Genomic DNA, 68491 nt, shown 5'->3' on the forward strand with positions numbered 1-68491 from the left:
TTGTAAAAATCAAGGGGTTTCGTATAGAAAAATCACTTTTGTAGTAGTGTAATTTGAATAGTTGGAAGTACTGTAATACAGTACAATCATACTTTTTTTAATGAAGATGAAGTTTACATGGGTCCAAAATGCGTGTAACGAAAATAACCCTCTAATGAACGAATTATCAACTAATTTAAATTTGAGAAAAAAATTGAACATTGTTTTTGAAAAAGCTGTGGAGTCAGCTGGTGGCCCTTCACCGCGCACACGTACAGTTTAGGTTTGATCATTTCTTCGTCCGACAAAAATGAGCGGACCTCTTAAGAGGCTCGTATGGGAAAATCGATTTTTCCATATGGGCGTCTTAAAGGAGCCGTCTGTGAAAATGCAGCTCGATTTTTTGCAGACGCCACTAGTTATGGTCAATTTGTAAAAATCAAGGGGTTTCGTATAGAAAAATCACTTTTGTAGTAGTGTAATTTGAATAGTTGGAAGTACTGTAATACAGTACAATCATACTTTTTTTAATGAAGATGAAGTTTACATGGGTCCAAAATGCGTGTAACGAAAATAACCCTCTAATGAACGAATTATCAACTAATTTAAATTTGAGAAAAAAATTGAACATTGTTTTTGAAAAAGCTGTGGAGTCAGCTGGTGGCCCTTCACCGCGCACACGTACAGTTTAAGTTTCATTTCCCGCTGGCGCCTGCCGCTGCAGTCGCCGACGACGGCGACATGGCCACCGGCCGCACTTGGAGCCCTCCTCCAGGCCTCTCCTCTACCACGTAGGGCATATGCGTCCCTAACACCTTGTCCCACGTCACGAAGAACGGCTGCGAGAAGTTGTACCGGCCGCCGCGGCGCTGATGGTGCACGTCGTGGTAGGCGGCGTTGTTCCGGAACACGCGCTGGAGCGGGCTCGCCGCCGGCAGCCACAGGCCGCAGTGGTCGTCGACGCCCTTCGCCGTGCACAGCGAGAAGAAGACGACGGAGGCGCGCGGCGACATGCCGGAGGCGAGGAAGGCGACGGCGCCGCCGACGGTGTCGAGGAGGAGGCCCTCGGCGGGGTGGTTGTACTGCGCGCCGAACGCGTAGGGCGCCACGAGGCGGTGGTGCCACGAGTGGACGCGCCGGTACAGAAACCGGTTGGTGTGCATCCACCGGTGCCACGCGTACTGCCACCCGTCGAGCACCACCATGCCCACCGCGAACCGCGCCGCCACCGCCAGCCACGACGACGGCGACGCCGTCGTCGCCGTCGTCGTTCTCCTCTCGCCGGCGAGCTGCACCATGCAATGCGAGGACATGTATGAACACAAGAGACGGAATTAAGCTAAGCATTGCTTGAAATGCCATGTGCAATGTCGTGGTCTGACCGTGAATGTGGCGGCGGCGACGGCGGCCTGGACGAGCTGCTGGAGGAGGACGCCCATGACGACGTCGCGCTTGGAGACCAAGTTCTTGGCATCCTCCTCCTCCTTGGAATGCAGCCGATACTTGTCCATGGAGATGGAGTGGCCGAGCGCCATGTACAAGCCAGAGTAGAGCCAGTACACCACGATGGGAACAACGATGGCCAACGCTTCATCCGACAAGGGATCCATGTGATCGAATCGTGCGTATGATGATACGTACTACGTAGCTGCTTCAATAACACACTATAGCTGGATTAATTACTGGAGTATGTGTGATCAATCTAGCTAGCTAGCTAGCTCGATGCCTCGATCTGTGTGCATGGAATTAACTAACGGGTGGACTATATATATATAGGTAGTCCTGTTGTCCTGATGTTTACATAATGACGTGGGATGGTCAAGATTGTTAATAGTTAGACAACCTTGAACAAGTATCTGTATGAATCAGAGGTTATGTAAGAAGCTAGATCCGTATCCGTATTAATAATAGTCGTTCAATCTTGGCGTTCCATGGACGTATACGCGTGGAAATAACGTGTGTCCATAACAGTCGGGGATTGATTGTTTCCAAGAACTACCAGACAAGTTTTACTCTCCCGTTTGGCCGTTTCTCCAATCATTTTGCAGTCCATTTTTGGTTAATTTGGTCGACATAAACAGCTCTATACACGAGTCATTAATCTAGCTGGGAAAAGAGTTCTATAGTTCGGCCATTTCATTGTAAAGAAACGTGAGTCATAAAATGTGTATCATATATAATCCCTTAAAATATCTCGGTGGTAAGAATCATAATCCCTTCTGCCCCTCCGCTTTCTCTCTCCCCCAATCAGCGGTGACATCCCTCTCCCCCTCCCCTTCCTATCTCGATAGCATGGTGCATCAGCTGTACGTTTCGTGGCACGGAGCGACGACGGCGAGGGTATAGCACGAAAGTTGTTTGCTTGGCACGGCGCAACGACAGCGGGGGCACGACCGAAGCTGTTTCGTCGGGGCGCGGTGCAGCGACGGCAGGGGTACAGTGTGGTGACAACGATGACGGTGTGGCAACAACCTTCCCTCCCCATCTTCCTCTCCCTATCGGCCTCAGCAGCAGGGAAATGGGCTCGAGGACGACGACGGTGGATCCAGGAGGATGATGGCAGCGATGGTACGTTGTTGGCGAGTTCGGTTCGACTCGAGCTAGCTTTATTTTTTTCTTCTCGTGCAAAGCTAAAGATGTCGGTTCTATTTTCCTCATAGGTGTTGGTTGCTGGTATTGGTACCGATAAATTGGTACCGGATGAACGATCCTTTACGAACCGGCACATATGGCATCTTCTGTAGTAGTGTTAGGATGTTAGGTGCCTTCTGATCTAGTCCATTCATCTTCTTTAAAATTCATGCGGTTTTTAATAAGGGGTATTAAAGCACATCTTACATAGTAAAACTATTTTTATTCGGCGAATAGTAGGAGTACACACGTACACAGGATAATCTTTTTTTTTGGCATTTTTGCCCAGCGAACAGTACTATGTATTTATACGTACATGGGACATTTTTTTTCCCGGTTTGTTAAGTGTTATTTTCCTAATAGATATGATCTAATGGTATAAAAAAATGGTCTATCGATTTAAAGTAAAAATCAAGGGTCGAATGTTTTGTATTTTTCTCGGAGTATTTAGGATCTCCTATTATAATTACATAATTTTTATACTAAAATGAATGATTAAATATATGCTCAAATATCAATAGCATAAAAAATCTTAGGTGAGACAAATGTATTGTAGGGTATTCAAGATAAAACTAAATAAAGAAAAGGTTAAATGGAGAGTAAAAAAAGTGGGGCACATATACGTTACATGCATACGAACGGAATAAGAAAGGCGTATGTACACGCGGGTGAGATGAGAGGGAGGAATAACTTCTTTTTTATTATAACCTAATGGTCTAAAATAATAATAGACCACCTATTTAAGTAAAAATCGAGGGCTAAATGTTACCTCCATATGGTGGTATAGGAGCATTTTTAGAAGTCTCATGTGATGGCTAAAGAGCATTTCTAGGAATTTTAATGTTTTCTTAGTATATTATAGATAAGTATATTGAAAGTATGTGTTGTCGAATAGACAACTGCGTCACGTCGAAAGACGTGGTTCTCTCAACAGTGGATGGGAAATAAAAGAACAATTGTATTACTTTGACCAAATTTTTTGGGATCCCCCTATTACATGGCCCTAGGGGGCTATTTATAGCCCCATTATAGGTTCCCACTATTAGGGTTTAGATTATACATGGGAATTTACATGGTTACGTTTTTGATAGGGACATTATTGAGGGCATACTGTATCCTTTACACACACGGGTCCCTACTGGGCTTAAATGGCTCGGCCCATATATCTGGCGAAATCCCTTGAGGATGTAGCGGCCACTAGGCCTCCCGACAACGAGGTTCGGTACTTTAGCGAAACTCGTGCCGGGTGTGCCCAGGCTTTCGCCGCATCATCTTCGGCCGTGCAGCCTTCTGGCAAGGACTCCACTCGGCGAAGCTAGTGTAACCCAAGCCATGGCATTCGCCCATATGGCTTTATTCTCAACCTTCGCTGCCTGCCTTCGGAGTGAGCTTGTTGCCTGAGTTTTCGGTTTCGGCAGGTTCGGCTGAAGGCCCTCCGTGGTAAGCCTCCAACAGTATGGTTCAAACATACATATGAATTGAATTTATAATTTAAAAGCTACAATTGTTAAAAGATTGTCTACTCCCTTCGTCCCAAAATATAAACATCTTGGACTTTGACACGGTCTCTGAGATGCTATTTTGACCAACAATATCTATAAAAATAAGATGTTTTAATTACAAAGAGTTTCATATTATGATAGTTTGTTTAATAATAAATCTACTAACATCAATTTTACATGGTTAATATTTTTTTTGTTATTAATAGTCAAACTTAAAAATATTTAACCTGTCATTATGCTAAAAATGCTTATACTAAAAATGCTTATATTTTGAGATGGATGGAGTATTTATTTGTAAAACCCACCAAGGTCATGCAGCCCTTGAAGTGCACAATGAGCTGAGCTCACTCTAACCGAGTTGAAAATAAGATGGGATTAGATATCTTTTTGGCTACCATACATAAAAAGTGAGAGTTCGTTAGAAAAAGAAAAAAAAACAGAGAGATAAAAGGAAAGGGAGGTTGGGTGTAGATCGTACGTGGGTGTACACACGTACACGGCAAAACAAACGATTGGAAATTGGGATTCGTTTTTAATTTATAGATAGACTAGTAATATGTCCGTGCTAAACGCTACGGTGTAACTCTATTTGTCTTTAATAATTTTTAAAATTTTCATGTTAGCAAAAAAATATTACTATATGAACTATACATTTGAGCTTTAATTCAATTTACTTCGTACATTAAATATATTTAACATAAAGTATAATAATATGATATACCAATTGATGTAGATATATAATGCATATATCTGTGCCCCATGTCATAATGCATAATAATATTATATTAAAGATATATGATAATGCGCATTTCTGTGTCTTAAGTCATAATGCATAATAATATGATATATAATGCATATATCCGTGACACGCAAAATAATTTACAATAGCGTTGATATCAATATTTATTCATCTCACAAGCGTCATTTCTGTATGTGGTGTGCATGTGTGTATATATCTGCGTCATTATAATGCATCACCAGTGGGTGATATTTTTTTATATAATATAGTGCATTTTCATATTATAATTATTTTTCTATTACATGCCCATGCTAATGCTATGGGGTGACATTTGATAACTCAAATTGAAAAAGATATAACATCATAGTGACTTGTGCTCCTTCCTGTGGGGTGCACTTCTTTTTTAGGCTTTGCCAAAATCTTTGTCGTTTTTCTTGACACCCCTCTTGATAATGCAACATAAAGTTGCCCATGCGAGAATACAGGCTCTGGAAGATAGATACCGATATTCGGGATGGTTTGTCCCTGTGATTTATTAATTGTCATTGCGAAACTTAGACGTATTGGAAATTGCTTTCTCTTAAACTTGAAAGAAAGTGAAATATCATTTGAAGGAGACAGAGGGATCCTTGGCATGAACACCCTTTTTAGTGCATGATGTCCACCAACGATTTCAGTATCAATTGCATTGTCTTGGAATGCCCTGATCATTAATCTTGTTCCATTGCATAATCCATTGTTAGGATCAAGGTTGCGGAGGAGAATAGCATGGCAGTTGACCTTAACTTTTAGCTCATGTGGAGAGAGGCCATTTGGAGTTATCGTGTTAAGAAAGTCCAAAGGGTAGTTATTTTGGGAATCATCATCGACAGAATCAAAGCTATGGTAAATCTTTTCCTCACCAGGAAACCTGTCGATCATCTTCCTGTTCAGCTTATCCACGAAATCATTTTCTGTTGAGAGAATGGCCCGTGTGCTCATATATTCCGCGGAGGTTGTATATCTCTCATCATTGAGTGAGAGGAACACATATTCACATATTCAATCAGTGCGTTCACTGAATCTTCAATGTCTGCATAACCAATGACAATTTCATCAGGCAGACGGACATAATCATCTTCGATCGTGTTTTCCGTCCCATTAACACCGCTGATATCAGCACGATATGACTCGTATTGACCTCGGTTCATTGATTAATTGTAGTTGGGTCTATAAAATTTCGCTGAGTTTTCAGATTGAACATATGGGGATCTATACTAACATATAACCTTGTGGTCACCATTGTACAAGAAGAGACAAGACACTGCATGCATTTAAAAACACACACAAATTAGCTCATGTAAAGATGAAACATTTACACAGTATCATTCACTGTACACTAATCCTATCTTACTATAAAGTTATCCCCAACTAACTCCTTAAGCTTAACATGCAAAGATGCCACATTATCATCCACTAACAAGATGGTACATCATCATCCACTAACAATCATCACATTTAAACATCAAGCAAACATGCTATATCTTTATAGTTTTTATAATTTAAGAGCTTTTCAAATACAAACATGTTAAATTATTATCCAACATAATTTACATAATGTTCCAATGTATATCTTTATTATGTTTTATGATATCCTATAAACTTATATAGCTCATCCTCACTTAGTTAGTGCTTAAATGATTAATCTATGGTTCGAATTATATTTTTCAGTTTTTCCTCTAATTAAGTCATATCACATCAATTGTTTTTACAATTTAGATGATTAATCTATGGTCCAAACTATCTCCCTACTTTTCTTCTTCCATAAAGTCATACCACCTTACCTTTTACGTTTGAATCACCATTCTGCATACTATTTAAATTTAAATTATCATAAATCACATTAATTTACTTAATCTGATGTTATTTAGCTATCTTACACGTTATTTTTTTATTGTTATCATACTAAATTTCCGCAACAATGCGCGGGGTTTCACCTAGTAAATTAAAGAATTGTACCCTATAGCAAAGGAACAAAGTGGTTAAACTTGGGTTCATGGAGAATTTCCTTTAATCAACTGGAAGAAAATTAACACTCTTTGTGGCCGCAATGTTCATATTTTATAGCAAAATAAATTTCCATATTAATTCCAAGTGTGATTGAACCTAAATTCCCAAAAAGGACTTCTGTAGCATAACTGTTCATAAGAGGTATGGTGTTTCCTATAACCTGACACAAAGATCAAATTAAAATACACTCAGAAAAAGGATCAACACAAACATGAATAATGTGAGCAAGGTTGATATTTTCATTTTACCTTTCTCTTTGCATATAAGATCACAAAAGCTTCAACCATGCAGAAGTGGCTTTTTTAAATCGCAACACATTACACATGAGTTAATTGATATGACATCTACCATGTTAATTCACACACACCGCACGTGTATTGTTATATCCAAGGACTTTCGTGTTTTTCTAGAGGAAAGTACTTTTGTATTTTAATGAAAGCTAGGCTTGAATATATGCTTTTGGCATGATATGAATTTATGTTCATACTTTTCATTCAGTAAGCCATTTTCCTGCTGCATTGTGCCCCGTACTGTTCAGTTTTTAGATATATCCATTAATTGTATATGAGAGACAACTAAAGGAATCAGTATATATATTTGGTATAAATATATATATATATATATATATATATATATATATATATATATTTGTGCATGCTGCATTGCTAGTGGTCATAATAAACCATAAACCATGATAAAGACCATAATGAATACCTGCAATGGTTGGCGGTAGAAAATAGTACTGATTCATAAAGCATAACTTCAGCACTATAGGTTTCAATAGAGGCTGATTTATATCACGGAATAAATCAATTGGCAGAGTAAAAACCTTTGTTTTTTAAGGAGTAAAAATATTGGTAAACTGCTTTTACCTTCGATTCAGATCATGAACCGAGGACATGGACTGGAAACAGCAGGATATGCGCACAGGAGGTTTCCAATCAGCGGGGTCACGCACAGTGGTCTGCTGAACTTCTGAAGAATCTGCTAAGACATTTATTTTCAGTTTTTTACTCAGAGGGTAGAGAATAATAATCTACAAAATGTCTGCTATTGTGATTAACCTTGCACCAATTAAATCATATCCTACTTAGATAGCTCACAAATTCTACTCGCTTAGCCGCTGCATCTCAAAACTAACATATAGCATTGCAAGAAAATAGGAGCACGTCCAGCTATTTAGTTGTGAGCAGGAATTCTCATTGTGTAACACTATATGACAATATATCTGAAAATCGAAATTTGGTTGAGTTTGCCCAAGTGTGCGATTATCTGGACAAAAGGGGGGAACAGGGATCAAAGGAGTGGAGCAGGCAGCGAATTGGGATCAAACCTGAGTGGAGCACTGGGTGTGGATGGAGCTTGTAGTTATCAAATCAATCCGGTAGGGCATGAGGGTCTCTACCGTTGGTGGAGAGGGATCCGGTAGGGCCGAAGGTGGGATCGTCGCCGATGAACGGTGGGGGGGAAGGGAAGGGAAGGGGCGACGGCGGGGTGAGGAGTTTCGTCGGCGGTGGGGGGAAAGGGAAGGGGCGATGGCGGGGTGAGGAGATTCGTCGGCGGCGACATGCTAGAGATGGGGCAGTGCGAGAGAAAGAGGCGGGGAGAGGGATGTGCGTGTGGGATGAGGATGGAGAGGAGACGCGGATCTGGAAGGCAAGAAAGAGAGAGGGGGGGAGTGCGCAATTCAGGGAGGTGGAGGTGGGATTGATCTCGATCCTTCGATTTTACACTGGACGATCTGAACCGTTGAGTGATAAATGTAATAGTGTAGGAGTGAAAGATGAGTAAAATGAGTCGGTGCATTATAGGGTAGATATGATGGTTTAGGATATTGGACCCACTAATTTACTTAAAATCAAGGGAGTATGTTTTTTATTTTTACTAATTTATTGGAATGCCATGTGGTAATTTAGGAGCATTCATAGGAAATTTAGGAGCGTTCATAGGAATGCCACGTGTCGATATGGGAGCGTTTATATAAAGTTTAATAGACTTTTAATATATAATAATAGATTTTGTAACTTTCCTTTGTGTGTTTGCTACATATGGCTCTGAAAATCATCAAATTTGTGTTTATTGAATGAATTGCCAACATCGTACTCAAAATTCTTTTGAATAATTTCACCTAGACTTAACTCTATAGATTTCCATATTTCACATGTGCGAAATAGGATTGCGTTTATTGTAGGAGGGGAAGGAATTGTAGGAACGGTGCTTCCTTGTATGGTATATCCCCTTGTTAATTTGTTCCTACTTTGTCTACCAAATATAATATGAATCAGTTAGTTATTCAAAATCTCCAAAAAAAAATTGATACGATAGCAATATATTATATCACTAAATTTCAATTCCAAATTAATTAAACTTAATATACATATTTAGAAGAAAAACAAATTAAATTCTTTTTTTTCATATTATGTTTTTTTCAACTTGTACATATAAATCAAATTTAAAACTATCATTTTTACATTACAAAATGATCTACATTCTCAAGTTTTTATGATTTTTTTTATTATTTAGGTGGAAAATAAAGATTTAGAGAACATTTATGACTATTTTCTAACGGAACATTCAATTCTAGCGTCAAAAAATGCACTAATAACACTACTGGATAAGAGGTCTTTGGAGGGTCGGCCGATTTCCACAATAGTCCAGGTTCCAAAACGAACCGGGACTAAAGTGGCTTATTAGTCCCGGTTTATTACTTCAACGGGACGAAGGGATCTTTAGTCCCGGTTGGTAACAGCAACCGGGACTAAAGATCATCTCTTTAGTCCCGGTTGGTAATACAAACCGGGACTAAAGTGATTTGTGATTTGACTAAAGTTGCATAGCTTTATATACCCCTTCTTCCTCCTCCAGCCCGAGCCATTGCTTCAAAATGGGGTTGATCTTTAGTCCCGGTTCGCCCCTTGACAGGGCATGTCAGACCTCTGTCGGGGGGCTTGGGATATTTAGTCCCGGTTTGTATTACCAACCGGGACTAAAGATCATCTCTTTAGTCCCGGTTGGTAATACAAACCGGGACTAAAGTGATTTGTGATTTGACTAAAGTTGCATAGCTTTATATACCCCTTCTTCCTCCTCCAGCCCGAGCCATTGCTTCAAAATGGGGTTCATGCGTAGCTACAATTGTTGGACCTCGCACGGAGAGGTTGGGGTTGCAATGGAAGAAGATGAAGTAGAAGATGAGAACATTCCGGACTGGGCTTAGTATGGCATATTTGAAGAAAACACAATGGATGGATGTTGAAGGGAATGAGGGTGCTGATGAACTTGGTCAAATATTGCGGGACTTACAGGAGGACTGCGAAAGTGAAAAGAAGGTGCAGAAACTAGAGCGCATGTTAGCGGACCACAGAACAGCGTTGTACCCAAGTTGCGAGAAGGGCTACAAAAAGTTGAGTACCATCCTAGAATTCTTGCAATGGAAGGATAAAAATGATGTGAGTGACAAGGCGTTCGGCGAGTTATTGAAACTCGTAAAGAACATTCTTCCGGAGGGGAACGAATTGCCCGAAAGTACATACGAAGCTAAGAAGACAGTCTGCCCTCTAGGTCTGGAAGTATAGAAGATACACGCGTGTCTGAACGACTGTATCCTGTATTGCGGTGAGTACGAAAACCTGGAAGCATGCCCTGTTTGCAAAGCACTACGATACAAGATAAGACGAGATGATCCAGTTGAAGTTGACGGAGAGCCTTTGAAGAAGAGAATTCCTGCTAAGGTGATGTGGTATTTCCCTATAATACCAAGGCTGAAGCGGTTTTTCAGGAACAAATCACATGCTAGAATGATGCGGTGGCACACAGAAGAACGTAAATAGGATGGGATGCTGAGACACCCCGCTGACGGGTCGCAGTGGCGAAATATCGACAGAACATTTAAAGACTTCGGCGAGGATGCACAAAACGTGAGGTTCGGTTTAAGCACAGATGGAATGAATCCGTTTGGAGAGATGAGCAGTGGCCATAGCACCTGGCCAGTCACCATGTGCATCTACAATCTTCCCCTTGGCTATGCATGAAGCGGAAGTACATCATGATGCCGATTATTATTCAAGGCCCGAAGCAACCTGGTAACGACATTGATGTGTACCTAAGACCATTGGTTGAAGAACTAAAAGTGCTGTGGTGGAAAGAGGGCGTCGCCGTGTGGGATGAGGACAAGCAGGAGCAATTTAACCTACAAGCGTTGCTATTCGTTACAATTAACGATTGGCCTGCACTTAGTAACCTATCCGGACAATCAAACAAGGGGTACAACGCTTGCACTCACTGTATGGATGAAACTGAAAGTACGTATCTGAAGCATTGCAGGAAGGTTGTGTACATGGGCCATCGTCGATTCCTTGCTGCAAACCACCCTGTACGGAAAAAAGGCAAGCACTTCGAACAGAAGGCAGACCATCGTACTAAACCTAAACATTGCAACAGGAAAGCAGTGTTCGAAATGGTGAAGGATCTGAAAGTAGTATTTGTAAAGGGGCCTGGCAGCCAACCTATAGAGAGCGAAGATGGTCACGCGGCGATGTGGAAGAAGAACTCTATTTTTTGGGAGCTACCCTATTGGGAGGTCTTGGACGTTCGCCACGCAATCGACGTGATGCACCTCACTAAGAACCTTTGCGTAAACCTGATGGGCTTCTTAGGTGTATATGGGAAGTCCAAAGATACACTCGAAGCATGCAATGATCTCAAGCATATGGAACAATACGAGGGCCTTCATCCAGAACCGAATGAGAAAGGAAGCCATTACTTGAGTCCGGCGAGCTACACCCTGAGCAAGGAAGAGAAGGATAGTATGTTTCAATGCCTAGAGAGCATCAAGGTACCATCCGGATACTCCTCGAATGTAAAGAGAATAATAAGCACGAAGGATAAGAAGTTCACAAACCTAAAGTCTCATGACTGTCACGTGCTTATGACACAGCTGCTTCCTGTTATAATTCGTGGTATCCTTCCTGATAATGTGCGGGCAACAATAACGAAGCTTTGTGCTTTCATGAACACAATTTCACAGAAAGTCATCGATCCAGAAAGTTTAGCTGCCCTTCAGCAGGATGTGGTGCAATGCCTTGTCAGCTTTGAATTGATCTTTCCACCGTCATTCTTCAATATAATGACGCATCTTCTGTGCCACCTTGTAAAAGAGATCGGTATTCTCGGTACTGGTACCTACACAACATGTTTCCTTTCGAGAGGTACATAGGTGTTCTAAAGAAGTATGTTCGTAACCGCTCTCGTCCGGAAGCAAGCATCGCGAAGTGGTATGGAACAGAGGAGGTCATTGAGTTCTGCGTAGATTTTATTGAAGACCTCGAGCCAATCGTGGTACCCGAATCAATCCATGAGGGGAGACTACGGGGAAAGGGCACACTTGGAAGGAGAGCAATTATGACTGTAGACAACGATTTATTCCGTAAAGCACATTTGACGGTTTTGCAACAATCTTTGTTGGTTGCTCCTTACATCGATGAGCACCTGGCGATTGTTCGCTCAGAAAACAGTGGCAAGTCTGATGCCTGGATTAAACGCCATCATATTGATACTTTCCCCGCTTGGTTGCGAGAACACCTCCTGGGTAACGAGACGATTGACCGACAACTAGCCTTCTTGGCTAGAGGACCCTCCGGCTCGGTAACTACATTCCAAGGTTATGAAATCAATGGATACACTTTTTACACAAGAGCCCAAGACAAAAAGAGCACGAACCAGAACAGTGGTGTTCGTATCGATGCCATAGGACATGATGGTCCAACTAGCACATATTACGGTGTCATCGACAACATATGGGAACTAGAGTATGGACCCCTGAAGGTTCCTCTGTTTCGGTGCCAATGGGTTAGGCTGACTGGTGGAGGCGTAATGATTGATGATAGTGGGATGACAACGGTTGACCTAAACAAGGTTGGATACTCAGATGAACCATTTGTTCTAGCCAATGATGTAACGCAAGTTTTTTACGTGAAGGACATGGATAACAAACCAAAGAAGGGGAAAGGGCCCGATGAGCCCAGACGCCACGTTGTTCTCCCAAGCAAGAGGAAAATCGTTGGAGTCGAGGATAAGACTGACGAAAATTACGATCTGTTTGAGGGGCAACCTCCGTTTGTAGTGACGGTTGACCCGAGCATCGTACTATCACCCGGATGACCCAGCCGATGCTCTTACTCCAGCTGTTTACCTCGAGCAACACCGATTCAAGCTGGAGAAGGCTAGGCAGAGATTAGCCGATCGCCGGGAACGCAAAGACATTGAAGCTACAATCCAGCACAATCGGCAGCTTGTGCATGTAGAGAAGTCCAAGCTTGATCAGCTGTCTGAAGGCCCGATCAAATCAAATATCGATCGGCTTGAAGCTCGTAAGATTGATCTCATGGCACAGCTTCAAGAATGCAACGCTGAGTTGGATATGGAGCACAAAAAGCTAGCCGATCTCCCGCAAGATATTGAAGAACAGAAGGCAAAGCTAAAATCGGCTATCAAGAATGTCGCTGATATGACCAAGTCCTTGAAAGTTATCCCTGGAACTGACACTCAAGATGCCCAAGCCATAGAAGATGTAGAACATATTAGGCAGAAGGCTATATCGGCTATCAAGCAATACTTATCCCAATAACTTTTGTGTAATAGAACTTAGAAATTTTTGTAATCGGCTAAGACATTCTAGTACTTTATTATCTTGACAACCTTTTCGCCAATTAATATGACTTCAAAATTCGCTCAAAAAATGTGAGCATTTTAATATATATGTGCCCCTCTAATTTTACAATGTCAAAGAGCATTGATAAAATTATAAAAACAACTAAGGGCGATATAACAATATCGGCCATTATACATCGGTGAATCACAACCGATTACATCAAAAACCACTAAGGACGATATAACAATATCGGCCATTGTACATCGGTGAATCACAACCGATTACACCATGAAAAACAACTAAGGGCGATATAACAATATCAGCCATTGTATATCGGCAAACCACAACCGATTACATCATGAAAAACAACTAAGGGCGATATAACCATATCGGCCATCTCAAGGCGATGTAAACACATCGGCTGTCATGCATCGGCAATACGAGCCGATCATGCGTTAACCCAAACGCTTGGGTAATATTTCTTCAAATATTTGCCATTGAGCGCTCGCCCATAGACTTCACCATCAAGCCCTTGCAACATATATGCTCCCTTAGACATAACCTTATAAATTTGGAACGGTCCTTCCCAGTTCGGCGACCACTTGCCGAATTTACTATCACGAGTACCAATCGGCAAAATCAACTTCCATACAAGTTCTCCTTCCGAAAAATCTTTAGGTACCACTTTCTTATTATAATGCCGAGCAACACGTTCCTTATCCTTGGTAACCTTCGCAAGGGCTCGCAATCGTGACTGAACCAGATCCTCCCTCTCATCGGCCATAAGGTTGTAATACTCATCGGCTGTTAAATCGTTTTGTAACTCCGTTCGTCGAGAGCCGATTCTAACCTCCCATGGCAAAACAGCCTCATGCCCATAAACAAGTTTGTAAGGAGGAACTTGAATCGATCCATGACAAGCCATCCTATAAGACCACAATGCTTCGGCCAACCGAGTATGCCATTGCCGAGGATAATCAGAAATTTTCCGCTTAATCAATTTGATCAAACTTTTATTAGACGCCTCGGCTTGCCCATTAGCTTGTGCATAATAAGGTGAAGAATTCAACAATTTGATACCCACGCTATCGGCAAACTGAACAAACTCATAGGACACGAAGATTGAACCCTGATCGGTAGTAATAGTTTGAGGAAGACCAAATCGGTAGATTATATACTCTTGAACGAATTGAATGGCATCCCTAGAATCAACTTTCTTCAAAGGAATTGTCTCTACCCACTTGGTGAAATAATCAGTTGCCACCAATATAAACTTATGTCCTTTACTCGACGGTGGGTTTATCATACCGATCATATCAATTCCCCAGTCTCTGAACGGCCATGGCTTAATAATAGGATTCATAGCCAACGTCGGCGCTCGCTGAATTGCTCCAAACTTTTGACAATCTTGACACCCCCTATAATATCTGAAACAATCCTCCAGCATTGTCGGCCAAAAGTACCCTGCACGCAGAAGCAACCACTTCATCTTATGAGCCGATTGATGAGTACCACAGATTCCTTCATGAACTTCACCGATTGCAACCTTAGCCTGATCGGCACTCAAGCACTTAAGTAATACTCCATCAATCTTCCGATAATAAAGCTCATCATCCAACAGTGTATACTTTAATGCCTTATATCATAATTTCCTAGAAGCCGATTGAGATGGATTATTCAAATATTGATGCACATCGTGCCTCCAATCATCGGCTGTCATCGCTGCAATTTCAACTTTAACATCTTTGATCATCGGCTTATACCCCGACGCTCCTTGGGCTAAATCATTAGCTTCAATATTTTGTTCTCGAGATACATGCTTTAAAGTAACCAGCCGAAACTCTTTCATTAGTTCCTGGCACTTCTCATTATAAACCATCAATGTATCGTTCTTGCATTCATATTCTCCTGCCAATTGACTGATTACTAGCAAAGAATCCCCCATGATTTCAATGGTATCGGCTTCAACTTCCTTGAGTAATTGCAACCCCTTGAGCACCGCCTCATACTCAGCTTGATTATTAGTCGCATATGGTTTAATAGTATAAGCAAACTCGAAACATGCCCCACTAGGGGAAATTATAACTAGGCCGATACCACAACCATGAGTACATACCGATCCATCAAAGAAAAAAGTCCATGGCACTATTTCAACCGAGCCTATTGAATCATCACGATGCTCTACAATAAAATCGGCTATAGCTTGTCCCTTAATCGCCTTCGGCGATTCATACCGAAGATCAAACTCGGTTAAGGAGAATATCCACTTTCCATCTCTTCCCTTTAATATTGGAGCCGATAGCATATACCTGACTACGTCGGCTTTGCATATAACAGTGCACTCATTAGATAATAGATAATGCCTCAGCCTTGTACATGAAAAATACAGACACAAGCATAACTTTTCCACAGGGGAATACCGAGTTTCAGCATCCAAGAGCAGTCGACTGAGATAGAATACAACTTGTTCCTTCCCTTCCAACTCTTGAATCAAAACTGAGCCGGTTGACTTCTCACCAGCCGATAAATACAACCTAAACGGTATTCCTTTCTGTGGAGGAATCAAAACAGGAGGAGAGCTAAGATACTCCTTAATATTATCCAAAGCCATTTGCTGCTCTGCCCCCCAAGTAAACTGCTGATCGCCTTTCAACCTCAATAACGGTGTAAAAGGCTCTAACCTTCCAGACAAATTAGAAATAATCCTTCTAACAAAATTTATCTTGCCAATCATCTCTTGTAGTTCTGTCTTATTCTCCGGAGGCTGAATCTTCTTGATCGCATTAACGCTCCTTTGAGTTACCTCGATCCCCCTTTCATGAACAAGAAATCCCAAAAACTGGCCGGTCGACACACCAAAAGCACATTTTGTCGGATTCATCTTCAAGCCATATTTTCTGGTTCTCTCGAAAACTTTCCTTAAATCGGCTATGTGGTCCTCTACTTCTCTAGACTTAACAACCACGTCGTCAATATAAACTTCAACTAACCAGCCGATTAAATCATGATATATATAATTCATGGCCCTTTGATATGTTGCTCCAGCACTCTTCAAACCGAAAGTCATGACGACCCACTCAAATAAGCCGATTGCACCAGGGCATCTAAAAGCTGTCTTATGGATATCTTCTTCAGCCATAAAGATCTGATTATATCCTGCGTTCCCATCCATAAAACTCAAAATTTTGTTCCCTGATGCAGCATCAACCAGCTGATCGGCTACTGGCATTGGATATTCGTCCTTTGGTGTAGCTTTATTCAGATCTCGAAAATCAATGCACACCCTGACCTTGCCATTCTTTTTAATAACTGGAACTATGCATATCGGCAAGGATGGATAAAACCAGCATCATACAATCATTTAATCTCAGCTTTGACAGGTTCGAGCATGTCGGCTTTACATCTCCTCGGAGGTTGCTGGCGTGGTCTAACCCCTGGTTTGATAGGTAGCCGATGTTCAACAATCGATCGGCTGAGTCCAGGCATCTCATAATACTCCCAAGCGAAGCAATCTCTAAACTCTTTTAAGAAATCTATCAGCTTGGTTCTAAACTCTGGAGATAAATTCTTGCTAATAAATGTCGGCCTTGGCCGATCGCCTGGACCTATGTCTATTTCTTCCAACTCATCGGCCGACATGAAACCTTGACCTTGCTTGTCATCGAGATCATCTACTGTATCCTTGGTGTAGACATTTGAACCCTCCACGACGCCCTCAAAGTAATAGCTTGGGTTCTCCATCTTCAATTGGCTGTATATCAGAATCGGACACTTTTAGAAAATCTCCATCCCAGACTTTTCTAGATAAACAATCAAGGCCATCCATCTCCCAAAGGGCTAAATCAGCACTGGCAACATTAACTGACCTGTCGGCTGGCACGATCTCTATCTTGTCGCCTTGCCATTGAATCAAGCATTGATGCATAGTTGAAGGAATGCAACAATTGGCGTGAATCCAATCCCTTCCAAGCAACAAGCTGTACGAACCCTTCCCATCGATGACAAAAAACGTAGTACGAATAGTCTTACTGCCGACTGTCAGCTCCACATTTAGGACACATTTGGTTTCCGATGGATTACCACCATAGTCTTTGAGCACCATATTTGTCTTGATGAGATCCTCAGCGTTCCTACCCAACTTCCTGAATGTAGCATAAGGCATCAAATTTACCGCGGCCCCACCATCGACCATCATCTTAGACATCGGCTTCCCATTGACGTAGCCATTTACATACAATGGTTTAAGAAGCCGATTCTCTGTCCCCTCGGATTTCTCGAATACTGCCTGTTCTGGTGACAGAACCAATTTAGCCGATTCCTCTTCCACTTCATCGACATCGGCTTGATCGATCCTGAATTCAGCTGGCAATGTAAAGACCATGTTAATTGGTGCCGCTACAACACTCTTCCCGTTTGCCAACCTTTTTGCCTCATCAGCTGCAACATCATCGGCTACAGGAACCTGATTCTTAACACACCACTCCTGTCTTGGATTTGGTTTCCTCAGACAATGGTTAATTTCTTGTTCAACCTCCTGGAGGCGCTCCCTGTTCCTCAATCTTTGAACCCTTCTCTTCTGATTCTTCATGAAAATACCAGAAGGACACCATTAATTCTTCCTGATTACCTCATCCTCTTGGCCACGATCTTTATTCACCGGACCCAATCTTTGATGAACAGAAAGTCTTGCCTGCCTTAGCCGATTACCCCTATTATATGACCGGTTCGAGCTCTCGACGATATCACTGCACCCAGGGCAGTTTTCGATAGATGGCAATCTCATCCCTTCATTCCAGCAGAATCTAAAGAACTCACAACCCCAATGAGGATCAAAACCATCATCGTATTCTGCTGCTTGTCATACTTCCTCTGATATTTGTTGATAATCTTAGCCGAATTTACTTGAAAACCCTTTGCACGGACCCTATCGGCTGTTTGACCAGCCGTATGCACCATATTAACAGGAAAAGGATTACCATCGACTTTCATCGGCTTTTTGGAATCATCAAACCTAATCTTTCCCCCCTCAATGGCAACTTGAATTTGCTGTCTAAAAACCTTGCAATCGTTAGTAGAATGAGATCCAGAATTAGGCCATTTGCAATATCTCTTTTTGCTTAATTCCTCAGCCGATGGGATTGTATGGCCAACAGGAAGTTGAATTTGCTTCTCTCGGAGTAGTAGATCAAAGATCTTGTCAGCTTTGGTAATATCAAAGTCATACTTCTCCTCTTTTCCAGGACTTTTTACCCATTGGCATGGTATGACCTTTTTACTCCTCACCCATTCGGCTGCAGCTATTTCAGAATCATCTTCCTCATCATCCGACCCATACATGTATGGAAAAACTTGATTAACCTTCTTAGAGCTTTTCCTGACTTCCGCCGACCTATGCTCATGCAAGGTTACCTTCTGTATCAGATGCGATAAGCTATCAAAGTCTTCAGACGAGAATTTCTCCCTGATTGGAGCAATCATACCCTGGAAGGCCAAATCGGCTAACTGAGCATCAGTTAAACTCAAGCTAAAGCATTTGTTCCTCATCTCCCTGAACCTCTGAATATACTCGTGCACGGGTTCATCATGCCGCTACTTAATCGCTGTCAAGTCTGATAACTTCATCTCATGAACCCCACTGTAGAGGTAGCTGTGGAATTGCTTCTCCAAATCGGCCCAACTATGGATCGACCCATATGGCAAAGAGGAAAACCAAGTAAAAGCCAATCCAGATAAAAATAACCTAAATAACCTAACCTTTAGAGCATCTACAGCCGATGCTTCACCACACTAAGCTAAGAATCGGCTAATATGCTCATAAGTTGACACACCATCTTGTCCCGAAAATTTGGAGAAGTCCGGGACTTTGAACCGATTGGGAAGAGGAACTCTCTCAAACCACTCAGGGTAAGGCTGCCGATACAAGCTTCCAGTCTCTTTTGGTTTAAGCCCAAACTGTTCCCTCATTACGTCGGCAATCACATCGGCCCATGGTCGCTGCTGAGCTGCTGCTTGTGGCTGTTGCTGCATGGGCTCAAACTGACCATACTGAGATGCGAACTGAGGTTGAGCCAATCCCCCTGGCTGATATTGGGCTTGCGGGGAAGGAGGCTAATATTGATAACTCAAGTTACCCCCTTGGTAATTATGAAGGTTGGGCTGGATATTGTGCACCAAGTGCTCAGGAACAACCTGAGGCATTACTGTGCCATCCGGCTGTACATGGTGAACCAAATGCTCTGGGACGACTCGGTTTACAAAATGTTGTACAGGTTGACCTCCAGGCGCTGCGAACCCGGCCGATGCGCTTACTGACCCCGGGTGCTGAATCGGCTGAACGATTTGCTGCCTCAACGGAGTCTGTTGGATCGGCTGCAGAAGCTGCTGCCTTGGTGGTGTTTGCTGAACTGGTTGCACGACCTGTTGCTGGATTGGTTGCACAGCCTGTTGCTGGATTGGTTGCACAGCCTGCTGAATTGGGGGTGTCTGCTGAATCGGCTGCTGTTGTTTTGGATCAACCGCATGTTGAGGCGGCAAAAACATAGCAGCAACCTGATCTTGAGTCGGCCGATTCGCAACATGCCCACTATGCTGTGGATGCTCCCTCGTTAACAACCGAGGGTTCATCGGCTGGCCTGGCACCATGGCTGATGTAGCAGGTAAGGGAGTCGATGCTGGCGCCGTCGGCTGAGTTGTGGGTGCAACGGACGGAACTGCTTGAATAGATGGCTGAACATCGGTGATCAAAGATCGATAATTTGGGAAGACACCTCCTTGCAAATAAACTGGGCCTGCAGCCTGATGCTCAGCTATTGAACCATCGGCTATTGTCTTCATCATGTTTGACAAGCATGATGCACAGCGTAATCAACCCGATCTGGGAAGTTATTGAAAAAATCTTGTGCCACTTCACTATTCTGATTAAGATTTCCTCCTTGTGGCCCCTGAGCACCATCACCTTGAACGCCATGAACTCCTTGAGAATTGTCGCCTTGATCGCCTAGAGAGCCGTCGGTAGCACCTTTGATACTCGGCTGAGCCGAGCCGCCTGGAGCTTGTTTCACTTCTCTATCTTTAGAAGAACCGGTCCCGGGACTATCAGCAACCACTTTTATTTTATACTTCTGAATAAGTGTCCCCTTGCGGGTCTGCATGAATGAGTTCAAGAACTGATCCCGTGCTTGCTGCAACGTTGCTTCAAACTCTTCCTTTTTCTCAGGTGTGAATTTCTCTGGATCGATCGGCATAACGTTTTCTTCAATGATGTCAGTCAATCCCAACTTCAGCGCCTTGCCTTTAACGGAACATGGGCTAGATGGTGGTGGTGGTTGTTTCTCGGCCATGAAGAAGAATTGTCGGCTGACTTCTTACGAGTCCCACCAAGCATGCCAAAAGCGTGTTGACAGAAAAAAAGTGGCCTGGGAGATCTGCTTAACTCCAGTGCAGGTCCAAAGCTCGCCTTCGAATGTATGAGCGTGCCAGTTGATTTGATCCTGTAATCAACAAGAAATAGAAGCAAAGAAACCGCGGTTAAATCTATAAATGATAGCCGATCGGCTAGGTGCCGATGATATATCAATTATCTTTGAGCCGATGTCATATGTGTATCGATCGGTAGTCATGAATAAGTAAGAAGGAATTAAATCTACTCGATCGGCTGTAGATATTAACAATATATACTCCTTATATCGATATATACTTAAATCAAGTGATTGGGATAGATCGGTCGCCATGCCGAGACAGTATAAATCACTTAGATCAAAATATATATCAATAACAGGACTATATATGTTTATAGCATAGCCGATCAGATAGATCTAACATGTATCGGCTAATACTCCGATACTACTCTATATCAGGATATTAAAACAGGTATAATATATCAAACAAAGGCCTAATATACTTAGATACAGCAATATCTTGACATGAAGGGCAGATTTAACATGTCAATGAAGCATATAGAGCAAATATAGTTAAATCAGATAAGATCGGCTGAAACTCCGATGCTACCCTAATCGGCAACTAGAAAGCAGGCTAGAGATTGATATTCTAAGCACGACTTAACATATCAAACTCAACTGATGCAGTATTAAGTATGAAAAGAAGAACAATATCTAGACAATCAAGCCGCTGGAAGTCTCATAGAGTGGTAGATATCTTACATAATCTGAACCAACGTCAAAATCTAACCTAATCGGCTGCCCTCTTTGATAGATGTTAGCCGATTGTAGGTTAGATAGCGATATTGCCAGAGATTATGTAAGATATATGATAACTCGACGAATTACATAAACAAGATTAGAGTGTCATAAAGATGGAAGCACTAATCCCAAGAATACAAGTCATCATAATAAGTTTTACCTCTTGTTGAAGATCGAAACCAATGCAGCTCAACCCGAAAGCAAGAACTCGTCGAAACAAAACTAAAGCAAAAGGGTGGCGATGCGCCGAAATAGTATTGAACGTGTGTGTTAAAAGTTACATAGGACTCGGGTCTATTTATACCCAAGAATTAAAAGATACGTCCATAACGGACATGACTACTATCTCTAACAAACTCTAAGATACCATAAGTCTTTGCTGCAAACTTTTGCCCAAACCTATCTCTAAGGAAATTACATAAAACATCCTAATTAATAGATACAATTGCCTCCTCAGGACTCTATCCATGTGCGGCAATCACCTTGAAGCACCTTGATCCAACCCGACATCACACATCAAGTTGTATTGTCGGGATCGGCTACATCGGCTTACCTAGCCCGACTCAGACTCAGCCGATCTTTTCGTAGCCGATCTGGACTCCAGCCGATTCATGCTCTGTTTTCGAACTCGATCTCCGCCTCCAACTTTGCTTTGATCTGATCTGATCTTCTTTCCCAATGCCGATGTTACCAAATTTGGTTGTTAACAACAGCCTCGAGTTAACAAGGCGTGTATCTATTATGGGCGTAGGATATATGCACGTACGGGACTCGCTGCTTTGGCTTCCCACACGTAGGTAGCTGTCTACGGATTCAAGTGAACGACCAGCGAAACTATTTCTATACCTAATCTTAACTAATTAAAAGATTAGTATTTTTCCAATCGTCACCAAAATTAGTATTAGTATTTTTTCGTCCGTATGCGCTATTTTTTTCACTCGTCTGTGTGCGATCTCCTCCCAAAATTTTGGTTCGTCAGTCCACGCGAGATCGAGAGACTGCATCGCTCCCGTCCCGTACGCGCGTACAAGCCCAGAACTATGCACGGAAACAAGAGAAACTGAATCACAAATCCAACAACAATAAAGCAAAACCATCCCAAAATATAAATCACCGGGGCCAAAAAAAGGAAAAAACTTCACAAAAAAAATCAAGCATTGGCCGGCTCGGCGAGGCAATGGGGAGGAGGAGACGACCATCGGCGACTCGGACGCAGCCCAGTGCGCACGGTCCACCCCTCACCACGGACCACCAAATCCATGGACCCGCGCGAGAGTGGGGGCAAAGAGACGACGGATCCGTGCGGGAAGGGAAGAGGTCGCTGGATCCACCCCTCCCATCGCCGCTGACGGCAGATCCATGCGAGAGGAGGGCGGAGAGATGACGGGATCCGTGCGGGAGGGGAAGAGGTCGCCGGATCCGCCCCTCCCGTCGCCGCCGATGGTTGATCCGTGCGAGAGGGAGACAAAGAGACGACGGGATCCAGGCATCGGTGGTGGATCCGCACGGGCAGCATCAACGGCTTGGAACGTTGCATGAGGAGGCCTTGCCGTCGCCTCCAGTCAGCCACTGCGCTTCTTCATCTTCTCGCTGTCGCGCTTCTCCATCTTTTGCCGGATCAAGGAGAGGTGGCGCCGTTGGCCGCTGCTGCAGCCAGTAGGCGGAAGGAGGCGCCGCTACTACAGGAAGGAGGTGCAAGGGCTGAGTATGGGAGGATGTGAGGGCGCACGCTGGTGGAGGCGCTGGATGCCTGGATGACGGCATGCGATGTGAATGGGGAACCAGTGAGGAGGGAGAGAGACAGAGAGACTGGGATAGAGAAGAGCCTAGAGAGTAAACGAAGAGCCTAGAGCTCTCGGAGCAGAAGAGCTCTCGGAGCTGGCAACCTCCTCGGTAATGAAGTACGAGGTTCAGTTTTTTCATTAAAAAAAAACTACGACCGGTCAAAGGTCCTTTCTTTATTGTGCTATTGATTTTCACTGAAAAAAGTTTTTTTTAATACACGTAAAAGTACTTCACAACTAATGATGATTTTTCTTTATTACTTTTATTGTTGACATCAAAATCACTTAAAAATCTCTTAAAGTTTCAGTTAAATACAAATATTTGTTTGAGACTAAAAAAAATATCGACTGAAGAAAAAATAAAAAGTTTCCACGAGATAAGCCAAATTAGAATATTTGCGCTATCATCCACGTGTCACATGACCTGTCTCCACGTGAGTCCACGTATAATTTTGAGTTGACAGATCGAGAAAGCACGCATGACCACTAGAGACTATGAGTAAATATGCAAAAGTGACTATGAGTAAATATGCAAAACTATTTTTTATCTGCGACACTACTACATGATATATTTTCCTGGACACTGCACCCTTTTGTTTCCATGCGGTCTGTATGTAGAACCGCATGGAAAAATAAGGGGACAGGCGCTGGGCTGTCGCCCACACAGGAAAACACAGTATCCCGCGTGGGCGGCTTAAGCCAACCGCACCCAAATTTTCACCCGCACGGGCCCACCGCTTTTAACCGCGCCCACACACATCTCCCCCTCCGCCCGCTCCTCTCCTCCCACCTCCCTCTCCCCCACTCCACTCCTCTCCTCCCACTCTCCTCTCCTCTCCTCTTTTCCCCTCTCTCCCAGCCGGCCGGCGGCGCGACAGCATGTGGCGGCGCGCGGCCCCTCCCTCCCTCTCCCTTGACTGCGGGTGGGAAGAAGGGCGGCGAGAGCCAGCGGCGGCAGACGACCACGGCGGACCCTCCCCTCCGTCCCCTTGCAGATCCGGTAGAGGGGGCGGCAGATCCGGCGGAGGGGGTGGTAGATCCAGCGGCGCGCGGCCCCTCCCCTCCCTCCCCTTGCAGATCCAGCGGAAGGGAGGCATGGGGGCCTGGCAGAGCGGCAGCATGCGTCAGTGGCCGGCGTGGAGGTGGGGCAACGGCGTCGGCGACCGGCGAATCTATCTCTCCCTCTCCTTCTCTCTTTGTTATTTGTGATTCTTTGTGATTTGTGAGATGCGTTTTTGAGTTCATTTGTTGCTGTGAGATGTGTTCTTGTGATGTGAGAGTTCATTTGTTGATGTGAGATGCGTTCTTGTGATGTGAAATCATTGTGTGTCGATGTGCGACTACGGATCCGGCGCCGTCGACCAGAAGGGAGGTTGTCCTCTGCATCGGCAACGATGACGATGACCTCGCCCTCATCGACGTCACCTACCCCAAGCGTGACGTGGACAACATGCAGTGGTTCCGGGAAATCACGCTGCTATACCGTGGCCACCGCCTCTCCGCACCCTTCGTCCTCGGCCTCATCGTGCTCTGTGGCCACGCACCGCCCAACAACTAGTGCCCATGGGGACGAGAAGGGCGTGCGCGGCCATCCTCGGGACCCCAGCACCCCGATCCGCTACGTCGTGATCTACATCAGCGGCTCCCATGCCTTGTGTACTAGCCCGACTGCAACCAGTCCAAGTACACCGTCAGCGTGCTTCCTTTCCACAAGGACGGCGGAAGGATGGCGCGGCTCCTCGCATTCCTGCACAATAGGCGTGTCACGGTGGCCTGCGTCGGTACGCGCGATGTGATGGAGAAGCTCGCAGACGAGTGGGAATTGGACGTGGCATGGCCGGCGGAGTTGACGAATCTGTTTTCGTGCACGCGTTCGGCAAGGTGGCTGGGGTGGACGCGGTGAGGCCGCCCAAGGAGCTGGAACCGGATAAGGAGGAGATAAAGGAGAGCGTGTTGTCACTAGCAAATATCCAACTTTTAAGAGTGTCATCCCAAAAGTTACTCTGTGTAGTGTCCTACAGCTAATTAAAACCGTGAAGTCACGATGTCCTGTAGCAAAATTTGCCTATTTGGTTTTGTTACACAGAGGATCTCCTTATCTTCACAATGTTCAGCTCATGTTTTATGAAGGGAGCAATATTTTTCAACTCCAAGCATTTTCTTCACATATCAACGCACGGGTATATTCCTATAGTTCTCTCATTTTTTTAGGCTTATCTACTTAGAAATATATATCCCACAAATATAAAGAAGATTAATGGACAAGAACAACACGACTTTGATCAAACTTCAAACACCCACTATCATCCGTCATCCGTGCAACGCACGGGCATTATGCTAGTATAATTAAAAAATACACAAGGTTTCCGTAAAAAAAATTCGTCCGTCTTTTTTTTTCTTTTTCGCTGTTTTTTTCCTTTTTTTTTTGGTCAGTTTTCCTTTTTTTTCACTCCGTCGTAAAAAAACGGCTGCGAAAAAAACTGATCAGACGGGAAAAACCGCGTGAAAAAAACCGGGGAAAAAATCCGCGTGCAGAAAAGACGAAAAAACAAATCGGATGGAGAAAACCGGTAAAAAAACCGCGTATTGGGCTTTTTTTTATTTCCGTCCTTTTCACCCTTTTTCTTTTTTCTTTTTTTTCTGTTTTTTTGTCCATCTTTTTTTCTGCTTTTTTTCATCTGCTTTTCACTTTTTTTTCTGGGCCTTTTTTCCAGGCTCTTTCATATGTTTTTTCTTCGTTGTTGTTTTTAAGTTGCATTTTTCCGCACGCAGTAAGGATTTGTGCCATGCTTTTTTCATCGCGCGGCCGAACACTAGCGTTGCCGCAACGTTGATCTACCTCTCCATGTGTTCCCTCCTCCAATTGATTGCCAAAAATCAATTCCCCATTACTCCTCACCATTTTCCTTACGATTTTCCCTTTTAACTCCGCTTTAATTCATTGAATTTAATCGCCTTTTAAAAATTATCATTTTTATCCTGAGTTTTTGTCGCTCCTATTTTAATAAAAATGAAAAGGGGAACTAGTGTATCAAAAACCCTCAACCAATTTTAAAGATTGAGAAAGATTTGACTGGATTTGATGCGGAGGATTTGACCAGATTTGATGGGGAGGATCGAGGACCTACAGCTCCACTTGAAGAAGGAATGAAATGAGCTTTTGGTCCAAAACCAAAAAGTAAATGTATAGCATTCCAAAAATATTTCTACTCGTTGCAACGCATGGGCATTTTTTCTATATATATAAAAAATTAGTGGGTAAGTCACGGATTGATTCACTGGTTACTTATTAATTTGACCTATAAGTGAATTCACGGGTTGACTCACTTACATCTTACATCCCTAGGTGCAGCAAGCCGAGCCATGACGCGGGAACTCATCGGTTACTTATTTGACATATAAATGAATTTGCGGGTCAGCCCACTTGAATTCCTTTTACTGTCTCTAACATCCTGCAGGCCGCATGGACTTAGCAAACTTCCACAAAGAGTATACTTCACGGCGCGATCAAAGCTCTTCTGTCCACATTTCTTCACAGTATGTGACGATGTGGAATAGAAGCTACCCGTTTAAGAAATCCTGGTGCCTCCATCTCCTAGCACAGTGAACTGCTTTAATTTTTGCCTCATGACCTACCTCTCGGATTATTTTTGCCCATTCCCTCATACCTCTATCTCAGATATATTTGGCGAGTTTTGTACGTATCATGGTTTCTCAGATTTCAACCGTACGTTGGCAATTTGACTTTTTATTTCGTTATCTCTCGTTTTTTCTTTGAGCTACCCCTAGAGTTCCTGGAACTAGCAACTATCTAGGCTTAATTTGGTTGTAGCCTCCATGGAGACTACAGAAGAAGATGCTTGATATTTATCACCAGGACAACACGGTAAGGATATGAGCGCGTTGAACAATGAATAGCGATCTGACCGAGCCATCCACCAACTGTCCTTCAGAAGTAGCTTGCGTAGGTAAAGTTGTTGTTACTATGTACTCCTATAGTAATGTTAGTACAAAATTAGAACATATTTGGATCTAGCATACATAATTCCCACCATAATTAAAATATAAAAATATCAAGGGGGTTTGAGGTCTGGAGTTAATCTCCCTCCAACCACTTTTATATGGGATTAAGCGAACAAACCCTTACTAGGATATAGGAGAGAGATATTGGACGAAAGATATATGGACGATCAATTTTTACATTTAAGACAAAGATTTTGATTGCCATGGTATAAAGTTTATAATCCTGTCTGTAATTTCAGCTAAGAAAATATCGATACTCTGCTGTACGTGAACTAATGGTAGGAAGAGCGATGAAAAGGATCAGTCAGGTCAGACAATGACGAGCGATTATGACACAGCAAATGTGGTTGAATCAAACATCCTTTCCATGATCCAAACTTTCTTGAAGATATCGGTTATATTAATTCCTTCCAAAATGCCATAAGCAAATCTACAAAACCTGTCAAATGAAAATACGTACATGATCTCTTCTTCCACTGCTGTTCTACGATCAGAGACATCAACTGAAACAAAACTAATATATATACATTCAAATGAGGAAGAAACTGGGTACAAACGAGATCGACGAGAAGCAATTAGTAGCACCAGTGACATGATTAATTCACTGGGTGATGACCTCGTGATTGATTGATTAACCGGGCGATGAGCGTGTGATTAGGCACGTAATTAGAAGAAGAAGCTAGCGTGTGTGTGCATTGATTGCGTCTTCTTCCTCCGATGCTACGGCTGCTTAATTCGGCAGCTGCGCGGAGAGCATCGCGTCAGAGCGCGTGGCGGCGCACGACGGCGGCCCTGACCCTCCCAAGCGCCCTGGCGAACTCCGGCAGCTCCGCCTCCCCGAGCGCCTCGACGTTGGTGGCCTCCCACCACCACCAGAACCGCCTCCCCGCGACGTCGCGCAGCCGCGCCACCTCCACCTTGGCCTCGTCCGCCGCCCGCCTCAACGCCTCGGGCTCGCAGTCGTGGACACGGGGGCGGGCGCGTAGCAGCGGCTGCGGAGGACGGCGTCGTCGACGAGGGATGACGACGGGTCGGTGAGGGTGTACGGGTGGTTGGCCTCGGAGAAGACGAGGACGGCGACGGCCGCACCGGTGAGGATGGAGAGCTCCGAGGCCTTCCTGAACAGCCCGGCCCGCCTCTTGGTGAAGGTGACGTGCCGCCGGGCTTGTCCTCGATGCGGCGGATCCCGATCGCCTGCCGCCCCTTGCTCGGCCTCCCGCGCGGATGAACCATCGCTCGCCGGCGCGCGGCGGCGCTGCTTCTTCCCTAAACTGAAGGATGCGGCGCGGCGGTGCGGTGATAGCGGCGGCGGCGGCGCGCAAGGAGTTTATGAAGTGGAAAGTGTTGCAAAAAAAAAAAAGGCGGGAGGGAGGGAGGGAGAGGCGGTGAAAACGGACACGGAGAAGATTTGAATTGAGGGGGTGAAAACGAATCCTCCTCGTACAAGGAGAGGTTAGATTTTGGAAAGTTTTCCTAGTCATCCGTAATTCCGTACGGCCTTGTTAGTTTTGGGCGGGGTCAGGCACTCGGCTCGGCTTGGATTAAAGCCCGGCCAACAAAAAAATTGCGTTCAGTTAAGCCTGGGAAGGATTGGATCCAGGCCTACCCCGGCCTTTCCCCTCATTCTGGGCCGGGAAAAACATGTGGAAAATATCCACGAGATGGCGCAGGATGCAGCGCGTGCGGCGGCGGGCGACTCAAAGGCGACGGCGACGGCGAGGTGGCGCTCTCCCCTCCGGTGGCCACCTTATCACCGGTGAGTCTCTCTTCCTTCCCCTCTCCTCTTCCATGTGGGTGGCCATGACCTAGGGTTTTCTTCGAGCTTGTGTTCCTGGCTCACCCCGACAACCATCCTCGCTGCTCGGTACTGAGGATGGGCCAGTGCCGCTACCTGAGCCTGTGTTGATTAGTGAAAAATCAAAAGTGGGAGAAGATAATTTAATTCTAAACATATTGCAATTTAATTCTGCTTCGTTCTCCTTAGAAAATCATTTGGACGATTACTGAAAGTATAGTAGCAATATAGTGGGAGAAGATTTTTAATAAGTATTTGCTGCAGATTTCTTTTAATACTATGGTGAGACATCCTCAAGGTATGTCTCTGAACTTTGGCCACATTTGCTGACAGTAAAAGTGCAATCACTATACAATTTGGGCAAATACTCTTTTTTATGTAATTAAACTGGGTATATACTAGGAGTGGCAAAATAAGAATTTAATTAGATAATTATACTAAATTTACCAGATTGTGTATGAGTGGAAATAAGGACATTATGCATGTTTATAACTTGTGAGGGCTGATGTGTTCCAAGCAACTTCCTAGGATGTCAGTGTGGAATAGAACTTTTTTTTTGTTTTGATCTGTCTGATCTTGGATGTTTTATTTTATTGGCTGTTTCCTAGGTCACTTAATTGAAGCATGGGTTTTTCTTGCTCAAGCACAATTTTATCCAACTGTTTGTGGTAAGCATCTAGCTGACCTTGACAACTAATAAGATCTTTGTTCATGATCCAGATGAAACGGGCTATTGTGAAGGTGATGGGGTGAGTGTACTGGCTTGAGGGGTTTGTGAGGCTTATGTTCTTGGATGACCAGACATTCTAATTATGAGAAACGTCAAGGGCCTAATTGTGAGGGTGGCATCCTCACCCTGTGGCATTAATTGATGCTGCTGCTATATTTTTGCATGAATTCAGACATGTTTGTGAAATCATTATCTTTGAGCTCTAGGCCTTGATGATACTACAATATCATTGTTTTAATGATTAATCCATAGTGCAATTCTTGCACTGAGACATCAGACGTGGTTATGTTAGCTGAATTGATGCATGTGTGAAATTGATGCATGTGCCAAATCCCTGCCAAAACGAACGCATGGTTTTAAGAGAGGGGTTTGAAAAATGCAATGGATTCAAACCCCACAGATTGGTTAATATGGAAGGGATTCACCTAATTCCTCCCCTGATAGGTTCTCCTTGGGATTATTTCCCAAGCAACCGAACAAGGCCTACATGGAAATTGCTCTAGCTAGTCACGGTAATTTTTTATTTTTATGTTTTACGCGTGGAACGAAACGGTGATGTGAGTGAGCTGCCATACACGTACGTACAAGTGTTCTACTCCCTCCATCCTTAAAAAATATCCTTTTATATCTTTTAATTTACTAGAAAAAATACCCGTGCGTTGCAACGGGTGAAGTCTATTTTATTCTTATTATTGTTTCGTTAATATAAAATTCACTGTGAGAGTTCGCTTAGATATTCTTAGAAAATCATATGATGTAGTTATGAGTCCGATCGTCTCAAGTTAGCATTCGAGTTTTTTTAAACAGATTTCTTATATGATTCCTTCTGTATTACCAAAAATGAACAATCTTAAAAACCGACTGAAATACGGATATGTATTTTCAAAAGCAAACGAACTTAAAAACCGACTCATACACGGATGACGTACCAAAATACCGGCAAAAACATCTTTAATTTTTATAATAGTAGAGATCTCACAGAGAGTATTTTATAAGTTATAAGGTCTAATATCTTAATACTACTACTTAATATTTTTCTTCTTATTTTAGCCATCCAACCATTTACCCTCTTCTCCTCCCTTTCTCCTCCTCAACCATTTACTCTCTTCTCCTCGTGTTGTTACCCTCCTTGTTTTTTTCTCTCTGTATTAATGGAGAGTATGTTTTTTATTTCTCGTACTTAATTGCCTATAACTTTCTAAAACTACTTCTTTTTGAGGGAATATAAATTCTACAATGTTGCTCATATTATTATGTATTTTCTACTTATTATATTTTTTGATAAATACGATATATTATACAGGTTTAAGAAAATTATAACGTGTAAACTTGTAAGAAAAAAATGTAATTTTAAGACATGTTCCTTATAACGTGTTTTTTTCCCCACTAACTACCGCAATCCACAGAATGTAAAAGCAATGCACGACGATTGGATACCCAAATGGGAAAAAAACGCAACGTGCGCGAGAATGGACGGATGTAAGCGACGACATACCAAATTATACCATGAAAACAACTTTGGTAGAGATACAATTTTTCTAATAGTAAAGATATATTATGTATCAGCCTATTTTATTACTAGGTCCGAACATATTTTGAAATTTATAGTTAATTTTAGAGGATTTTTTCATCGTTATTGTTGCCAACATCTTTCATGATTGTTAAAAGAAGTTAATAATCTACCTAAAATCATTCTTCAAAATTCGAACTAACAACTTCAAAGCCACTTTGAATTATAATCCACATTTGAACCAAGCACAGCCATAAATGATGCACATTAGCTCAATTAAAAGTACATTAAAATAAAATATTTACCGTTTAAGATAAGATTTTATCAAACTATAAAACTTTGGCAACCTATAATTTCTCAAATAATTAGCATAAAAAAGTATCCATATATTTGCTTGTTTGAGAAGTACTATTATAATATCATAAACTTGTTCTCATATAAAGTTAACAGTTAACGGTCAAAGTTTTCAAAATTTTAATTAAATACTATCCAGCCTAAAATCAAATATTTATGCCCAGATGGAATAGTTTATAATCTACTTTTAGTTCGTTTACTTAAGCGTTAGTACTTGTGGACAAACTCCCATGCCTTGGGAGTAACATTCAAAATGGACACTAATAAGATCATTAATTTATTGCGAGCCTCTGAAAATTTGCTAAAAACACCTTACTCCTAATGGACACTAATGTAGCATCCCTTGAGATAGATCACGTGATACATTATATCTTACAGAGGTCATGCTACCCATCGATAATAATAAGGAGATGTCAACAGTTTATAAATCCTTTTGTTAAAGCTCAAAATCAAAGCCACTAGGTCTATCTACTATATATAACCTCTTTGGGGAAATGTATACAGCCTGTCCCTAAACTACATCAGGGTTAGCTTCTCTAGGACGTGCAGGATGAAGAAAGGTCCATGCCCGCCCCAGCGACTTTATGAACAAGTGACTCCTGTAATTCAAATGCCTTTCCAATTTCAACTCTTCAAAGTATAATCTGTCAGCTGATCATGAACTCGTGGAAACTCCGGATGGTTCCAGGAACTGCACTGCAGAACAATTTGCATCATGAGCAGTCTTTTAAATGGGTCAAAAGAGCAGAGCATACACAACTTGATGTTCACTTTATTGCCAAAATTAACCTTACCAAGTTTTGGCTTCACCAAAATTTGGCAAGGTAAAAATCTAAAACATTGCCAAAACTTGCCTCCATTACCAAATTTTGATAACTCTAGAATCTTCCTCTCACAATGGGGCATTTAACTTTTTGTCACTTTAAGATGTGGTAATTAAGGATTTGCGTGACATGTGGGCCCTCATGTGTCTATGACATGTGGGTCCAATGGCAAATCCTTAATTGCCACTTGTAAGAGTGGCAAATAGTTAAATATGTCATGTTTTATAGTGATTGTGCTCGTGATACTTCACGGCTACACAACGAACTAAACCTACAAAACATAATTATTGATTGTATGCACAATACAAGTAGCAGAATAAAATAGCAGCTCTACCACCAGCCAAGTGGCACACATAACTCAAAATACGCTTGGAACTTTTCTGGACCAGGGATCTCATGCTACTACTTTTTTTGAAATTCTAATCTACAAAAAGTAGTACTTCAAATTTTGCACTTAACAGAAAGCAAAAAGGTAAATTGAATCATTGAAAAATAAGCGAAGAAAAAATATCAAGAATGCTTAAAATTTTACTACCTCCGTCCCAGAATACTTGTCATTCTAGATTGTTTAGCATGTGCTAAGGTTATAAGAAAAAGACTATAATACCCTTAATAAAATATTACATAGTTAGATGTGGAATGGTGGTTGGTGTGACAAGTGGTACTTCTAAGTGGAGAGAAATTTGAATTGGAAGTGGTTGATGTGACAAGTGGTACTTCTAAGTGATAACTATTTTGGGACAATTTTTGAATGCTAGAGAGACAAGTATTGTGGGACGGAGGAAGTACTATTCAAACACCACCGTAGACTTCTAAAAGAAAATACTGTAACTAGAAACTCCACCTTTGGTTGGTACTACTCCAAGGTATATTTCTGCCAATGGAGTAATACATTGTTGCATCATGCAAAATCACTGCAACCCTGAAAGCACGCTGCACTTGGAGCATGTGAAACAGATACATTTTTTCCAGATCCCTCCATGCAAACATCCTGTAACCAGAATGTGGTGCTTCCTTCAGCTTAAATTTGACATACATAGGAACCCCTAAGAAGCATAATTTTATATGCACAAGAAATGCTTTGATAACTGAGAAAACAGTGAAGTGACTTACATGGCAAATGATTGTCCGCATGATGGTTCTGGCTAAGCTTTTGAGCCACTTGGATCATATTTCACTACATCAGTATCATCTCAAAAGCAACTCAACAAGATTCCATACTCATTCATCACAGCTGAAATGTACCCAACTCCTGACCATGCCTTGTAAGCTTAATAGTTTTTCCACTGACCCACTGAAGGCGGTAAGAAAGGTCAAGATTATGAAGCAACAGCTTCAAATTATCAGCCTCATCTAGTTCTCTTGTCTTGGTCTGCAAAGGCCAGAACCAAATACACATAATTCAGATTAAAAAAAACAGATAGAAACAAAGTTAACATGAAATGGTAAATGGGGGGAAATATCCTTAGTACTCAACTACATCATCATCTCCCATTTAATCATTCCTTGCAGCAAAAAGAAAGCAAATAGGAAGATTTTGTACATGGTATTGGCAGACTCTTTCAAATCGATTCATTTTTCCATAACAAGTTGAAATGAAATTTGGTATAAATCAAATGAGTGATTTGGGTATGAGTAGTTTTAGTTTAGTAACTCTTAAACTAGAATTTTCAAGGACAATATTTTCCTGGAAAACAAATCTTTAACAAGACGACAGGGTCTAGCTAAAATCTCTACAACCATGCGGAATTATAGAACTCAAGTTAGGAATTGGGACAGTGCCAACAAGGTGATCAAAACAATGCTGTTAGGACAAAATGTTGCAAGCTTCTCAGGAACTGGCTCCTTTGTTTCCTCACAGCTCCTTAGGCAGATAAGTTTGTTCTCTAACAGCTTAACTTATAGATATAACAAGTAAAGTGCACATGTTATGGTTTGCACACTTTGTGAATTTGTTTTAAAAAAAAACATCCAGTTTTTAAAAAGAATATTCAGAAATATTATCACTGTTCACTGTACAAAGAGCTATATGTATCTTGGGAAATATAACTTCCTTTTTTATATTTTACAGAACACAAATATTTTTGCACCAATTTTGGCATGCTCACAATTTCTAACATATTGTTTGAAAAATTTTTGAAGTGCATAATGTACAGACAATCACGGTTGTAGAAGAGTAGAAGACACAAGTTCATAAATTTTGAATTGGTTTTAAATATAAAGATTTCAGCTTATTTTCAAGTATTGAACAGTTACACAAAAAACATGATCAAATAACTAGTCTAGTAACCTTTTTTTAGGATAACTTCAAAACTTCAGTTTGGTTTTGAGGGCCTTTGAATGAACAAATGAACACCTAGTTCCACCTATAGTTATTCTTTGAAAAAAAAACTTTGAATAGTATTATGAAATAATCCCACGCCTGCTAGTTATCACTTATCAGGATGACTGAATTCCAATATAACTTATCACGATGACTGAATTCCAATTATGATCATCAAAATTACTAAGCACAGCTAAAGTAGATCCAACTGAATGTAGACCTTCACTCCCTCAGCGCATGTTTTTGGAGGGCAGGTGCTGGGGTAGACCAGTCCATAAGTGAGAATGAAAATTACAAAATAGATGAAGCTAACGGTATAACTTAGCTTTTGACCAGGATTAACAATAGTTTCAATCATCCAAAATATAACATGATCAGAGAAGATAATAATAAAAAGTATACCTCTGAGTTTTGATGTTTATCATGTCCTAAAATGCTTGAAATTATACTTAGACGAGCTGAATTGGGTGAAAACCCTTCCCATGGAGGAACATAGATAAGCTTTGTGCATTGGATAGGAGTAAGACTTCTGCTGAGTCTCTCCCACCAGGCATTGCCTAGTGACCACCATCTAATCATCAGTCCGTTCTCAGAAAAAGCAACAAGACCCTAGCAAAAGAGGAGAACATACTGTCAAAATTTACAAATATAAATTCCTGCACATACATATTCTCATAATTATAGCTTCAAATAAAGCTTATATATCATTTAAAACAATCTTTGCCAAAAACACATCTTTTTATATATAAACAGCAAATAATAATCAAGATTCATGTTTCACGCAAAGAGGTACACATGCCAGAAAGCCATCTCCAATGAAATATGATTTTTAGACACATCCATAAGCAATACTCCTTAGAGATAATTCAGGTTTTGCATGGCACAGACTTGGCATAATCGCCTTAGATGTAGCACAAGAATTAGAACAAAATCCATATCATGGGGCATGGTGTTCTATTAGGCAGGATGACATGGTGCAGAAAACTGATATTTCACCCAAAAAAGGACATGGAAAAGCAATAAAGAAACCTCAAACCGAGCTGTCATGCCAAAATGGCAAAATTAAAAAAAAAGAAAAAAAAAGATGTGTTTTACAGAAGCAAATAAGTGCAGAACTCTTATGACCTTCTAACTTGGGTACCAGCAGCTGGTAAATAAGGTGGCTTATTTCTGAAGTGGTATATGAAAAAAAAGTAAATGCTATTTCAAGGTAGCTTATTAGATAGTCTATTGGCACAGATGTCGTAAAATGCTTCCTATAATCTCTGATAATCCATCTTTATCATAACATCTCTCTCGTTGTTACAGTATGTGTAATAAAATATAACTGTTTGGCTAACTCCTGTGATGAACGACAATAGGACATCAAGCAATTGGTACACGAGTACCAAACCATTTAGCTTTGAGTTCATATAGAATTTAGGAAAAAAAAGTGCAAGTGAAGTCTCCATCATGCACAGCCCTGTAAGTTTTGAAGTTCCAACTCTAAAGTACATTAAACAAAAAGTTTTGCAATGAATAATCACAGCTGGTTTTAGTTTTCTAAAATATTTTTTAGAACCATTGGCAGAATTTTCTCTTTGTTTACTAGCAGCGTAGAGAAATTTCAGAAGCACTTCACATTTAGAATTTCAGAATTTCTCATGTTGATTCAATAATCAATATCCAGACTTTTTGCACCAATCCACTGCATTTAGCTATTGCGCTAGATATTTCATCCAACAGGAAACAGGGCTAATTATCACAAATAATAATTGAGCAAAATGAAAGCATTGTATCTTAATATGTGCGAGCAGGTTTAAATTGGTGATATTAAAAATGTTACTCTTGAGGTCCAAAAGTATGCTGTTTCTTACGCTCTATGGTCTATACAACACAGCAGATTATTATTGCAATATGTCAGTTCAAATAACATTGAAATTTAGAGATAAAATTTAGTAATAAAAGTTTTAAGAGAGTTAACAGCACATATACCATCACGCAAGCTGTTTTGCACTGCATGTAGGATATCAAATGTGGGTTACATCCAATCGAATTATGTATCATGCAAGTGCAACTCATAATATTTTTTTGGAACATTTTAAGCCAAAGATGGTAAAGTAACTTTTTTTACAAGAAAAATGATTTTTGTTCAGCTGGATAGACTGGGGAGTTACTCCAAATACTTTGGGAGAAACTTAAGTTACTATGCTGCAAGTAGAATAAGATCGCATGTATCAATTTATGTATTTCATTTAGACCATCTGATTTTAGTAAGTTCGTAGTATCAAACCTCTCCCTCCAGTGAAAAACTCAAAGCTGTTATCAGTATAGTTGCCGTTGTATTCGATGATCCATCAAGCAAACTTGGAAGACCTGGTGGTCCACTTGCATCAAGAATCCTTATTTTCGTGACACTGCCAAGAAAAAAAAAAGGGAAATGAAGAAACTGAAGATGAATAAAGTACACAGAACCCTCTCAATCCATGTTTATGGTCATAGATCAGTAATAGTACTAGATAGATTAAGATTAAAACCATTTGCAGTTCCATGGAAATCAAGTATACTACAGAAAAAAAAATGCTTTTAATGAAGATCAACTATTTTATGCTCCTACAATTATCAAGAAAAGCATAAACACATAAATTCCAGTGACATTATTAATGTATATATATGTTGTGACAACAATATGCCATCAGTGATACAAATATGATAGGTCACTGATAAAGACAGAAAAGAAAAAGGAAATCATGGTATACCAATGATAGGCATAGGCTGATTTGAAAATAACACAAAAAATTATTAATCACATAAAATGACAGGTCAGGATGTTCTGATCACAACCAACAGGTAAACAAAATAGGTAACAAGTGAATTGTTATACTGACGGACAGAAATTGCACAATTTAACAGGTTCAACAAAACAAACTACTGCAGCTTGAAAGCCTTTGTACCTTTCTATGTCATAAACTCGGATTGTGGCATTATGTATCTCCCCAATAGCATCACCAACAGCTAATCTTGTCATCGATTCATTGAGGGCAACCATAGGAAATACCCGTGCGATTTCTCTCAGAGCCATCATTGAGTTAATAATGCAAGCTTTACGCATAATTAAATTGCTTGGATCCATAGTGTGTAGGACGTAGCTGATTGCCTGCATGATCATTTAACAATAAGAACTATAAGGAGGAATGATTCAATTCAAAGCATCTTGACTATTTGAATGAACTAATGAAAAGAGTTAAAGTCCAACAGTTGCTTAAGCCCAGTGGTATCACCTCAGCTCTCTAGCTCAACTAAATGCAGGTTGCAATACTTTACCATGCTCTGAACTCGCCACCTACGGGCTATGGCCTTGTGGGTCATAAGCATTAATAAGAATAAGTAGCTAATTTTTCTTCCTCTTAAAAAGAAAAAATTCAGTTAAGTCTGCACATAATGAATGACATATTCATGCCAGCTTGTTAAAAACAGCCCCTATTTGTTTTCCCGACACATCTGAGGTCTACAAATATCATGGTGTAGCAAAAGCATTTTGAGGTTTAAATACAAACACATTATTATGTAAAATATCAAACAAAGCATATGACTTCTCAACAAACAAAAGGCTTGCAATGTATTAAAAAAGTATGTTTATAAAAGGTTGGAAGCCACAATGCATGTTAGCTGCATTAGTCCTCTCAAATAAGGGAAGAACATTTAATACCTTGTCAAGGTAAGGAGCCAAGGCCTTTGGAGAACCTCGAACAACTCGAATGAGAGTTTTAAGTGAAATTACATGAACAGGTGAATCAGATGAAGTAGCCCAGATTTGGCTTTGTATTACGCCAAAAAATCCAACTATGTCAGCCATAGCCAAGCTTGGCAAGAGAGTACCAACCAATGCCTCCCGCATTGTGACAGCAACTGCAGTTTTATAGACAGCATTGTTGGAAGGTGCACTGCTTAGACATTCAATTTGGAAAAGGACATCACTCAAAAAATGAGTCATATCAGTGCCTAAACATACTTTCCATGTGCTTTCCATTCCCTCTGCTAGAAGTTCAGCTGCCGTTGAACTATAACGATCATTCATCGACATAACTAACTTGATTAGTTGATTAACAACCAAATGAGCAAGCTTAGGTTTCACGATGCTTGGGTACCAAACAACCAAAGCAGCTGCAACAATGATATTTGATGCCACTGCATCCTGACTTGTTCCTCCAATCCAAGATAGCCACTCTTGATTTTCAAATGATTCCAACCATGAGCTTATCTCAGAAGTATCACAATCTTCTCTCCCAACATCTTCATTATCCGCTTTTAACTGTCCATAACTAGATACAGAGGCACTCTGAATTGCAGTAATAATATTGTCCATCTGATCAGATGTAGGCAACTGGGAATCAAATACTTTGTTTTTCTGCAAATGGAGGGGTTTGGGGATAGAACGTGGAGCTGCACAGTGAAACAGGGAGCGTGCAGCCATTCGCACATGTTCAGAAGGATGTTGCCAAAAGCTCACCAGAAGCTGTAAATCCATAAGAATTGCATTTACTTGGTTATCCATTAGGCACTTAGCAGATTCTATTTGCAAGCACATTGTTCTGCTTTCATGTACTTTGCAACAAAATAAATATGCAGAAAAACAAACAAACACCAAGTCAAATAAGTTCATTTCCCTAATATCTACAATGAACTGGAAATAAGCCATGAGGTGCCAGGTTGGTACTCATGGATAGGTTGAATAAATGATCTTTTCAAACCCTTGTATAACAGAAGCAAGTGATGAAATACGGTCACATCTATGATCAGCACAGTTTACTGATCAGTAATTTCCAATCAAATGAATGTTTTGAAATATGTCAACATGATAATGTCAGCCAACAATGGCCACGCTAAGATCTGACCTGGATGCTCTCGACAAGCTAGTCACAAGTCAGTGAAGTCACAAACAATAAAGAAGTTGAATTTTCCATGCAAATTCCTCCCACTTAATTGTTGCTGTCGAAACTACTATGGAAGTTGGTCATGAAATTCATCAAATATGGGCATTTCATTCTTAAAACATATATCAGGGATGGAGCCAGAAAATTTTCACTCAACAGAATACTAACAGGTGCTAAATATGAAATCTTCCCATTTTACATGGAAAAATGTGAACAATAGGGAGTGTATAGAGCCCTTATCTCTCTACCTGACCATATCTGCAACGGATACAAATAAATTGTATAGAGCCTAACCTTTATTTCTTCTTTCTTAATGAAATAATACACAGCTCTGCTGCATTTTCAAGAAAAAAAATGGACAAACCTTTTGCAGCGTCTATGTTAGAACTACCGTTCCTACAGAATGTTGTTACTTATTCTGTGCTGCATTTTATATGCTCTACAAATTACGATTTACACCTGCAAACTCCTACAAAATACATGAGCTTTCTTTATAAAGGATAAATGATACTGCTGCCCTAAGCAAATCCACAGAACACAACAGTTGCAGCTTTACTTAAAAAGCACATTGCCATGTACATCACATGAGCTAAAGGAATATGTCATAGTATCAGAATAGACATTCACTAGTAAGGTTTTGCCATCTGGAATTGTAAAAAAAGATGAGAAAATCTATTCCTTATTTACTCGCCATTGAATATGCCTCTGTTCCTTCTATGTCAAAGTAGAGGGAACACAATGGCATATAAAGAATACAACTTAACTCGATAGCGTAATCAAACGTGATCAAACACAGAGGGAAGGATTTCTTTTTTCTCAAAAATGAATACCAGTCACAGATTATCCCTATCGCAGAAGAGTGACGAGGAAAATGCCTTCATGTCATCTGTAAAAATATAAGATCCCAACCACACTACTCCAATCATTTCACAGGAAAGTCATACCATGTGGCCAAATCTAAGTACTAGTTAATGACACTTGAATGATTACATAATATGTCCCTTTAAATGGCATACTACATTACAACTTACCTGACCTATTTTACAGCACTAAATCAGGGTTCAACAGCTGAAATATTGTTTTGTGTAGCAACAGTATCCAAGAATAGAGGGGCCACAGTTTGGTCCTAGAGAATTAGGTACCACCAGCTCATCTAACATTCAATATGAACCCAATGAAACTAGGAAATCACACATATAAACTAAACCATCTCGCCTCCAGGCAGAATCACATACTCAGTTATTCACAGATACTGTAACTCAATTTTCTAGATGCAAATGCAACAACAGCAATATTATTCTGGTTTCTTCACAAGGAAGAGACCAGTGTAGAAGTTCTGTTTTCAAATTAAAAAATAGATTTTGATAACAACGGTAAAACAGAGAAAGAATAGTAGAACCTGAAGGGATGGAGGCTTTATATCCGGTACTTTCTCAGCAAAATTCCTTGTATAAAATGCTGCCAAGGCACTACAACAGAAACAATGAGTGGATATCAGAATGGTGAAGAAAACAAATTTTTCGTGCATACTGCCACATTTGTAAGAAACAACTAAACATACGATTATATCAGAATTGATGGGACAAACCCAGCTAGATCTTGAACAATATGAAAGCTGGCTACCACCTGTAAGTCGAATTATGCTACGACAACACCTGATAATTTTTTCATGTAATTAGTAACTTGTGTTCACAATTTTTACTTCTTGACAAAGTGTAATAACTTGTGGCTACAACAAAGTGGTTCCTCCATAACCATTGGATTGTATCAGCTATTCTTAACAAAAACAGGAGCATATACAGCATCGCAAAATTGCAGTAGCAAACGTTTTCTTTTCTTTATGATTTAATGGAAAACATCAAGGAATAATGACAATAGTGCACTTTTATGCATTTAATCAACAATTTCATTGAATCACTGACATGAAAGAAGACACTTCAAAAATGTACTCCCTCCGTTTCAGGTTATAAGACGTTTTGACTCTAGTCAAAGTCAAACTGCTTTAAGTTTGACCAGGTATATAGAAAAAATTAGTAACATTTTTAACCCAAGACAAATTTATTACGAAAATATATTCAATTATATATTTGATGAAACTAATTTAATATTATAAATATTACTATATTTGTCTATAAACGTAGTCAAACTTGAAACAGTTTGACTCTGACCAAAGTCAAAACATCTTATAACCTTAAACGGAGGGAGTAGTAAACATGAAATTTTCATTTGCACAGCCACTGTTATCTAGATAAGCATGGAACATGTGCAAAGCAAACAGGAAGAGGTTTATTAGCCTTCATGGAACTTATGAATTCCTGAATGAACTAGTTCAAGAAAAAAAAAATCATGACTGAACTTGTTAAAAAAAATTCCTGACTGAACTACAGTGAGAATCAGTACACAGAATATAGATACAAACCTTGCTGAATACTTCACACAATTTAGTATGTGTAGAAAACTTTTTGATTCATTGAACTATGTTTTCTATGTAATATTTGAGAATATAATATAAAAGATAACAATCTTGCACAGTGTAGGATATAAACCCAAATTAGAAGAAAAGGAACAGATTTCTCAGTACCTGCTAGCATTTGTACAAGATCGAGATAATGTTATCATGCGTTGTGCAAGAGAAACTATGCACAATGATCTCATCGCACAAAATTCAGATGATGCCTTCCAAAGCTGAAATATAGAAAATAGCTTGCTTAGACTTCAGGTGTCTTTACAAGCAAAGGGGATGTCCAAAACAGTTTACCTCGAGAGTGGCTTCTTTTCCTGGGAACATCAATGTAAATGAACCTCTATCCCCCACCACCCCTGTAGCTATATGACAGCCTTCTGGCTTGCAAACTTGCATTTCATCTACAAGTAATTTGTCTAGCTCATGATCAACACCCCATAAATGCAGAAAACAGAGGCTAAATCGAAGTAAACGCCCTTCCAATGATTCTCTAGAAGGGCTGTCGATTACATGCATTCCAGAAGTATTATCGCAAGTTTCAGCCTGTATAGAATCATTAACATTATCCCTATAAAAATGATCTCTCAACTGCCTATCACTATTGTTGTTTGCCATGCCTTGTGTAGACATGATTGCTGTGAGATCGAATCTCAGACTTGCAATGCCAGGATATGGGCAAGAGCACTTTATGGGGTGTTTTCTTCTGTTGTTTATGCACTGACCAGAGGCAACTTTCCCTGAACTATTTCCATGGAGTTCGTGTGCTTCATCTGTAGCTGACATCTTCCCCATAACATCAGATGCTGCAGGGACACTTACAGTCACAGAATTTGTATTTGCATTGTGATGGTTTGTTGATACAGATGATATACTAAGACCCTTTTTATTTGCATGAGACTGAAGGAGGCTTGTGTCTTTGAAAATTGGAACAAGTAGTGAAGATGCCGAAGTTGTCCCTCCCAAGATGCTGCCAGTAACTGCATTCTTGGATATGCCTCGGCAGAAGTGTTCAAATGTTGATTGAGACGATGTCCCTGTAATAATTCTCTCTCGAGCACCTGTTTTCAGATCCCAGATATATAATACACTACCTGAATCATTACAGGAGTGGAGATTCCGGCATAAACAAGCTATGTACCCTTTTACTCCATCCCATGCTACCATCGATGGGTAACTAGGATGGCCAGGAAACATCCTTTCAACTCTCATGGTTTGAAGAGAAACAAGAGCCACAATGCCATCTTCTCCAACAGAAAGAAAGCAATCATCCCAAGGTTGATGAGTCCAAGCTGGCGGTAACATGATTTGTTTAACTGGGGCAACATGATGATGCATCACAGAAAGGATGGTGCCAGCATCCAGATCCCAAACACGAATTGTAGAATCAAAACTCCCTGATATGAGCACTCGGTTAAAGGTTCTGGAATCAGGTTGAGCATGCATGTGATGTGCAGCCAAGCAGAGAATTGCTCCTGTGTGTCCCAAAAAGAATCTTTCTGAAATGTGTGGGTAAATTCCTCCACTGCCAAATTTTGCAGCTGGTAATAGGTTAAGAAAACGGATTACTTCAATATCACCATTATGGAAACCATAAACCACAGCATATGGAGTGTAGGAATCCTCAGAAAGTACCATCGAAGAAGACACTGTCCCTCCATGCCTTCCCAATCCATTGCTGTTTGATGAGCATATCAGTGAATTTATGTCCACTCCATTGTTTGACTGGCAGAACGAATGAGAGTGATCTGATCTAAATTCTTCTCCCTGAAGACCACCTTCTCCAAGAATTTTGCTCAAAGGTGGTTTCTCTATGTTATTTGCAATATTCAGTTCCAGATGATCCATAGACCATATGGAGACAAATGGTTTCCACAACAATGATCCAGCAATCTTATAGGGGCGAGATTCCACCCTGATAAGTTGGTTGCCGGACTGACAAAACTGAACTAAGGAACCATCTCCTCGCTCCGACACAATATCAGGAATTTCACAAACAGCTTTACACCCAAATGATCCAGTACCAACCTCAACCCTGTACACTATGGCACCACCATTTATACTCCACAACACCAGGCTCCTGACCACATTGCCATTCTCCGAGCCATGTGCTCCCCACTCCCCGCCACGGAGGAAGAACCCTCCAACAAGCCAACCCTTCATGCCTGCCTCCCCTTCCTTGCAAAGCAGATCACTCGGTAGAGTCACCTCACCCAGCACAACACCCTCGGAGATGCATTTCAACAAGCAGCTGTTCTTCATCACCAATGCCACCACTTTGCCATCATCAGACAAAGACACAGCCTCCACCCTTCCATCCACCGCCTCGGCGGATGTAACGCTGGACGCCGAGCTCGCGCTGAGCCGCCTCGGCGAGTCCCCCTCGACGGCCGCGCCCTCCGCGACGGGAACCACCTGCGCCCGCCCCTGCGCATCGGCCAGCACGACGCTGACGGAAGCATCCTCGACGCCGGCATCGACCGCGACAGCGATCGCCCTGGGCGGCGCGACGGAGAGTGCGCCGTGGAAGGCGGTGCGGAGGACGACGAGGGTGCGGGCGTCGACGACCACGACGGCGGACACGTGGCGGCCCCCGTCGTCCGGGGCGTGGCAGAGGATCGCGACGCTCGCGCTCGACGATCCAGCGGAGGAGGAGGAGGGAGGAAGCGGCGCGACGAGGGAAGGGGAGCCGGCCCAGGGCGGGAGCGAGCGGCGGCGGAGGCAGCGGAGGGAGGCGGAGGCGGAGGCGGAGGAGGAGAAGAGGGAGAGGACCCCCGCGGCGCAGGAGGCGAGGAGGCATGGAGGGGAGGAGGGGAGTGGGCAGAGGGAGGTGATGGCCGCGGCGTGGGCGCAGAGAAGGGAGGAGGGGCGAGGGGAAGGGGAAGGGGGAGGGAGGAGCGGCCAGTGGAGGATGGTGCCGTCGGCGGCGCCGGTGAAGAGGGCGGCGGGGGTGGCGGCGGCGGCGGTGATGTGGTGGGACGGCGGGGAGGGCGACCAGAGCGCGGCCACCGAGTGGCACTTCATGGGCGGCGAGGGCGACGGAGAGGAGGGGAGATCTGCTCGGAGAAGGCCGCCGCGGGTAGCCGCCTGATCCCTCTCATGACTAATTTGCCTGCTGCTGGGTTGCTGGCACTGCTGGCCCCTCTGAATTTTTCTATTGGCTAATAGTGTCCTTTTGAAAACTAACTCAACAAATAGGAGTAGAAGTTTATAAAAATGAACCCGTAGAGAATATGGGTACGGGTCTCCATATTCGATAAGAGATAGTAGGTGGGTTAGATCCATGTATTATGTAATAGAGTAGAACTCGGTTGTTATGTGTGTTGTATGTTAAAACATAGTATAGAGCCCCGATCGAGTAGAATAGGAAACTGATGTTGTGTTCGCCTATGTTACTCTTTGTAACCTATATAAGAAGGATGGGGAGCCCTCCGAGAGGGCATGAACACATATAATCATAATCAAATTGTCAGATCAATACTACACCCGACGGATACAATCCACAAATAGGTTGCCAAATTCTAGATTCGATAAAACAAAAACTCCACACCAAGAATATTCTTGAAGTTAAAACTTTGGTGCCAATGATTTTGTTACATATTTGTCGACAAAAATTCTTAAATATACATATTATAAAATTTTATATAACTTGTATGGAACTTTCACAAATGTTAAATTTGCTTTGAGATTTAAGCAAGCTTACTTTCTTTGAGATTTGAGCAAGCGAAGAAGAAGAAAAATCACAACGAGTGCACAGGTGAAGAGATTCAATCCCGCAACCTCTGCTTCACGGAAATAACATATTACCTCAGGTTGTTTAAAAATTATGTACAGATGTATTTACATGTAAGGTTTTGAAAGTTACATACAACTAACATTGTATTTACATGCAAGTAATTACACTGTATTTACTTGTGATAAATTTTTAGGAGAAGTTTTATCAATAGATATATAAACTAATGCCAAATCTCGATGTTGTGATACTAAGGCTATGCTCAACATTAACATGGCCAGGGATCAATACAATCTCATTGTCACTAATATCTAGATAAACTACCCCCTCCCTCACCCACCCTTCTCTTATAATCATGTTGATGTGATATGACGTTGGATTTTGTGAAACAATTAAAAACATAATATATCTTGTTTCATCCCTCACACTACACAAGATTGGGAGATGAGGGTGCACACCCCTCCCCCTTCTTCCCCCACCCTATTCCTCTCTTCGTTCAAATCATATTGATGCAGTGTCATGTTTCAAAAAATTCGTAAAGAGGACTTGAGATTAGGGTAGTCCTCACCTCCTACTCCTCCCTTCCTTCAAATGTGAGAGAGGTTGGGTGCGGAGGATGTCGGCAAAGAGATTTGGGCCAACCCAATCAACTTGGTCAACTCATGGGTGTTAATGTTTTATTGTAGGATTATTGGCATTGAGACCTTAACCTCATCATTAATTACACTAGCCCAGAGTTTCAGGTTAGTTTGCCTTCAAAACTTTTACCATCAATTTTATACTAGCTTATAAATCTAATTAGTTTGTGATATTATAAAATTCTGCCAATCACAACTGTTAACATGTATCATTGGGGATAAAAGTGAATGGCACAAGAATGTTACATGGAGGCCCAACAAAAATGTCACATCAAAGATACTAGTGTTTCTATTTTCATGTGATAGTGTATACATGATGATGAGTAGCCATCGTAGCCGAGAATTCTCAAATATAGGCATCCACAACCACTATCTTCAAACAAACACAGCTTTACGATTCAACTATAGCCCTCATCTTCCACAGAATTTCAAATTGAAAAGGGAGACCAACATAAGAAGCAACTTTTAAGGCCATATTCATATTCTTTTGAGAAAGAACCCTTTCTCCCCCCCCCCCAAGCATGTTCCCCAACATGCAAAACAAAGTGGCGGGTTAACGCTTGATTAATTAAATATTAACTTTAAAAATATAAAAATATGATTCAAAAGCAACTTTCTAGAAACCTTTTTTTTTCAAAAAAACATAGAAGTTGGTGAGATTGTGTTCTTTTGTGAGGGTTGAGAACCTTGCCCCTAGTATGCATAATGGAACAACAAATTAGCACATGATTGATTAAGTATTAGCTAAAAAACTTGAAAAATATATTAATATGATTTTTTAAGAAACTTTCCTATAGAACTTTTTTTTTGCAAAGCACCATTTAGCCAGTCGAGAAGCGTGCGCGTTGGAAACGATGGAGTATAAGTTGGGAAAGTATAGCATACAATGCAGCAACCCAAACTCAATACATAAATGTACAAAATGGAGAACATCATCCCCTTCTTCCACCCCCCCCCTTATATACAAAAATTTCGGAAGAGAAAACATTAAAATATCATTGATATCTTCTGTTGGACTAAATATTAACAGCTTCAGACCAAAGAAGGTTGCAAGATATGATAACCACGACAATCAGATTACACATTGAAAAATTGTGATCTAACTAGTTTTTCTTGAATGTTTGATTGATTTGGCTCTGGCCATTTACATCAATTCAACAACAAAAATCAATACCAAAGGTATAATGGAACACCCAATCTTGTCACATGCAGCAACTAGTAGGCTTCCTCAAGTCATAATATCAAATATCAAAATCAAATTGTGTCAAGTCAAGGCACATATCATCATTTAATCTTAGCCAGCTTAGCCAGTTAGCCACACGGTGAGCAGTAAGTTAAATACTGCAAGATACGAGTAATTTGTTTTTGTGTCAGAGTATGGGATATGTTATTTCTCTCAATTAGTATGATTGACCCTATGCCTTGGTAAAAAAAAATGGCAGCCACATTTAAAGCCTAATTACTTGGGGTGCAGGAAACCTTGAGGTAGCACCATGGGTTGCGTACTTAGGTACTTAGGTGTACTCATCCGGGTTTGTTCGGCTTCTAATAATTGGGACACCATCTTCCCTCCACACAATTCGGTCATCACACAAGGCAGTAACTACATCAACATAAACTTGATGCTCCTGAAAAATAAAAGTAATAAGTCAGCAAAAGAACAGATGAGATAACAACAATGATAGATAATTGATTTAAGATAATCAAAAGAATGGACCCCGAAGAAATCTCAGCTGAGCAGATGTTACCTCATGAAGGACTCTTGTAGCCAATTGCTCTAATATATCATTTGCTAACATAGACACAACTCTTTGGGCTAAAGTCCTTCCTATGTCATAGTGCTCATCCACAAAGTGCACAGTTGGACCTGAGTATCTGTGTACAGTTAGCAGTTCATGAAAAGATGTAATTTTCCTTGGAGACTGCAAATTGTTAGTTTAGCACCATTTTTCCTAATCAAAAGAAATCAACTTTGTCATAGTTGTGGACAACTTATGCTGACACCTAATTTTTGTGTTTTTGCAAAGTAAGATTTTGTTTTTCTTGGAAACAATATTAGGTAAACATGCAATGGATAGTAGCTACTTGTAGGTGCTAGAGAACTTGCAAATTGCAAAGTACCTAGCTCTAGATGCAACGACTGCTTTATGCACCTTTAAACCATAATAACCCTTGCCTCCAAATGCAGGGAGTAATGAAGGGTGGATATTCCATATAGATCTCGGATACGCCTGAACTAGCTCAACAGGTATAAGTTTCGAGTAGCTAGCAAGTAGAATGGAGTCAACTCTGAGTTCCCTGTTAACAGAAGATATCAATCGGCTGAAAGTCCTAACTACTGAGATATATTGCTTGTCCCAACAAAATAGTTTCAATAGGGAGTATTAAAGAAGCCAATCTTGTAGAATAAGACATGAGTGCATTGGGAGCTACAAAGTGAAGAACATGTAGTGGCTTGTCGTAAATCACAAGTGGAACATTACAGCATATCGGCCGATAGATAATAAAATAACATCTTATCATATTGCTCAAGTGATGCAATAACTTCGCTTATGGACACATCAACAACTGATGAAGAAACATTCTCAGACTAAGTAATATCAACCCAGATCATAAATGAAAGCACAAGCTCCCCTGGCTAAACCTGGTAGTAACGCATTGGGTTTATGGAACACATAATGAAACCTTTGTGTACTTGTGAACATTTTCTATGAGCAGCTATCTACGCATTTGACATTCTGTGGACACAGCTTAACAGTGAGTATGGAAAGCTCAAATGTTACCCTTCTCAACCTATTCTTGTACAAATTCACTAATTCAACACCTATAATAGATGAAATACGAAACCACAAAATGAAATTTCACAGCGCAAAGATGAGACCAACCTCAGAGTATTCAGCAATTCATTAGTAGATAGCCCCTTCGGCTCTGACTTGGAGTTAGGAAACACAACAACCAGTATGCCACTACACCTCGCATGCTCTGCGCCTCCATGGCCTGCAGCAATATTCCAATTCCACCACATCAAAAAAGGAAAAAAAAACATCAATAAATCCCTACCACTTTGATGTCACGCCCAGAAATTTAGCCCAAATTTCCAGACTATTTAGTGTATTATATCCCTGTCCAGGAATTAGCCAGGGTACACAAAACGACAAGTAATAAACAGTTCCAAACGTAAATAAAGCGTAAATACTTACAGAAGAGGCACTTAGTCCTCACACCAAAACGAAAGCAGCAGCAGCGGAAAAAGGCGATCCTAGCGGGGCTTTAGCTCCACTCCAGAGGCAAAACTCAACTGGGGTCTGAGCCTTGGTCCTCTAACTTCGTCTTCAGCTCAGAAGCAAAACACTTCTGAAAATGGGGAAATAGCAAGGCTGAGTACAACCACCGCACTTAGCAAGCCACACCAATGATGCAGACGTGCAAGGGGAATACAAGGATGGCTTGTGGCTATTTGCATAAAGGCGGTTGTAAAACATTTTATTGAGCAAAAGGGTACTAATAATGGTGAGTTGGAAGCCTACTTGGAATGGCACGTGCACATCCGAAGGTCACGAGGCATACGTTATATGTGAATGACCTTTATTTCTATTTATTTTTTTCTATTATTACTAGAAAACATACCCGTGCGTTACAACGGGTAAACTAAAATTATAAAAAAATATAAAAATATTGATTAGGGTTTATTTTTTCATGATATGAGCCATTTAAGAAAATATATTCCTAAAGAAAGAAAGTTCTAGAAAAAAAGAACGAAAACAATTTTCATAATTTCTTAGCAATTTTAAACAATTAAAATGGTACTAATATTATTCCTAAAAATAGAAAATACTTAAAATAATGAGAGAGAGAGAAATAAAATGATATTTGCCTGGCCCACAAACTTGCGGCCCATGAGGTAGCCTAGCGACGCGGCGGCTTGGGAATGTTGCCGGCCCAAGTCAGGATCGACCTAAACCGTTCATTTTGATGGACGGCTCGGATCGTTTCCAGATTCCATCAAAACCGAGCGTACCCGGAATCCCTAACCCTAGTCCCCTCCTCGCCCCCACACCGCAGGCCGCCTCTCCCCTTTCCCTCCCTTCTCCCCACGGCAGCCCCACTACCTCTCCCACGGCGGCACCACTGCCTCTTCCCACCGGCGACGCTGCTCCTTCTCCCCTCTCCCCACCAGCATCACCGTTCCCCCTCCCTCTTCCCCCACTGGCGCTGTCCCTTCCCCCACCAGTGGGCGGTGGCCCCTTTCCTCCTCGTCGGGGTGCATCCACCGCTCCGCTCGTTGCCATATCCGGCAGGTCGGCGGCATGGTGGCTCAGGATCTGGCTCCTCTCTCTCCCTCTCAACATCTCCCTAGCGCAGCGATGGGTCGACGACTTCCCGGCACGGCGGTGACGCGGTGGATCCCGGTGCAGTGACAGGTCGGCAGCGACCTCTCGCTCGCCCTTCCCACTCCTGTGTGATTTATTTGTGATCTGATTTGATTATCTCCTGTCATGTGATCTATTTTGGATGATTTTGTGATGATTCCTATTTGGATTGGGATTTTGTTTATGGGTTGGATGGTAATGATTTGGGATTTGGAGAGGGGCTGCGCGTGATGCGGTGATGGACCAAGCCAGATGAAAATCTCTACCGGAATCCTTACAGTTTTTTTAATTTGGTATAGGTATATATGAGTTAGATTAGATTCGATTAGAGATAGAGAACATATAAACAATGAAATCAGATAGAAATCAGATTTTTTTTCAGCCCTTTTTACATACAATCGGACTTTTTTTCACTCTTTTTTTATTTTAGACGAACGATGGAAACGCTTTCAATTTTCAATACACTACACATAGTCTTCATATTCCTTTTCTTATATTTGTATAATCAGCAAACTATTGAGCACATGTATGTCTAGATGATTTATCCTGATAAGTGCATTTAGCGAGAAATTTGTATCTATGTCATCGAAGAAGCTGGCTTCACTATAATGCCATCTTTTAAATGGGCTTCGATAAAATAGCATGGTCGAAGTGTTCGCTAAAATGCCATCGTGGATAATATTGCCCTTTAGCTTCTTCCTCATCCCTCCGACGCTCCCCTGCGCGTCATGTCGTCGCCGTCGGCCCTGGCTGCAGCTCACGATGCTCCAGCAACATCTCTGTTGAACACACCCATGGGCTCCAGCAACAAGGCTAGGAAGAAGGTGTAGCTAGAGCTCCTAGCGAACACCTCACAACTTCACCCATGGGATAGCTGGCAGGCATTTTAACGGCCAGTTTTATGCTTAGTGTTATCCGCTGAACAATTGACGAGCCATTGTGAGAACAACTGACGGAGATAGCTGGTAGGCTCGCATTTTAGCGAAACCAACTTTTCACGATGGCACATATGTAAATTTCTCGTACCTAGCTAGCATCCTGATTAAGATTAACCATGGTATACGCATTTGGTGCCCCAACAAGCTGACGATGAGAACAGTACAAGCAAAATGTCAAAATCTCTTATATTAAGGGATGAAGGGAGTACAGATATCCCAACAACATTGACTTCAAATTTTCAATGCGAACCCTCTGTAAGAAACTAAGTGTGAACCAAAATTGATTTAAATCAAATATTTGGGTTGACGAAAATGTTTGTTTGCCTACTGCCTGCAAGGCCAACAATTACAAAGCATGCGGGTTCTAAAGTTACATTTGCTGAACCGCGCATACGGAAGATTAACATCCCATATCAGCATACCGTAAGTTTGGGCCTTTCCCTGTGTCTTGTTGAGAGAATGCTTGTGATCGGCCGTTCGACCGAGAAAAAAAATCGGACAATATGCCGATGCCTCCTTCGCTTTCGCTGGACATGCTAAGTCTCTCTCTCTTTTTTCTTCTCCTTCCTACTTATACGCCATCTTTAGAAGTTGGATGCCTACACGATGACATGCAGTCTATGCGAGAGCATGTACATGCATGAGGTTTTATTTATAAGCTATGGATACTTTTTTTTCTTTCAAATTACTTATCCGATTTATAACAGTTGTATTCGTTGTAATTAAATCTTTATAGTAAGATCACATGTGATTATATTCTGATAAAAAAATATATTTTTTTCAACCATTCAAGTTGGATGCTTCACCTATGAGAAATAAATGTTGCAATTAGAAATTGACTATGCTGCATCTTTTAATTTTTGTGTTATAATGGATCTATTTTAAATGTTGCACTGGGTGTTTTTTTAATGTTTCAATAATTATTTTCTAATGTTTTAATAGTTTATTTGTAAATGGTGCACGTAGTGTCATTGGATGTTTCACTAAGTATTTTATAATGTTCCAACATTTATATCCCGTTGTTTCTTGTATAATATAAAAATGTTTTAAGTAGAACTGTAATCATATTATATATTTTCTCATAAATATAATCAAGCGATATCTATTTATAAAGATTTAGTTGTGATGAATATAATGATGAAATTGGATCATGGATCGAATAATTAATTTAGAAGGAAAAATAGAATAAAGTTTTTTAAAAAAGGTGGTTAAAAGAGAGATAAGATAAAGGAAAATAGAGCAGATAGCTAGCTACATGCAAATAGCAAGCATGCAGCAGTGGCAGCGTCACCCGCCTAAGAACCGTGTGAAAGCTCTACTTGGTACATGAGGAGGTAGCCGTCCGATATTTATGTAAATATCGAATGTCCGATCGGTAGTCCTCCCCGTGTTGTTGTGCATTTGTTGGCTGTTGCCGGCTTGTTTTCAATCGAAGATCAAAAGAATCGCTCTGCAACCGTGTGCAGTAGGACAGCAGTTGTGTTTATGGGCTGAGTCCGTCTTTAATTATAGAAACCCTAGTCACGATCTCTTAGCCAGATTTGCTGCCATCCCAAGCCCGTGGATCGACCGCTCCAGTGGCCATCAGCAATGGCAGATCTGCGTGTCGCAGTGCCACCTCTACTGGATCTGACCATTGCGGGGGTACCTTCGCTAGATCTGGCTGTTATGAGCTTAGCAACACCAGATCTACTCGCAAGGCCGTTGATAGCGGGGGAGGAGGAGTCGGGGCTAGGCCCAATTTAACTCTAGTAAATTCTATGAATCCACAATTAATCTTAAAGAATTAATATCACCTTGGAAACCAACATGGAGGGACCTCAACTTAAATAGGCTACTAATTGAGAGCACATGTTGGTGGGACTGCCACGCGTGCGCACGCCGAGCCGGCTAGGGCATGGCATGGCGAGCGGCGGGACAGGGCTGGCTGTTCTCCTCCCCTTCTGAACGTTACGTTTCAGTTGGAGCAATTAAGCATGTCAATTGCACCCGAAACATCTCTCTCCTGGTTAGACAGATAGAATAACGTTTTCTTCTATTCATCCTCTGGGTTGTTCTCTTCTTCCTCTCTTGGTACACCTCCCAACCTTCTGCTCCTCCGCAGCTTATGCTTTCTCTGCTTCTAAGCACTTGCACGCACGAGAGTGCTTGGAATGAGCAAACCTTAGGAACTTCGTCCACCTGAGAACCTACATGGGTAGCTAGGTGAGCAGTCAATTTTTTGGGAACGTTTTTTTCGTGTGACTGCTCTCGGCACTGCAACCTCTTCGTCAAGGTCACGTGACTACTTTTAGTACTGCAACCTCTTCTTCAAGGACTTCTTTCTCTATATGAGCATAGTCTCTTAAATGCCATTGATCGAGGCTAACTTCAATCACATGCATACACGTAAACAAACGACCATTTTTTAGGCATAGATATCGTAACCTGACCCGTATTAGTCCATACACATTTCCTGCATTTCCACCACAAATATATCAAAAACCACGCTTGGTTTCACACCATCGCTATTGGTTCAGTGTGAAGCAACAGTACAGTAGAGTAGCACTAGCGATTCAATTCGGTTTTCAGCTCAAACGAAACCAAAATGAACCATCGGTGTTTCTCTACATCATTATCGGTTCATGACTTGAATGGGCAGCCCAATCACTATCTGTTCAAGAAAGGAGTCGACAGTATTTGTAATACATGCGGCAGGCCTACTACCTTGCCCCCGCTGCTGTTATGGCAGTTTCATTTCAATCCTAGTCATATAAGCACAATACATTATCATCGCTATTTTCTATTTTCTTTTCTTCAACCTACAGGCTACAGTTCAATGTTTTGAACGTTACAGGGGACAAATGCCAATGAGAGCAACACCAACACTGACAATGAGAATGGCGACGAGGGCATTGCCGCAGAGAATGAGGACTAGGGACCAAACGCATCCCCTTACCTATTTAGGGCTTATGTGGTGTGAAGAATTTTTAATCCATAGGAATAGTACATACTAATTCATAGGAATTTTTCAAGAGGCTGGAGTAGATGAAAATTTTCCTATGTTTTCTCTCTACAACATGTAGAAAAGAAAATTTTTCTTTGGTTTTTCTATATTTCACTCTTAAAAACCGAATGATATTTATAGAGTACTAGTAAAAAAGGATTTTTACATATGGCCTGAGAGGGGTTTTCGCGTGTGGTAGAACTAGCCGCACACACCAAAGGATATGTGAAAATCGCTATTTTTGTATATGGGTGCTTATGTCGTCTGTACACAAAAATAAAAAATAAAAAATCATGAAACCCTAACCCTAAAAGCCGCCGCTGCCGTCCTCGTCGTCGCCATCATTTTTCGAGACCGCTACCACCGTCCTCGTTGTCGTCATCGTCACCGCCGTCCTCATCCTCATCCTCCTTCTCGTCGTCGGGTGTAGGGGTAGCGGGATCCGTGCGGGAGAGGAAAGGGGTGCCAGCTCCACCCCTCACGTTACCACCACCGCTCGTCGTCGTCGCCGCCGCCAAGCCTCCCTACCGCTGGATCCACTGCCACCACCGCCGCCCCTCCCACCCACCACTACCGAATCCACTTCCCCTAGCACCGCCGCTGCCCGATCCGCTCCTCTCGAGGCCAGCCGGTTGTGGATCCGCAAGGGAGGTGGAGAGGCCCCTTCGTCGTCACCGTCGCTAACCTCCTCCACCGCCGTCGTCGTGCCTCCGGCCGCCACTGCCGCCGAGAGAGAGAGAGAGAGAGTGTGTGTGTGTGTGTTGAGAGGAGAGGAGTTGGAGATCGAAGGAAATGAGTGGGGGAGAGAGAATGGAGGAGAGGAGACGAGTAGGGGAGAAGGCCCGTATAGATTTTTAAGGTGGAGGGAGACCGGCTGGACTTTTTGCAGGTGGGCCTCTTAACAAGCCCGCATGAGAAAATAGCAGACCCACCTATCAAAATCAATGTTTGCATACTAATCTATTAAGGAGCCATATGCGAAAATGCTGATCGATTTTTACAAACGTGACAAGTTACGGTCCATCGGCAAACTAAAGGGGGTCTCATCCAGAATAATCTTTTTTACCGTGGAGATTAATTCTCCAAATTCTTTACTTTTTACTCTCAACCGAGTAGGCCCTTGTGATATTCAACAACATATCAATAATCGTGAAGGGTAACCACAACCACAACATGCATCAGTCATGCGTGTGTACTGTAGCAATTAACATGGGGTGGATCCATAAACCGTGGAAGCAATTGCCTGTCGTGAGGGTATTCGGCTTTCAGCGGAGTAGATCCATAAACCGGTTGTTCTTCAGATTGATTGTGCCAGTGTGGAGGCTGCCCTCTTGAGCTCGGCACGTGATAGATCTCCAATTTGGCAGATAATCCAGGAAGCAAAAGCAACTTTTCCTATGTTGCCAGCGGTTCAGGTTAGAAGGGTTAGTAGGGGAGCAAATGCCGTTGCACATAGCTTAGGCCAGCTTGCGCTACGCCTGATGCAGTCGGCAGTTTGGCGCCTGCGTGCGCCGGAGTGTGTGTTGGAGTCTTTAGCAAAAGATTGTAATACACTTATTATTTAATAAATAAAGCTCCCTGTTTCCTCGCAAAAAAAAAATTAACATGGGGTGGGGATGACAACTCGAATATAGCCTTTTCAGCCATGACGAGGCCACTCCCAGACATTGCTGCCAGTTCAGCCGTAAAATGTGTAACTGCTCGCTGTGGATAGCCTTATCAGTGATGAGACAACTTAATTCAAGCTCTAGAATTTTCAGAGGGCCGGATGTGATCGATGCCCCCCGTAGTACTTCCCATAATAAGGATTTTGAGTTTTTATTTGTATTATTTGATCACTCGTCTTATTTAAAAAATTTTAAAAGTATTATTTATTTTTTTATTTACTTTATTATCCAAAGTATTTTAAGCACAACTTTTATTTTTTTATATTTACATAAATCTTTTTTAATAAGACAAGTGGTCAAACAGTATAAGCAAAATCTCTTATATTATGGGACGGAGGGAGTACCATTTTACAATCGGAGGATCGAATAAATTTTCTTTCTATTGCTCGCAGCACCATTTTTCAACAGCACAAGCTCATAAATATATACTACAATATATCGTCTGGCACTACCACAAGTTCTCTCATAGACACCTTTAACCAATAAAACCGGTTTCGCTAAAAAAATGTAGACCCATATTTGTTTTCTTGAGTTAAGTTATTTTCTTACCAAGCCGTTGCTCGTTTCCTCTACTAGCACGAGATAAAATTTTGGATACTCGTGACATGTTTTTTAAACTGCTAAACGGTACGTTTCGTGGAAAAACTTTCTATATGAAAGTTGCTCTAAAATATCAGATTAATCTATTTTTTAAGTGTGTAATAATTAAAAATCAATTAATCACACGTTATTACCACCTTATTTTACGTGAAACACTTAATCTTTCAAACACCACCTGAGTGTACATATCTCATATGGCTGAGTTTTTATCTCTACTTTCCCAACTCATCTCCCTCGTTTTCCACGCATAAGTTTTTTAAACTGCTAAACATTATATTTTTTGCAAAAAAAAATTATATGAAAGCTACTTAAAAAAATCATATTAATCATTTTTAAAATTTATTTTAGCTAATGCTTAATTAATCATGCTAAACGCTGCTTTGTTTTGCGTGCTAGGGACCAACCATCACTTCCAAACACACCCTAAATTTATTTTAGCTAATAATTAATTAATCTCTCTCTTGACTTTTGTTTTCATCGTTTCTTACATATGTGTTAATTTGTACTGGCATTTTATTATTTAGGAATCAAGTAAGCAATAGCCATTTTTCTTATATCTCCTATACAGTGATATGTACTAGAAAATTTACATTGTGGGATTTTAAATTTACAGCAACTTACACCTAAATGTTGAAAATAATGGTTGTTTTGTTATGAAAAATATTTGCTATAAATATGAATAGTAGCAAATAAAATAGTAGCCTAAAACCAAACTATATATATATATATATATATATATATATATATATATATATATATATATATATATATATATATATATATATATATATATATATATATATATATATATATATATATATATATATATATATATATATATATATATATATATATATATATATATATATATATATATATATATATATATATATATATATATATATATATATATATATATATATATATATAGGACACTCATATGGGGCACCATGGTGCCCGGGCACCATGGTTTCAAATGCACAAAATCACTCAAATTTTTCAAAATTTTCAAATTGTGAGTATATACCTAGTTATAAGAATTCGATTCATACCTATACCTATCAACAAAACAACTCAAATTTAACTTTATTTCACAATCCATGATTACATACCTAACTAATTATATGTATGGATGCTATATACCTAGAATCAAAATCTAACAAAAACAAGTTCAAATTCAGTTCAAACTTGCTTTCAACTAGTTAGTAAAGTAGTTAATATTAATACCTAAATAATTGAAAAAGTTTCATGCTCATTTGAATTGGGTATATACTCAATTTCAACAATGGTGCCCGGGCACCATGGAGCACCAAACAAATTTACTATATATATACATATATATATATATATATATATATATATATATATATATATATATATATATATATATATATATATATATATATATATATATATATATATATATATATATATATATATATATATATATATATATACATAGTTATGATTATGAATAGATGAGATTTTGTTATTCAAATTGAATAAACTAAAGGAGGTGGGCATTGGCATTTTTTTAGTTTCCATTCCTCTCATCATCAATGCAGCAACTTTATGTCTTTTAGAAGAATTTCTTATAATACATTATTCATCACCATAAAGAAAACAACGGTTTATATATATATATATATATATATATATATATATATATATATATATATATATATATATATATATATATATTACTTCTGTTTTTAATAGACTAGAAAAAATCTAGTATTGTTATACAGTTTAGTTATGATAAAATTCACTACGGGAATTCGCGTGAAATTTTTTTTAAGAAAATCATAAGCTGCAATTAGGAGTCTAACTTTCATTTCAAGTTAGCATACGAGTTTTCTTAAAAAGATTTCTTATACGACTCCTTCTGTATTTCTAAAAGCAAACAAAGTTAAAATCCGACTCAGCACAAATATGTATTTATAAAAGCGAACAACTTAAAAACCGACTCAAATACGGATGACGTATCAAAATACCGGTAAAAACATCTTTAATTTTGAGTTTTCTTAAAGAGATTTCTTATACGACTCCTTTTGTATTTCTACAAACTTAAAATCCGACTCAAACACATATATATATTTATAAAAGCGAATGAACTTAAAAACCGACTCAAAATACGAATGACGTACCAAAATACCGGCAAAATCATCTTTAATTTTTATAATAGTAGAGATGATGTCATTAACTATTGAAAACAATAAAATAAGTCCTAACAAAATAAATAATATTTATATAAAAACTTTTTTTTAAAAAAAAAGATGAATGGTGAAACGTTATGTTATAAGTTAATGGTGTCATCTACGGACAAAACAGAGGGAGGATGTCATATGTGGATGTTTGTTAAAAATATTTTGGAGCAACATATCAGACGATTGGCCTAAGATAGCATCATCAACAACTCTAAACTGCTAAGTTGGACTCTTATGTATTAGTGGCGCACATCATCGCCCATTTTGTAGGAGTGGTAGCACATCTAATTTCTAAAGAAAGAAATGTTCCTTTCATCTGGGAATTATCAAAATATAATAGTAACAAAGAGCAGCACAATTTATCAAAAATAAAATTGAGCAAATGCGCGTTCGTACACCCAACACATAGAATCTGTGTTACAAAAAAAATATATATATTTCGGTAAATCCTGCGTCACCCTGGGGAGGATAGTTTATGATTTTTTATCAGGCCATGCACTAAAAAACAGAGCAAAAGCGGATCACATGATGGTGTAAAATAATAAAGCTGATGGGTAAGCAACAAGCTAAGATTCAACCACTCCATGTGTACGAGTATAAAACAATAGTGCTGCTGCAAGTCTGCACAACTGCTCGCACTCTGGTCTGTTTCATCAGGGAGGAAAGCGTGTGCGCCCACACACTGTTGCAGGACTGTAACAGTGTTTGCAGCTTAGCGGATCTCTCGTCAACCACAGATCGGAAACGAGATGCACGCTGTACAAGGAGATGATAATATTACAGGGGAAAAAAACGATATTCTGTGTCATATCATGTAGCTGGCTGACCACCAAATCCCACCCCTTCCATGCTGCCTCGATCACACATACATATTCTGATATTCGGTGGAATTTCAGCACATATAGCAATAGAAAAGGTGAAGAAATAAGAATACATGTACACTTCAACCCATAATAATTTTTCAAGAGGTTTGAGTGGTTGGAAAATTGTATGCGCATTCCATGAACCAAATGGCACTCCTAGAAAATTAATCATTAGGAATTCAGATCCTTATATTTTTCTTTAAACCGAACAAGCCCTAAACATATGTCTTAAGTTTTATTAAGCCTAAAACTTTCATATATAGATATAGTGTAATAATAGCTTAATTATATTATGTTACCTCTATAATAGAATATAGAAATTTTTAGGATTGGTATGCGTATTTAAAAAAAATAGAGGGAATTAAATACGAGAAAGTTACGATTGGTTAAGAGTAGAAAGTGAGTATGGAATTTAAATATTAAAGATTGTGATTGGTTGAGAAGAAAATTTATTTAGAGAAATTGATGTATTTTTGAACAAACTTTAAATAGTAGAAATTATTGTATTTTGAGAAGGAAGTAGTAACTCACACGTAACTAACTTGTAACATACTCCCTCCGTTTTTTAAAAAAAAAGAAAGACAATGTACGTGGTAATTTAATACCTCATGTCAGTGTCAAATCATCATTTAGGTTGTTTTCTCTTTTTTACGTAGGGAGTGCGTACATTTACGATGTAGTGGGTACATGGTTTAGTGGTAGAGTCGTGTTTGGCTCTTGTCCCGCATACGCTACACGTCTTCGAAAACCCAGGTCTTGCACGGGCTTTTAACACTTTTGATTTTGATTATTTCTTCATCCACGTACGAATTCCAAAGTGAATTAATCGACCGGCTGAAATTTTGAAAATTGTAAAGATTTCCCCTAATTTTTCTATCACGGGTAGTATACCAAATCCGCTTCTTATTATTATATAGCAACGTCTAAAAACGAGATCCCACGTATCGGTGAGCAGTACACTGTAGATACAGTACTGCAAAGAACTTGTCTCCAGCGACATTCTGAATAGTTGCTAACTTCTCTCGCTTATTACTGCCATCGACAACACACTTGATTGCCATTCCGACCTGTTTGGCTCGTCTTCACAATGGGGGAGAGAAAAATCAAACGAAGTGTGTATGCATGGAGAATATATAATGTCATATGATTTTCTTCTCTGAAAGTTAAGCACAATTCTTGACCGTAATTGCATCGTCACTAGTACATAACAGTATTTATGCGTGCATCAAAATAACCAGTAATACCTTATAGTACTTCTCATAAATCAAAGTTGAATGTATATAGGGCCTGTTTAGTTCGCGAAATGAAAATTTTTGGGTGTCACATCGGATGTTTGATCGGATGTCGGAAGGGATTTTCGAACACGAATGAAAAAACTAATTTCAACTCGCCTAGAAACCACGAGACGAATCTTTTGAGCCTAATTAATTCGTCATTAGCACATGTGGGTTATTGTAACACTTTATGGCTAATCATGGACTAATTAGACTCAAAAGATTCGTCTCGCGATTTCCCCCCTAACTGTGCAATTAGTTTTTCTTTTAATCTATATTTAATGCTCCATGCATGTGTCAAAAAATTCGATGTGATGTTTTTGGAAAAATCTTTTGGGAAGCTAAACGGGGCCATAGTATCGATCTAGAAATGCCTTATTAATTAGGGGTAGTTGTATTTATGCTCGTCTTTTATACTGCAATTATGATTTTATCCGTTTTTTCTAGACTTTGTGATTTTGCCCTTACTTTTTTAAAACGAAGCTCATGTTTGCCCTCGTTCTCTTATGTGATCTTAACGGTGTTAAGCATGTGGCTAAAAAGACAAATATGCCCTTGCAGCCACCAAAATCACACACACGGAACGTGCAGCTCAGGTGATGCACGAAAATACAAATCAACTCCTCCGCATTTGATCTGTCCTGATATCAGCAAGCAATTGGGACTAGCAAGTTCATCTCACATCGACAAAAATCAAACCAACGCAACAAGCTAGTTCACGGCTCACGGTCTGCAGGTGCCTCGTAAGAGCATCTCCAACAGCCTATCTAAATCGGACTCTCAAAACACTCATATAGTCAACTATCCATCTGACTCCAAAAGTCTTTCCATCTATCCACTATATTTTAAGTCTATGACATTGGGTCCCCACATGTCAGTCATTGCTTCTTCTTCCTCCTCTCCCCTTCTTCCTCTTTCTCCCGTAGCTATCACCGAGCTCCTCTCCGGTGACGGTGAAGGTGGAACTGTGCGTACGCGAGGCAAAGGCAACGGCGGCGGCGAGGGGGGAGAAACCAACAATGGCAAATCCGTGTGCGCGTGCTGACGGCGACGGCGAAAGGGGAGAAGCCGGCGGCGGCAAATCCGTGCGTGCAAGTCGATGGCGATGGCGAGGGACGACCGTGGTGAAAGGGGAGAACCACTGGCGCGCGAGTCTCCCTTCTCCCGCCTCTCCTTCCACGGCTGGCTCGGCGGCCCCCTTCGTCTTCTCCTGGGGGCGAGGCCGCTGTCTCGCTCCTTGACGTCGCCCTGCTCGGCCGCCCGGTACTGGTGCCGCTGCTGAACCACTAGCGCCTCGATGAGGCCACACTCAATGCGGTGTGCCTCAGCTTCAACCACTCCACCTGTGTCTTGTCCACGAGCAGAGGAGAGAGCGCGTGAAGAAAGAGACAATGCGAGGGAGAGGATGGCGAGCGCTCCTTACTGACTAGATTTGGCCAGCGCTCCAAGTCATTTAGCCAGCCGACTGTGATAGCCAGCGAGATAGCTACTCTGTTGGACCGTGTTTTCTCTCATCGATTTCCAAAATTTGGCTTGGCCAGCCAGATACCGATTCCGTTGGAGATGCTCTAACTGACTGAGCAAGCGAGGCAACGATAACTGACAGAGCAATCAATCGGGACCTCCCGAAACGACTCTCTGTCTCTCTCTCAAGCTCGTTATTCACCACCTCCTCCAGGATATTGTTAACGACCAAATTTGGTAATATCAGCATCGAAAAAGGAGATTAGATCAAGTTGGAGTCGAAGGCGGAGATTGATCCGGAGCAAGAATCGGCTGAAGTCCGGATCGGCTACGATTAGGATCGGCTGGGTCTGAGTCAGACTAGGTGAGCCGATACAGCCGATTCTGACAGTATAATTTGGTGTATGACATTGGATTGAATTGAGGTGTTTCAAGATGATTGCCGCACATGGATAGAGTCATGAGAAGGCAATTGTATCTATTAATTAGGATGTTTTATGTAACTTCCTTAGAGATATGTTTGGGCAAAAGTCTGCCGCAAAGACCTATGGTATCTTAAAGTTTCTTAGAGATAGTGGTCGTGTCCGGTATGGACATATCTTGTAATTCTCGGGTATAAATAGACCCCGAGCCCTATGTAATTTTTAACACACACATTCAATACAATTTCGGCGCATCGCCACCTTTTTGCTTTAGTTTTATTTCGACGAGTTCTTGCTTTCGGGTTGAGCTGCATCGGTTTCGATCTTTAACAAGAGGTAAAACCTGTTATGACAGCTTGTGTTCTCAGGATTAGTGCTTCCATCTTTATGACACTCTAATCTTGTCTATATAATTCGTCAAGTTATCATATATCTTACATAATCTTCGGCAATATCGTCATCTAACCTACAATCGGCTAACATCTGTTAATGGAAGGCAGCCGATTAGGTTAAATAGCGACGTTGTCCTAGATTACATAAGATATCTACCACTTTATGAAACACCCAACGGCTTGATTGTCTAGATATTGTTCTTCTTTTCACACTTAATGCTGCATCAGTTGAGTTTGATCTATTAAGTCGTGCTTAGAATATCAATCTCTAGCCTGTCCTCTGGTTGCCGATTAGGGTAGTATTAGAGTTTCAGCCGATCTTATCTGATTTAACCATATTCGATCTATATGCTTCAATGACATGTTAAATCCGCCCTTTATGTCAAGATCTTATTGCATTTAAGTATATTAAGATTTTATTTGGTATATTATATTTGTTTTGATATCTTTATATAAAGTAGTATCGGAGTATTAGCCGATACATGCTAGATCTATCTGATCGGCTATGCTATAAACATATATAATCATGTTATTAATATATATTTCGATCTAAGTGATTTATACTGTCTTGGCATGGTGACCGATCTATCTCAAACACTTGATTTAAGTATATATTAATATAAGAACTATATATCGTTAATATCTACAGCCGATCGAATAGATTTAGTTCCTTACTATCAATTTATAACCGCCGATCGATTCATATATGACATCGGCTCAAAGATAAATGATATGTCATCGGCACCTAGCCGGTCGGCTATCATTTATAGATTTAACCACGAATTCTTTGTCTCTATTTCTTGTTGATTACAGGATCAAATCAGCTGGCACGCTCATACATTCGAAGGTGAGCTTTGGACCTGCACTGGAGTTAAGCAGATCTCCCAGGCCTTGTGTTTTCTATCAACACACTTTTGGAACTGATGAAGGAATTTCAGCTGGTTACTTTAAAGCATGTATCTCGAGAACAAAATATTGAAGCTAATGATTTGGCCCAAGGGGCATCGGGGTATAAGCCTGACGGAGCGTGGGGCTCCTCACCGGGAGACCGCGCAGGCCCCCCTTTGCCGGTTCGGCCGGGGACTCAGGGAGAGATTCTAAGCTCTCTGTATGTGGAAGGCTCGCGAGACCGGAAACACACAAGACACGGGCGATGTATACAGGTTCGGGCCGCTGAGAAGCGTAATACCCTACTCCTGTGTTTTGGGAGATCTGTGTATAAAGGAGCTACAAAGTATGAGCCAGCCTCTCCCTTGTTCTGGGTTTCTAATCTGGAAAAGTCCAGTCTCTTTCTCAGTGGGCAAGGTCCTCCTTTTATATCTTAAGGGGATACCACATGCACCATTTCTCTCTTTTTTTGTGGGGACTTACCCCACCTTTTCATAAACAGACGGAGACTTGTATGGTTGCCGTCCGAATGACCTTCTGATGGGACAGCCCATACCTACCTCCACTTCCGCCGGAAGCAGGCGCGACGTGGAATTGTGGCTGTCTGCTGACGACATGACCGGTATCAGACCAGTCACGTCGGTCATTCTTGTCCACCACGCGTCAGCTTAGCAATCTACATGCTCGCCCTTCTTCACACAACATCTTGCCTGTAATGGTTAGGATGAAGCCTGGCATATATCTGACCAGGACTAACGTGCCATCTCTGGGAGGTAACACGCTAGCTCCAGCTGGGGACGAGCGCCTAGAAGCCCTCGTCCTGACGGGATGGGGCGAGGCGTGTGTCAGATCGCCTGTCGCCACCTAACCCGCGATCTGACCGGTCTGTGACTGGTCACAGACCGGATAAACGAGTGCACTGCACTGCGTTACATGCGGCGTGACACGCTCAGCCAAACCGCAATAAATGTGGTTAGGTGAGCCCCACTGTGCTCACCTAACCCATACACGCGGTGCAAAATCCACAAGGGGTCGGGGCGCCCCGGCCCTCGGGGCCGAAACGGGAGCGGTCCGACCCCTCGGGGAGACTTAAAGAGGGGCGGTCATACCACCCTCGGGCCCGACCCCCCCGAGGGGGTCAGGCCACGTGGGTGATCGCGCCTGCTCAATCCTCTAGTCATGATACTCCCGGTCCCATGTCACCGACAAAGCCGATGATCAAAGATGTTAAGGTTGAAATTGCAGCAATAACAGCCGATGATTGGAGGTATGATGTGCATCAATATTTACATAATCCATCTCAATCGGCTTCTAGGAAATTAAGATATAAGGCGTTGAAGTACACTCTATTGGATGATGAGCTTTATTATCGGACGATTGATGGAGTGTTACTTAAGTGCTTGAGTGTCGATCAGGCTAAAGTTGCAATCGGCGAAGTTCATGAAGGAATTTGTGGCACTCACCAATCGGCCCATAAGATGAAGTGGCTACTTCGGCGTGCAAGGTATTTTTGGCCGACAATGCTGGAGGATTGCTTCAGATATTATAAGGGGTGTCAAGATTGTCAGAAGTTTGGGGCAATTCAACGAGCGCCGGCATCGGCTATGAATCCTATTATTAAACCGTGGCCATTTAGAGGTTGGGGAATTGATATGATCGGTATGATAGACCCACCATCAAGTAAAGGGCATAAGTTTTTATTGGTGGCGACTGATTATTTCACCAAGTGGGTGGAGGCCATTCCTTTGAAGAAAGTTGATTCTGGGGATGCAATTCAATTTGTTCAAGAACATATAATCTACCGATTTGGTATTCCTCAAACTATTACAACTGATCAAGGTTCAATCTTCGTGTCCGATGAATTTGTTCAGTTTGCCGATAGCGTGGGTATCAAATTATTGAATTCTTCACCATATTATGCACAAGCTAATGGGCAGGCCAAGGCATCTAATAAGAGCTTGATCAAATTAATTAAGCGGAAGATTTCTGATTATCCTTGGCAATGGCATACCCGGTTGGCCGAAGCATTGTGGTCTTATCGGATGGCTTGTCATGGATCAATTCAAGTTCCTCCTTATAAGCTTGTTTATGGACATGAAGCTGTTTTGCCATGGGAAGTTAGAATCGGCTCTAGAAGGATAGAATTGCAAGACGGTTTGACAGCCGATGAGTATTATAACCTTATGGCCGATAAGAGGGAGGACTTGGTTCAATCGCGTTTACGAGCCCTTGCTAAGGTTACCAAAGATAAGGAATGAGTTGGTAGGCATTATAACAAGAAAGTAGTGCCTAAGGATTTTTCGGAAGGTGAACTTGTATGGAAGTTGATTTTGCCGATTGGAACTCGGGATAACAAGTTCGGCAAGTGGTCACCAAATTGGGAAGGACCGTTTCAAATCTATAAGGTTGTGTCTAAAGGGGCATATATGTTTTAGGGCTTGATAGTGAGGTTTATGGACGAGCGCTCAATGGCAAATACTTGAAGAAGTATTACCCAAGTGTTTGGGTTGACGCATGATCGGCTAGTGTTGCTGATGCATGACAGCCGATGTGTTTTACATCGTCTTGAGATGGCCGATATTGTTATATCGCCCTTAGTCGTTTTTCCAATTGTAATCGGTTATGGTTTGCCGATATAAAACGGCCGATATTGTTATATCACCCTTAGTTGTTTTTCTAATTTTATCGATGCTGTTGACATTATAAAATTGGGGGGCACATATATACAAAAAATGAAAAGTGAAAATTAGAAGTTATGTTAATCGGCACAAAGGATTGTTAAAACAGCAGGGTATAAGTTAAGGATTGTTAGAATTAGAATTTCTAAGTCCTATTACACAAAAGTTATTGAGACAAGTACTGCTGGATAGCCAAAAAAGCTCTTTGCCTAATTTGTTCGACTTCTTCAATGGCTTGGGCATCTTGAGCATCAGTCCTAGAAATAATCTTCAGGGACTTGGTTAGGTCAGCAACATTCTTGATAGCCGATTTGAGCCTTGCTTTTTGCTCTTCGACAGATTTTGGGAGATCGGCTAGCTTTTTGTGCTCCATATCCAATTCAGCATTGCATTCTTCAAGCTGTGCCAAGAGATCGATTTTGCGGGCTTCAAGCCGATCGATATTTGATTTGATCAGACCTTCGGATAGTTGATCGAGTTTGACTTTTTCTTCATGCACAAGCTGCCGATTGACTTGGATTGTAGCTTCAATCTCCTTGCGCTCACGGCGTTTGGCTAATCTTAGCTTGGCTTTTTCTAGTTTAAATTGATGTTGCTCAAGATAAGCAGCTGGAGTTAGGACATCGGCCATTTCTTCAGGAATTAGAGCTTGAACTTCGTGCAATCGTGTCCTAATCGATCCACAGTCGACTACTAAGCTATCCAGAGAAGAGGTCTCTAGCCGACGCGAGATATTTTCAAGTGTTTTCTTTGCATCGTCAGATAAGGGAGCTAGAGCTTTGCTTGAAGTATCTTCTTCTGCCTCATTAAGATAATCTTTAATATAAAAAGAAAACAGATCGGCTAGAACCTGCAGGTATAAGTTCAGAAAGTTTGAAGAGCTAAGTCAATATAGCCGATCTAAATT

The 68491-nt window shown here is 41.2% G+C and overlaps 4 protein-coding genes, 2 long non-coding RNA genes and 3 pseudogenes across 8 annotated transcripts; 3 read left to right on the forward strand and 6 right to left on the reverse strand.

The window, feature by feature from the left end:
* Positions 1–674: 674 nt before the first annotated feature.
* Positions 675–1589, reverse strand: LOC4340921 (sphinganine C4-monooxygenase 1). The gene is made up of 2 exons (XM_015786815.3): positions 1362–1589; positions 675–1268 (listed from the first exon to the last, which is right to left on the reverse strand). Exons 1-2 carry the CDS (start codon positions 1587–1589, stop codon positions 675–677), a joined length of 822 nt encoding a protein of 273 aa, XP_015642301.1.
* A 3527-nt stretch (positions 1590–5116) lies between these two features.
* Positions 5117–8367, reverse strand: LOC136357121 (uncharacterized). The gene is made up of 3 exons (XR_010742203.1): positions 8234–8367; positions 7773–7884; positions 5117–6154 (listed from the first exon to the last, which is right to left on the reverse strand). It is a non-coding gene; the product is annotated as an uncharacterized lncRNA (long non-coding RNA).
* Positions 8368–10145: 1778 nt separating this feature from the next.
* On the forward strand, positions 10146–13059 carry LOC136356991 (uncharacterized; annotated as a pseudogene).
* Positions 13060–24843: 11784 nt separating this feature from the next.
* LOC107278199 (uncharacterized) lies at positions 24844–25556 on the forward strand (annotated as a pseudogene).
* A 2750-nt stretch (positions 25557–28306) lies between these two features.
* Positions 28307–28787, reverse strand: LOC112939359 (MADS-box transcription factor 23-like). The gene is given in 3 exon segments (XM_066311715.1): positions 28307–28565; positions 28601–28718; positions 28721–28787. Coding segments are annotated over 3 exon segments (435 nt in total). The 3' UTR covers positions 28307–28315.
* Positions 28788–29186: 399 nt separating this feature from the next.
* LOC107281349 (uncharacterized) lies at positions 29187–30401 on the forward strand. The gene is made up of 2 exons (XR_001546656.3): positions 29187–29310; positions 30070–30401. It is a non-coding gene; the product is annotated as an uncharacterized lncRNA (long non-coding RNA).
* A 1796-nt stretch (positions 30402–32197) lies between these two features.
* LOC4340922 (uncharacterized) lies at positions 32198–45610 on the reverse strand. 3 transcript variants are annotated; one of them, XM_015788088.3, is made up of 10 exons: positions 42762–45610; positions 42585–42688; positions 41403–41472; positions 38779–39585; positions 38024–38226; positions 37363–37486; positions 35493–35699; positions 33881–34139; positions 33612–33758; positions 32198–32634 (listed from the first exon to the last, which is right to left on the reverse strand). In XM_015788088.3, exons 1-8 carry the CDS (start codon positions 45486–45488, stop codon positions 33996–33998), a joined length of 4386 nt encoding a protein of 1461 aa, XP_015643574.1. In that variant the 5' UTR covers positions 45489–45610; the 3' UTR covers positions 32198–32634; positions 33612–33758; positions 33881–33995. The 3 variants fall into 3 exon arrangements, with proteins under 3 accessions (XP_015643574.1, XP_015643575.1, XP_015643576.1); XM_015788089.3 differs by having other exon boundaries at positions 32198–32639; XM_015788090.3 differs by having other exon boundaries at positions 33612–33787.
* A 2739-nt stretch (positions 45611–48349) lies between these two features.
* On the reverse strand, positions 48350–55038 carry LOC112939360 (phosphoribosylglycinamide formyltransferase, chloroplastic). The gene is made up of 5 exons (XM_066311717.1): positions 54978–55038; positions 49721–49832; positions 48957–49133; positions 48584–48710; positions 48350–48463 (listed from the first exon to the last, which is right to left on the reverse strand). The coding sequence occupies exons 1-5, from the start codon at positions 55036–55038 to the stop codon at positions 48350–48352; spliced, it is 591 nt and encodes a 196-aa protein (XP_066167814.1).
* A 12712-nt stretch (positions 55039–67750) lies between these two features.
* The window catches only part of LOC136356992 (uncharacterized), a 3199-nt pseudogene continuing 2458 nt past the window's right edge, over positions 67751–68491 (reverse strand).

Source organism: Oryza sativa, chromosome 6 (assembly GCF_034140825.1).
Source record: "Oryza sativa Japonica Group chromosome 6, ASM3414082v1".
NCBI classification, from domain to species: Eukaryota; Viridiplantae; Streptophyta; class Magnoliopsida; order Poales; family Poaceae; genus Oryza; species Oryza sativa.

Excerpts from the sequence above, each read along its gene's own strand:
- LOC4340921 (XM_015786815.3), bottom strand. The coding sequence starts at position 1,589 with ATGGATCCCTTGTCGGATGAAGCGTTGGCCATCGTTGTTCCCATCGTG. Across the intron at positions 1,269-1,361 it reads TCGCCGCCGCCACATTCACG|CTCGCCGGCGAGAGGAGAAC; the intron begins GTCAGACCACGA and ends TGCATGGTGCAG.
- LOC112939360 (XM_066311717.1), bottom strand. The coding sequence starts at position 55,038 with ATGCCCTCGTCGCCATTCTCATTGTCAGTGTTGGTGTTGCTCTCATTG. Across the intron at positions 49,833-54,977 it reads CTCATTGGCATTTGTCCCCT|GCCATGGAGGCGCAGAGCAT; the intron begins GTAACGTTCAAA and ends ATATTGCTGCAG. Across the intron at positions 48,711-48,956 it reads GTCGTTGCATCTAGAGCTAG|ATACTCAGGTCCAACTGTGC; the intron begins GTACTTTGCAAT and ends AACTGTACACAG.
- LOC4340922 (XM_015788088.3), bottom strand. The coding sequence starts at position 45,488 with ATGAAGTGCCACTCGGTGGCCGCGCTCTGGTCGCCCTCCCCGCCGTCC. Across the intron at positions 35,700-37,362 it reads GTTTTTCACTGGAGGGAGAG|GGTCTTGTTGCTTTTTCTGA; the intron begins GTTTGATACTAC and ends CTCTTTTGCTAG. Across the intron at positions 34,140-35,492 it reads ATAAACATCAAAACTCAGAG|ACCAAGACAAGAGAACTAGA; the intron begins GTATACTTTTTA and ends TGGCCTTTGCAG.